Source organism: Syngnathus typhle, unplaced genomic scaffold, assembly GCF_033458585.1.
Source record: "Syngnathus typhle isolate RoL2023-S1 ecotype Sweden unplaced genomic scaffold, RoL_Styp_1.0 HiC_scaffold_33, whole genome shotgun sequence".
In the NCBI taxonomy this organism is placed as follows: Eukaryota; Metazoa; Chordata; class Actinopteri; order Syngnathiformes; family Syngnathidae; genus Syngnathus; species Syngnathus typhle.
The window spans coordinates 125,083-197,171 of record NW_026871939.1 but is presented as its reverse complement, the minus strand read 5'-3'; the positions used below and the strand labels follow the sequence as shown (position 1 = coordinate 197,171).

The window sequence follows — 72,089 nt, the reverse complement described above, 5'->3', positions numbered from 1 at the left end:
CTCTTGTGCTCCTACGGAGGAAGAAATAGTAGATGTCCATTGTTAGACAAATGTATATATATATTATCATGCGTTCTCTAATCAATGCTTTACCCCAATAGAACTGCAAGAGATGCTTGCTGTTTGGCCTTGCTGTTTTTATGAGTCATTTATGAGTTTATGGCTTTCCTTTTATCTAGGCTCTTTACTTTTAGTGACAGGGATCTTTTGATCCCTGTCAGCCATATGTATCCTTCCTGTCCTTATGTTATCTGTGTGTTTTTGTTCCTGTAAGAGGCCTTCACTACCAATAAGCAGAGCTTATTTGCATAGGCAAAATGTTCTTATTTGATTGAAAGAAAACTTCATTCCTTTTAGTTAACTGTAGGTTTGGTTCATATATTGTTGTTAATCAGAACTGTTTTTCTTTGTTAAGTGTTAAACACAATTTGAAGTAGTTGCGTGCAAGTTATCCTATATTTACTCAATGTTTGTTTAAGGAACTGCATACCAGTTACCTTACATTTACTTAACATTTGCTTTAGTGTTTAAGACAAGTTACTTATTGTTATTGAGTGTTAATTTACTAAGTAGATAAAGTCTAGCAAAGGTCTAGTTGTATTGTTCCACAGGAAAGCAGCAATTAAAGTTATCTGATCTCACCCACGGCCAACAACTGGAGAAGAACAGATGGACAAACCCTGCGCGGGTCACGGGCCGACGATGAAGTGCTAATTCACACCACACTACATTCCTTAGCTAATCAGCGTTGCTACAGACACAATCTCCCCTCCCTTTAGTGTAGCAACGCCTCTGTAACCAGGGCCACCAAAACATTAAATAGAGGAGCACGTGGAGGGAGAACTCAGAATTGATGGAGATTGTAACCGAGTTTCCTCTCTCTATCGTTCTCCTCGCGAGAAAAGGCTTAATATTCTGTCTCACTTGTGGTTTGTTTGCTGTTGCTCTTCTCTTAATAGTTATTCAGTCATTGAAATAAACCTGACATCCATACAGCATGGGACATTCTGAGTGCATTAAAAGAAAAAACATGTTACCTTAAACATTGGAGGAAGTGAAGTAGAGTTTTTGTGTGATACTGGAGCTTGTAAAACCGTAATAAAAACTAAAGTCCTTAATCTAAAGGCCTCCCAAAATACAATTTGGGTGAAATCTGCTGATGGGCAGGTACACAAGGAGAGTATCTCCAATCCGGTTGTAATGAGAGATGATGAAACAGGAGTCATAGCTTCAGTCTCGATTGTTCTATCCCCAAATGTCTCATAAACCTGCTGGGACGAGATCTGATGACTCGGTTAGGAATTGCAATAATTCCAGTAAAAGATGGCATGCAAGCATGTAGAGTGAGAGATGTAGACTCATATGCTGCACAAGCAGGTGAACAGATTTGCTGCTCCTATGACATCACTCCCGAACGGAATCCCAAGCTACCAAGCAGATTGCTGAGTGAAGCTCGAAAACAATTGTCCCGACCTGAATCAGAAATGACTTGTAATCAATTACATGTCACCATGAATATCCTCACTGATCCACATGATGACTATATTGAAGGTTTTCTCAGTGACACAGAAGTAACTTTAACAATCACTGCTCTGTACACAGATCGCAGGTCATTTGCAGCTGCTGCTGTGCTCCTGCCCGCTCCTCAGAAAGACAAATACAAGTTGTCGGCTGTACCCCACATTTCATTGTTCAAACCCCAGAGTGTAACATGGGCAGATGTGGGTTGCCGAATTAAACTTGCTGGATCTGTCACTGATTATGAGGACAAAGGTGATGGGTGGAGCTACAGTACCAGTTGTGACATGTGGAAGCAAACAGTGTGTGAAGTAACTGTTGGTAGGGCATGCGCTTGTGCGCTTCCCTGACTAGTTGACATTTGTTTGAATGAAAAGGAGGAGGGGGAATTGGCTGGGCTTCCTGAAAAACTGTGGACAAAGGGCCTATCTGATGTAGGACTTTTAACATCCATTCCCCCAGTACAGATTAAACCAAGATCAGAGTGGCGTCCAAGAGTTAAGCAATATCCTTTAAAACACGAGGCAATAAATGGGATTGCCCCTGTTATAAATGATCTTTTGACAGGAGGAATCATTAGGAAGTGCTCGGATTCTCCTTGCAACACTCCTATTTTTCCAATCCAAAAGGCTAATAAAATTGATTGGCGAATGATTTACGAGCAGTGAATGATGCAGTGCAGACAAGAGCACCTAATGTGCCTGACCCACACACACTTCTGAACACTTTGAAACCTAACCAGAAGTTTTTCACAGTAATTGATCTTAGCAATGCATTTTTCTCGGTGCCACTTCACCCAGACTCATAGTTTTGGTTTGCGTTTACCTTTAAAGGACAAAGTTATACGTACACCAGATTGCCACAGGGATTTGCTGATAGTCCAACTATTTTCATTCAAGCTATCATGGCCTGTTTGGCTGATTTTCAGATGTCAAACAAAAGCAAACTTCTAGTTTATGTAGATGAGCTCCTGGTAGCCTCTGAAACTGAAGCTGCTTGCAAGGAAGACTCCTTAGCATTGTTACACTTTCTCTGCAAAACAGGGAATTAAGTGAGCAAGAGCAAGCTACAATGGGTCAGGCAGGAAGTAAACTATTTAGGTCACACTTTGTCAGCTTCTGGAAGACAGATACAGAGAACCAGAAAGCAAATCATTGCAGATGCACCGAAAGCTGAAACAAAAAAACAAATGATGTCATTTTTGGGGCTCTGCAATTACTGCAGAGCATGGATCCCACATTATGCGGAAAAGACACAACCGCTGCTGAATATTGTGCATGGAGTCCCCATGGCAAAGACAGAAAAAAATATGTGGACACCAGTAGCAGATGATGCTTTTGTAAGTGCTGAAACAGGCTCTGATGGAAACTAGAACTCTTATCTTGCCAGACTACAATAAAACCTTTGTGCAAACAGCAGACTGCAGGAATGGTTTTATGACCTCAGTGTTGCTGCAGAGCCATGGCACCAAACTAAGACCAATTGCATTTTATTCCAAAAAATTGGATCCAGTGGCTCAATCTTTGCCAGACTGTGTCCAAGCAGTATCCGCGGCAGCGTTTGCAATGAGACAAGCTGCAGATGTGGTGCTCTTTCACAAAATGGAGCTGCTAGTTCCACATGCTGTTGATGTGTTGCTACTGCAAAGTAAAATGAACTTTTTGTCGCCAGCCAGACACCTATCTTACACTGCTACACTTTGGTCACAACCACACATTGTGATAAAGAGGTGCACAGTCCTTAACCCAGCAACATTGATCCCGTTGCCAGGGGATGGTACACATAACTGTTTGGATGCCACAGAACATCTACAGCTGCCCAGAGAAGATTTAAGTGACACGCCACTTGACAAAGGGGAAAAGTTGTTTGTGGATGGATCATGTTCAAAGGATCCTAAAGGAAACAATAAAAGTGGTTATGCAATTGTGAAATTGCCAAACCAGATTGTTGAAGCAGAGAAGCTTCCATACAACAGGTCAGCGCAGACTGCTGAGCTAATTGCGCTAACAAGAGCTTGTCAATTAGCGGAAGATAAGGAAGTCACTGTATACACAGACAGTCAGTATGCGTTTTCTACTCTGTTCTATTTTGCGAAACAATGGGAGCGCAGAAGGATGACAACATCAACCAGTAAGCCGGTTACCCATGCCTCCTTGTTAAAAGACTTGTCGCAGGCCATTCATTTACCTGCTAAACTAGCTGTGTGTAAATGTGCTGCTCACACCACAGGCACAGATGAAGTCTCAAATGGAAACAGATTAGCAGACAAAATTGCTAAAGAAGCAGCAGCAGGGAAACATGGCCGTGAATTTATTTTAATAGATTCAGAGGACACGCAACTCATAGAAAAGACTATACTGACAGATATGCAGGGCAATGCTCCAATGGTGGAAAAACGAATGTGGACGACAAAAGACGCAATAATGGATGCATATAATATCCACCACATCAATCCACCTGTTTTACCAAAATCACTTTTTAAGGCAGCAGCAATTGCGACACATGGGCCTTGCCATGTGTCGACAGGAGGGATGAAATCCATTATTAAATTAGAACTATAGAAGAAACGCAGCTCGAAAATAGGATGAGTTGCAGGATTTACAATATGAAGACGAGATCGCTGTTACTAGGAGAATTTGAAGTTTGGTAAACAAACGTTACTAGCGAATTGATGGCAGCAGCAATTGCGACACATGGGCCTTGCCATGTGTCGACAGGAGGGATGAAGTCCATCATGCATCAACAATTCACTACCTTTGGTTTAGATGCTTACATAATTTTTTTTTGTAAAGCATGTCCTGTTTGTGTGAAACATAATCCACAAGGAAACATGAGACCTAAGAGAGGCTCATTTCCAAAACCGTCTTACCCATTTCAAATCACCACATGGATTTTATTGAGCTCACACAAAGTGGACTTCACAAATACTGCTTAGTGATGATTGATGCATTTTCCAAATGGGTGGAAATAGTTCCATCTAAACGAGCAGATGCCTTAACAGTGGCAAAGGCCATCTGCAAAGCCATCATACCGACCGACTCATGGCATCCCCCAAACCATATACAGTGACAATGGTCCACACTTTGTGAACCAAGTTGTACAGAACATGGCTGTACATCTTGGGATAACATTAAAAAACCACTGCGCTTGGCATCCTGCGAGCGCTGGCATGGTTGAACGAGCAAACTCCACTATCAAAAGCAGAATGAAAAATGAATGGAAACAACAGGCAGATCTTGGCCAGAGTGCCTAGACTTAGTGAAGCTCTATTTGAGAATTACTCCCACTTCAGAAGGGCTAACACCTTTTGAAATCATCCATGGGAGACCATATAGACTACCTGTGTTCCCTGCAGATTTGCAAAAAGCACATAAAGAACAGTCCTTGGCCGATTATATGATAAGGACGCTCAAACTGAAAGATGTGTCAAATGCAAATTCACTGCCGCCTGATCTTTTCTCCTCACAGGTCGACAACCCCATTAAAAGAAAGAACTGGGTCAGCCCACGGTGGGAGGGACCATTCCAAGTATTGTTGACTACCCCCACCGCAGTGAAGATTGCTGAACGGCCCAGCTGGATTCACCTCAGCCACTGCAAGTTGCAGAGAGTGCTGGACCCCTAATTCGGAGTGGTGGGGAAGACTAACTTCAAAGGGGTCCTATCGTTTAGGGTGGGACGTCTCAATGTTGGTGAAGAAAACAACGATCCCCACTCCGCTAGGCGAGGGGATGCCCCGGTGTCTCTGCCATCCTAGTAGCAACGGGGCTCCATATGGCAGATTGATCCTCTGCTGCGTTGTGGTTGGAGTGTGCTATGGTCTATGGACTCATTTGAACAGACCAAGTGACAATGTTGACCGTGGAAAACGATGGTCCCACGATGAGAACTTTGAGGACTGGTCATGGGACCCCAAAAAAACATACAAAACCAACACATGGTACAGGTACGTCAAGTTCACTGTGAGAGCCCACACACAGGAGGGGTGTTATGTTTGTTAAAAACTCCCCCCTTTCTCCACGCAAGTTCACTTGGAGGCCAGAGCAATAAATGTACCTGAAGTGAAATGTATGGCATCCATGGGAGGAGTTGGATATCAACACCGTGCCATCAGAGTGAGTGATGACGACCCTTCCCGCCCTGGACTTGCGGAAGGTACCTGTGATCAGCTTTTCTGGACAAATCTCAATGTGACTGTTAAAGGACGACCATTGCCGCAGGTGGCCTACACAGAGCGGCGCCCTGGAGTGAACTATACGTGTTACATCCAAGGAAGTAAGACCCACAAATGCATTGACAGAGACTGCTCTCCAGGAGGAAACTGGATGGGAGCTTTGGACATCGCTGCTGAGTGTCAGGATAGGAGAGCCATTTCAGTTGGGGAGGGCTCTCCGACTAACATGGCTGCACCATCGAACGGAACATACTTCATACAGAATGGCTGGTGGCTTTGTGGTCACAAGGTTTATCCGATGCTGCCCGCCAACTGGACAGGAGTGTGTGCACCAGTGTGGGTGACAAACCACACCTACAGGATACGACATCGTCACCTGGCGACAGCACACAACTCTTCTGGACGTCAATGCAGGGCGGTTGCAACCTATGACCCTGTCTGGGGTGCAAATGTTCCAGACGACCATAAAGTATGGTCCGTTAGAGACAAAGTTGTTCATGCGCTTTTTCCCTCGGTCAGAGTTGGAAACCATTCGCTCTTCATTGAGACACTGAACTATCGTTTTCAGTCCTTTGTGAATCTCTCACTACAAGTCAACGATGGACAAAATGGAGAGATTCAAGCTATTAGGCTGATGGTCTTGCAGAACAGGATGGCTCTGGACTTGTTGACGGCAGCACAAGGTGGTGTGTGCCACATCATTGGGACTTCCTGTTGCACATACATTCCGGGAGAAAATGACACACATCTACGACGCCATGGCTTCACCGAAGATCTTACAGCAGGCCATGTCGAATGACAAAGTTCCACAACAGTGGGGTTTCTTTTCATGGCTATTCTCTGGCAACTGGTGGCAACTGCTGTTGAAAATTGTGTCTCCTGTGCTTGTTGTGCTGGTGTTGTTGTTCTTGTTTACGACCTGTGTTATCCCATGTTTGAAGTCTGCTGTGACGAGGGTTGTCTCTTCTAACGTAGCGCAAGTACATATACAACTTCTTAGTCGTGACGGATGTGATAACCATAATGGAACGTGGATTGCGTAGATGCTGTTATACTGAGCATGTTTTACAGAAACTTGATGATTTGACCATCGAAAATGCTTCGCAAGTGATGGATACAATTCTATACTGTTTCTGTGTTTTTTTTATTTATTTTTTTATTGGTAGCATTCTGGTTGACTAAGGCAGAGGGGCCGTGTGAGTCTTTTCCTGCAAATTAACATTGGCCGCAGGTTTTTAGATCACACACTAAGTTTGAACTGGAGTATTGAAGAAAGACCTCATCTTCACTGGAAATTATTGCTATCATTGTTTGTTGTTTTTGTCATGTTTCACCCTACGCGATCCACAACCCGTCCGCTGTCATCTCTGTTTTTTATTGATCTTTTTTATTATTGTTTTTCTTATTTTTACTGTTCTTCTTTATATTTTCTTACTTATGTTTGATTGATTGGGTTGACATAATCATATGATAAAACAGGAGGGGCATGTCAGGGTTTCCAAACTATCTTGATCGTATGATTATTTTGGAATGTATGTAACCAGTAATAAATAACCTAGCTAGATTAGTTTTATGCTTATGTTGGTGCGTAACTAGTAATAAATAACATAGCTTGTCCCATCCTACACAATGTCGTAAAACATCCCCTGCTATGCTTTGACTAGAGGTCAAGGGCTTTTTCTTCTCTATCCAGTCCACTGTCACCCCACCCTGTTTTTCTTAATAAAAACGCTCTTGCGGGAAGCGAGAGTCAGACGTTGTTCGATCATTGACGAATGGACTCTCCACCTGCAGGTGCCCAAAAAAACCTAATTGTCTCCCATGTGGTTCTTGCAAAATAAGTTGGAGTGAGCACCACTCAAACAGGAACTAAGTCAGATGATTGATTGATTGATTGAAACTTTATAGATCCCCGGGAGTGGGGAAATTCAGGCCCCAGTCGCCGTGGGATAGAGAAAACGTAATTTCGGTCTCTTTGTGTGTTGTGACACGTGGAGAGATTGACAATAAAGCTGACTTTGACTTTTGACTTTGATAGAGCGGGTATGTAAAAGACACTCAGATGACATGAGCGCAACTCAGTGACGTCATATGATGGCGCCGCGGATGGCGGACTTCAGCAGATCCGCTGTGCCGTGCTTTGTGGAAACGTGGCTTAGCGAACGAACCCCCCACCACGCCGTGGAGATAGCCGGGTTCAGGCTAATGCGAACAGATCGCAGCGCGGAGCTCTCCGGAAAATCAAAGGGAGGTGGTCTCTGTTTCTACATTAATGAACGTTGGTGTACTGATGTCAGGGTGTTGAAAGAGTTTTGCAGCCCTCTCCTAGAAACACTTTTCGTAAACTGCCGGCCGTTCTATTCACCACGGGAGTTCTCCTCGATCGTCATGGCGGCTGTTTACATCCCACCAAACGCACGTGCGAGTGAAGCCACGCAGATGCTGGCTGACCAGGTAACAGACATGGAGAAACATCTACCAAACTCACTAATCATTGTTCTGGGTGATCTTAACAGGGCGAACCTCGCACACGAACTCCCCAGATACAGACAGCACGTAACGTGTCCCACCAGAGGGGCACAGACTCTGGACCACTGCTACACCGTGATCAAGCAACGATTTCTAATGACTGCAGCCTGCCAGGTGAAGTTTACAATTGTTACTGAGATAAAGGGCCTGTGGATTATTCAATTTACCGTAAAAGAGAATTGTAATGCAATTGACATTTTACCTTGTTAGTGCAAGTGGTCGTGCATCAGTCTCAAAATCTGAAGGTTGTGAGCTCAACCCTCACACGGGGCGCTGTTTTCTATAGTCCACAGTAAAATCATTGTCAATTTCAGAAGATACTAGGTTGCTCAGAGTAGAATGAAGTTTTCTGTCTGTGAAGTTGAGTTTAATTGAAATGGCCGGTGGTTGAATCAGTTTTACAGTAAAACAGGTTTGTAAAACCAGCTGTTCACGGCCTTGTTAGCGCAGGTGGTAGCGCGTTAGTCTAGTAAACTGAAGGTCGTGAGTTCAACCCTCACACGGGGCTCTAATTTATTTAGTCCTAACTCGACCCCTTGTTGGAAACTCTTGCCCCAGTTGGAAACCTTAGTTGGAAACCCAAGTTTGAGAATGCTCAGACAAAAGTAACTTTTTCTTTCGATGAATTGCAGTTTGATGGAAATGGCCGGTGGTTGAATCTTTTTTACAGAAAAATAGAATTTTAAGACAGGTGCCACAAAGACTCGTTGGCGCAGGCGGTAGCGCGTCAGTGTCATAATCTGAAAGTCGAGGGTTCGATCATCACACGCATGATTTATATATAGTCCAACCCTAACTCTAGCCCTTCCTGGAACCCTAGTCTGAGTTGGAAATCCTAGCCTAGTTAAGTTTGATCAAAATGGGCGGTGGTTGAATTAATTTCACAGTAAAAAACAATTGCACAAAATGCAAAGACAAACCCTCGTTGGTGCAGGTGGTAGCGTGTCAGTCTCATAATCTGATGGTCGTGAGTTTGACCCTCACACGGGGGCACACTTTTATATAGTCCTAACTCGAGCCCTAGTTGGAAACTGGGTAGAAACAGCTTCGTTACATTCCGATTGGTAGCGAATATAAAATGGACCTGAGGACTGCCTTTCAGTGATTAATGAATTCTGATTAATATCATAGACGAGTCCTTTCAGGGTCGTAATTGTGTGTCGACCGCTTCCTCGTGGCAGCCAGCCCTAAAAAAAGATGGGAACGCCTAAGGGAGTTTCGCCAAGATGAATTAGGAAGAACTTTATGAAATAAAGTTGATGTTAAAACGTAGGTGGACATAATGTCTGGAAGCTTGGGTTCAACAGAAGACTGTTTGGTAACAGTGAACACAGACAAATTCATAAGGGTAATTTAATTACCCCATGACCCAGCTTCGTTCCGGGGATGCTACGGCCATAACGCTATACGATCATGCAATAGCATACAAGAAATTTATGGTCTTTTCTTTGGGATCTTCAGCCGACATACCCAGGCAGACCATGAAAGAATGTTGATGTTAAAATGTTGATGGAACTATCCAACTGCGCAGATCCGAGGATTCCAAACATTTGGGGTGAGACAACATTGAACAAATATTTTTCTTTGTTGACAGTGTCACTTCTTTTGTGGCTTAGCTCTTCTTCGTTTCACATCTAAAGTATCGTATCATTTTACCTTGTAGCTTATACTACACCGTACATGCCATATCATGTCGCCCATACAACTCATGCATGAGATGCGATGGCTGAGATATTTAGGCGATGGGTTGCTACTCCACTGTGCTCTCCACTCATCATTTCATATCACATCCTCGTCGGATTTTCAGGACTCACAAAGTATCTTGGTACAACGTACATAACGTGTATTGTCAATGCCAGATGAACAAGACGAGGTGGCGGAGAGGTTAAGGCAATGGATTGCTAATCAATTATGCTCTGCATTCATGGGTTCAAAATTCAATTGTCGAATCTCGCGAGCCGAGAGGACCCCATGCCCACTGACTCGGTTCGTTATTACATTCTTGTTACTCTGAGGATTGCAACAACTCTAATCATGCCTCCAAAGGAAGCAAGTGGGAGCAGTAAAGCCGTCCTAAAACACAAAGACGCTCCTAAAGCAATGCAACAGTGAGAGCCCAGCACGCTGCGGTTGCGTGATCGGACCAAATTAAGGTCCCTGCGCACTGAGGTCCACTTAAATTTTGGATAGTACATCAGGACTTTAAAAATATTTTCTAAATTTCAGTGACGGGTCTGTCACAATATTGCGACCAGTGCGGTGTAGTTGCGCGGTCGGCGACGCGCTACGGTTGCGCGGTCGGCGGTGCGCTGCAGTTGCACGATCGGACAAAAATGCGCAAATGAACAAATGCTTAAAAAAGGTGTTTTTTTGCTTGGAATGGGTTAATTTTTATTCCATTATTTGTAATGGGAAAACATGATTCGGAATTTGAACGATTCACTTCTCGAACAGCCTTCTGGAACGGATTGTTGTCGTCAACCAAAGCTCCACTGTATTTGTAATGGGAAAAATAGATTTGGAATTCGATCAATTCGCTTTCCGAACCGCTTTCTGGAACGGATTGTGGTCAAAATCCAAGGTTTGACTGTATTTTTGCTATTCTTGTTAAAATCACACTTACATGTGAACTGGAAATGACAATAATAACACATAGTGAAAACCAAATTGAGCAAATTGGCTACTTCAGAAGTGTGTGTCAAACTGGTAGCCCTTTGCCTTAATCAGTACGCAGGGAGTAGCTTTTGAATTAAGAAAGGTTGGTGACCCCTGGCATACAACAATAGGGAAAAACCACACTTAAACTATAACTAAAGAGAATAATGAATGGATCCAGGTTCATATGGAAAGCGTCAAAGAGAAGTGATTTCAGAGCCTTCTTAAATTGGTGATAAGATAAGTCCCATAAAAATAGTGGTAGCGAATCGATGGCATTTAACAATGTCACATTGAATTATATAGATGCATTAAGATGCAGATATAGAAGACATAGATGCAGTAAGATTATCAATAGAGCCGATATATGCTTGAAATATATCATTGGAGCCACCGTGTATCACTATATCCGAGTGGCTAGTTTTGTTGGAACTACGCTGTTGACTAGACCTATTGCGAGCTAGCACCCTTAGATTAGCTTCTATGTCGGGTGCTCCGTGTTGGGTTCACAACATTTATCTGAACAGAATCTCACAGAGGCGGGATATGTCTTTGATGGCCAGCAACTTCTGCAGAAGGGCGCACCCCAGCCACACAGCGAGTGTGGTTGAGATCCGCGCCTTCCCTCAGTTTGGTCGTGCCTTTTATTGAGGAACAAACAATGGGGCAAGTGTACATGAATGCATAGCTTCTTTAGACAGGAAGGACATTCCACAGCACAACAGGATACTATCTCGGACAGAAGCGGTATGGTCGGCTCGTGACTTTAGCTAGACAAATGGGACGGATACCCTTGTGGCGGTCTCATGATCGCCACTTAAACAGGACGTTTGTCTGCTTCAGACATCCAGGTGCGAGAGCCAGTAGGCCGAGATGGCTTGGGACGGCTATGCGTCTTAACTGGCTTATCGTGGTTTGGGGCTAATGCTAACTGGGCTAGCAGGCTGACTACAGTCCGCATCTGGGTCCGCCACATTTACTGTTATACCACTATTCTGCTCTAGCTGGCGGACACGTCCCTCTAGCAGGGACAACCTCTCTGAGAGAAGGGTGCAGTTGGTGCAAAAAGCCGTACAAACCTCTTGATCTGCAGCCATACTTACGTGTCCGATGATCGACGGTAGACAAACAGCCACGAAGCCTCCGCTGAGAGCCAAACAGTGACGCGATTGAAATGGCAGGAATTGACGGTCCGCGACTTTCAATAATAGTAAACTCCAAAAAGTGGAGTAAAAAGCGAGGAAAAACTAGAAAAGCATATAGAAATGTAGGAATGTAGATCGTCTCTCTAGTGACGCTGCGGCGCTCTACGTGGCAAACCGGAAGTATGATACAAAGTGAGGTTAAAAAGATGTAAAATAACACAAAGTAACAGAGAGCGACTTACCGAGGTGGCCATCTGCGGCGCCATCTTACGATGTAATGATACCAACCAATGCATCTATATAATTACTCTGCTGCAAACACTGGTTAACGCACATGGATTGAAAACCTGCTTAAATGCTATTTCGCACAAAGAAGTAAACTCCCCATGGGGGAATCGAACCCCGGTCTTCGGCGTGACAGGCGGAGATATTGTCCACTATACTAACGAGGACTGCGCTGCAGGGGGCAAATTGCGGGAGAAAGGAAAGCGAGGGGGGGGGCGAGAACGCTCTCGGAACACATGCGCGCATAACTATCATGTGGATTTTAACCGTCTGTAAAGGTTTCTAAAACACTTCTGAAATGGGGCAATCTGCTGGTCCGGTTCGCATATGCCTGCTTTCAAGTTTAGAGAGCACTACCTTTAGTGGGAGCATTAGAGATTAAAGGTGAGGGGGTTATGGTAGGTGGGTTAGCAGGTTAAAGTTTAATTATTAGGGTTTGTTCATTGTTAGGGTTTTAGGGTTAGCGTTAGGGCTTGAAGTTGGGGAATTGGGAGCCTTAGGCCAACGAGATTTCATTTATTCCATAAATCACTGGCATTCAGTCTTCAGGGCTTCCAATCAGAATGTAACGGGGTCAGCTGGTCTACTATGGGGCTCATTGGTGCAGGGGAATGATTCTCGCCTAGGGTTCTTTGATTACCCGGGTTAAACTCCCGAACGAGCTTTTCTTTGAAACACTGTTGTCTATCGTTGTGTGGACTGTTTGACAGGCCAATGTTACACAGAATGTAACATGGTCAGCAAGCTTTCTTTGAGGCTCAATGGTCTAGGGAAGGGGTGTCAAACTCATTTTTGTCGCGGGCCACGTTGTAGTCAAAGTTTCCCTCGACAGGCCATTATGACTGTCAACCCAAATAAATAAACACCTCATATTATATACAGTATAAGGTACAAAACAAACTGACAATAATAATAATAATAATAATTGTTTTTTCAAGTCAGAGGAGTGGAAACTTTTCAAATATTTCAAGATTCTTGAAAGTTACGACAATTTGCAATTTTAGTATGACATACATTTAATGCACGATTTGTCGTTCCGGGCCACAGAAAATGATACGAGTTTGACACCGGTGGTCTAGGGGTATGAATCTTGCTTTGGGTGTGAGAGATCCGGGGTTCAACTCCCAGATGATCCCTTCGTTATCACATTGCTGTTGATCAACTAGCCCGATTTCATCTGAGGTGCATATTACATGGGCTGTCAATTAAAACGAAACGGGTTCAGTTAATTTACCTCGGGTCTCTTAAATCTTTTGTTTTGATTCTCATCACTTTTCGTCATGTGTCTTCTATTGCGCCACTCACCCTACGAGACTGTATCGACTGTAAACTTGTGTGGAAAACTGTCATTGTCCAAAGGAAGGCTGTCTAGCAACAGTGACCAGCAGACAAATTCAACAAGGTAATTTGATTAAACCATAACCCGGATTCGAATCGACCACTACACGATCATGGCGTGTATGCAGTAGCGTTAAAAAAGTTATGCATATTGGCTATGATCGTATAGTGGTTAGTACTCTGCGATGGAGCTGCAGCAACCCTGATTCGAATCTGGGTCATGGCATAATTTACTTTCTCCCTTGCTCACTATTGCTAAACTGCCATCTTGTGGACAACGACGATTTTCCACACAAGTTTACGGTCAATGGCCGTAACTTGTAGGGCGAATGGCATATTCAAATAATGTCACCTTTTTTTTTTTTTCATTTTTGCAAAAGTGTTACAAGCCACATATTCCCGTGGGGCTCGTGGAGCAATGGGTAACGCATCTGTCTACAGATCAGAAGATTACAGGACTCCTGGCCAGCTCACATGCCATTTTGTGGTCAACATTAGCTATGTGTAGTTTATGTGAACTTTTGGGTTGAAGTAACTCACAGACACTGTCAACAAATAGTCTTTCCAATTTTGTCTCATCTCAAGTCTTAGGGATCATCGGATCTGCGTAGTTATTGGATAGTTCCACCAACATTTTAATATCAACATTCTTTCATGGTCTTCCTGGGTATCGTGGTTGAAGATCCTAGAGAAAAGACCCTAAACATGCAACTGCATATTGGCCATAATATAGCATTGAGGCGGCTGCAACCCCAATTTGAATCTGGTTAATAGCAGAATTTTTATTCACCCTAAACAGTCTTACGTTGGACCATGACAAATTTACATACACACAAGCTTACAGAAAATGACAACTTCCCGTGGGGCTAGTGGCTCGTTCCTTGCTCTGAACGGACAGCCAAAACGATTCCTAACACTTACTAATTAAGTCCTAACCAGTTCCTGTGTGTGTATGGGGGGGTGGCAAAGGAACCAAATCCATGCATGGCCGATGACGGCAGTGATCAACACAGTGATATTTGAGAAGTGAAATGAAGTTTATAGGATTTGCAGACAGTGTGCAATCATTATTTAAACAAAAGTAGGCAGGTGCATACATTTGGAAACCCCATCAGAAAAATGACATCAATATTATTGCAGAAATAACAGCCACTAAACCAGTGGTTCTTAACCTGGATTCGGTCAAACTCTATGAGTTCGGTGAGTCGGTTTCAGGGGTTCAGCAGAGCCGAACACACCTGATTTATAAATTCGTGATAACGCATATCTTAACTGGTCTCGCAAAGGCAAAAGCAGAAGTCCTACTGATTTGCTGGCATGTCCTTTTTCGTGAATTCATGCATTGTGTTGGTTTTATTCTTTCAACAAGGTGGTGTTCATGCACTTCTGCATGAGTTCCGCTCCATTCTTCTGGCCCAACTCTTTCGGCGCAGCCGTTAGGTAGATATGATGACCATGGAAAGTTCTTTGTGAATTGTCAATCTTTGCCTTTCATATTCATCGGGACTACACTTTTAATAGGTACCTACTCTGTGTATTTGGATAGAGACTGCTGAAGGGGTACACATATGCCTCGTGAACTACATGCATTACTGCGGGTGAAGCGTGAACAAATAAGTCAGCAGACAAGTTTGCCGATTTATTAGTGCCCAGAAGAGAAGCACTTCACAGTTTAACTATTTAATGTCTGCCAGAATGATCGATGTACAGCTGTGGAGCCCTTTCTGCGAGATGCGAAAGAAGGTCCCTCTTTCAGCGCCAAGGTTCTTTATACTACTCTGGGCCGCCTTCCTGCAAGGAGGCGACTCTGCCTAGCCTAGCGGTGGCCAACCCGCATGCGGCTCTTTGGCTGGTTTCATGCGGCTCTTTTACGTTCATATCAACATTTGTGTTTATTTTTTGTGCGTATTTGCTTCGCTTGAGTTCAATATGGTATTTTGGTCAAACGCGTATCCGCGTGAGGTGAAATCCCGCAAAGGAGGAGGGACAAACAGAGCGACTGGTTTTGCTGGCTTTTTAATGAATGGCGACTGTGACTACGGGGGCCCATTAGGTCCAGAAAAGCTGACACGACGCTTGCCAAAATGGCAAGGGAAAAATGAAAAGCTAAACGAATATATGACGATGAACACAGGATGGTTTTAACAGAGTTAAAGTTGTTTTTTGTTGAACGCTATGGCAAGCCATTCTGCCTGATATGTCGGACGTCATTGGCGCATTTAAAAGCTTCAAATGGTCAGCGCCACTTCAGCTCACTTCATGCCAATATCGATAAGGACTTTGCAAAAGGGACTGAATTTCGCAAGCACAAGTTTGGAGACTTTGTTTTTGTTTGTGGAATTTGTTGAACTGAGTTTGTCTGTGTGAGACAATGCACACGATGTTCATTGTCTAAAATGTGGTCTTTGGTCTGTGGTTTTAGTACTTTAGGAGTCAATTTGTCATTATCATGTCGGTGCGTGACATAATAATGTCACACAATAAATTTGGCTGAGCAGAGGGGTGTCTGTGTGTGTGTGTGCGTGCGTGTGTGTGTGTGGGTGTGCGTCATTGTGTGTGTGTGTGGGGGGGGGGGTCATGTGTGCTCAGGTGTATGATGTGGCTCTTTGCGATGACACAGTAAAAAATGTGGCTCTTAGTCTGTGATAACGTGTGACCTTGTAGTCTTAACTGAGAGCGACTTCTACATATGTGCAAAGGGTGTCATAGAGAAGAGAAAGCTAATAAAGCAAGACAAGGGTTACAGCGATATAACAGCATAGCTAAAGCTACCTAGCTAATCAGATGTGCCAAAGAGGCCTATTCTAACAAACCGTTGGTGAGAATGGGTAGACAGGGAAGCCTGTAATGTCATGACTCGTCCCCGGTCACGTCCATGTTGTCATAGTTCTGTCCGTGTGTCTGTGTGCTCACCCCTCCCCTCCTGTGTGCCCATGATCAGTGCGATCATTCTCACCTGCCTCTTGTTACCTGTCTTGTATATTAAGTCCTGTCTGTGTATCACTCCCTGTCGGAGCATTGATGTGTTTGTCACTGTCATGAGGTTTTTTTGGTTCCTGTCTTGGTAATGTCACCGTGTCTTTTTGTCTCACGTCTCTGTTGTTGGTTTTGTTAGTAAGTCTTGTCAGTTTGCCGAGTCTTTTGAGTTTGCTTCAATAAACCGTGGTCCAAGCTGCACTTGGTCTCCCTGCTCCATTTCCACACTCCGTTCGTAACATGTAAGCGAGTCCATCACTCGTGTACTCCATCGCTTTTCGGCCTTTTGGCTAAAATCAAGTGTAGTATCTGTTCTTGGGTTTGGGGAATTAAGAGAGCTGACCATAGAAGAGAGAATTTTAACCATAAAAGTGGTGATTTTACCCTTGGTTTTACTAATCAGTTCTGTTTTCATCCCAACAATGAAGGTGCTTTTAGAGTTGGACCGAGCCATTTTTTACTTCATCTGGAAATCCAAGTTGGAGAGACTGAAGAAGGACACCATGAAGAAAAACAAAAAAAATGGAGGAAAAGGAGTGCCGGACTTAAAGCTCTTCTTAAAGCCTCGGAAGCAGATATGTTGCCCTGCACCTGCGAAGCGCGCTCCTTACACCAAATGCACCGAAAAGCCAAGCAATGACACGATTCTGGATGGACTCATACCTCCGGAAACTAAAACTAATAACCACCGACCAAATAATTCCTGTGTCTTTTAACCTGCCACCTTCTTATTCCTTAATCAAGAAGTTTTTGAAGAACTTTAAATTAGAGCAAGAAAATAGTGAAATTTTAACAAATCACAGATGTATGATCTCTGTCGTACAGGAGCGGGAAGCGGTGCGTCCAGTGCGCGGGCTTGCATTCGGCGAGCCCGCAACAGTTTGGCGCAACGACAACCACCCCGCCCTGTCAAAACAAACTTCAGGACCTGTCATGGATGGTGGCCCATGATGTCCTCCCAGTCAGGTCCGTTATGCACTCTCGGGGCATGTCAGCTCTCTCAACGTGCCCCTGACCTGGCTGTGGCGCCCAGGAGTCAGTGTGGGACCTGCTCTGGTAGTGCAGGGCTGCCGTAGACCTGTGGGTGACCTGCAATTCCCCGCAAGGTAAGCGCAGAATGCAGACCTTGTACTCTATGCAGTGACCCCGTTGAAAATCAAGCAAGAAGACTTTACAAAGCAGTCGCTGACCTTTGCTGCCATCAAAGACGCCATGTGGACTTCCAGTAACTTGCTGGTAAGGAAGAACAGACAGATACCCCCCCAGCCCGTGGCTGTGCTCCAAATGGCTGCAGCAACTCTCACAGCTGCACACGGCAAACCTAGGAGACATCGACCTGGTATTGCAGTACCTCCAGGAATGGTGCACCCCCTCTACTGGTCAAATCAATAGTTCATATGTTAGAAAACCATTTCAATCCGTTCGCTTCATTCTTACAGGATTAAGCAGTCAATTATGACTTGATGGAGTCTGATCTCAATGTAAGATGTTAGGATTTGAGGCTTCCCCACCAAACAGTTTGCAAATAGGTTCATTTCTCGAGGCTTCATGTGCACACAACCCCCCCCCCCCCTTGCTGGTCAAAAGGAGTAATTTATTCCATTAATGAGAATTACACTCACCTTTATATTTTGCTTCATGCAGTCTGATCAAAATGAATAAAACTTCTCTGTATGTCCATTCACGTGTAACATTGAAGGATGTGGACGTGTGTTTCAATATGTAAATAAATACCATCGTTGTCTATTAAGAAGTTAAAAGTTGATGAAACACATTTCTTTTTTTGTAGGGATGCTGTGTTTTAACAAGGAAAGACTGATATGCTTATGGATGAAGATGACTTGTACTTGTGATTGTGCTTGTAAACAGTAAAGAGGAGTCCGTGTGCAATTGAGGGGGTGGTTATTGGTTTTATTCAAAAACAATATTTTTGGCCAAATTACAATAGACTGACATGTGCCCATTCAGTGGGAACCACCAGAAATTAAACTGCATTGATAAACGAGGTCCCTTCGTTAGTCGTCACCTTACCGTGGTGGAAGGGTTTGCGCGCCCCAAGGATCCTGGATCCGTGTTGTCTGGGGCTTCATGCCCCTGGTTGGGTCACCCATGGCAAACGGATCCTAGGTGAGGGGCCAGACAAAGCACGACTCTCACAAGCCCCTTATGAAGAAAAACATAATTGGATTTTGTTTTTCCTCACCCCCCTTTGGAGCCAGGCCTGGAGGTGGGGCTCGAAGGCGAGTGTTTGGTGGCCGGGCCTTCGCCCATGGGGCCCGGCCGGGCACAGCCAGACAAGGAAACATGGGTCCCCCTTCCCATGGGCTCACCAACTGTGGGAGGGACGAAAGGGGTCGGGTGCAGTGTAAGCTGGGCGGCGGCCAAGGGCAGGAAACTTGGCGGACTGATCACCTCTCTGGCTGTAAAGGAGCCCGAGCTGGTGTGCGAGGCAGAAAGGTTCCGACAAGACATGGTTGGACTTGCCTCCGCACCCATTTGGGTTCCGGTATAAGCTGGCCCTGGACTCTCTTCCACTCTGGAGTTGCTCACGGTGAGAGCAGGTGTGGGTATACTTATTGCCCTCCGGCTGGGCGCCTGAACATTGGAGTTCACCCCGGTCAACGAGAGACAACCCTAACCTACCTGTGTAGGTGGCTACACCAATGTGGCTACGCAGAACGGGAAAACAAGTTCAGGATCCTAACAGCCTGGAGTATGAATGAATGGGTGCCTTTGTGTCTGTTAGTTTGTACGTGTGTGCGCGCATATGAATGGCCTAGGTAGGTTGATGTGGAGGCGACGTGATCAAAATTGAAGATAAGCTCCCTCTCGCCTGTAAGTGTAATACAAATTGAGATGAATAGGATTTGATGATTACTCAGGGGCACCATTGACGTCAAATGGTTCAATGGAGAAGGCCCGTTTCCTGTGGCTGGACAAGACAGGACCATCTAGTCCAGCTGGGATGGGTATGATAATGTGTCAGAGACACCTTGCTGGTCCTTTTCGCTCCCCAACGACGCTATTGACACATTACGTGAATGTGTCAAAACGGTGGGGGAGTAGAATGATTTAATCTACTGTAAAATTCAATGTTTTGTCAAATGTGATTGTTTTTGGAGTCTTAACAGGACACGTAAGAATTCAACAGACAGTGATGGGAGGAGCAGAAGAAACATCTCGAATGAGCCCATCTCACATGCCGTCCGGCTGGCCGGCAAAGGAGATACGTGGTATCATCTGTCCCAGTGCGCCCCGAAGAAGGTTTCCTGCCAGGAACCAGATCCGCCATCAACAGCATCCCCGCCCCCGGTACAAACAGAGGCAGAATAATCCTCTTCCCCCTTGGTGGCCACGTAGTCCACCCTGAGCCACTGAAGACAACGACCACGCAAGTTTCCAAGTTCTCCCCGGACGGAGCAGATCTGCGAAGGGGGTGAGAATTGTCCTCACCCTCCACCAGTGGGCGTGCGAAGCCCCCAACGGCTGAACAATCACGAGCAATTTTTATTTTGATTGATAACATTCTGGTCGCCTAAGGCAGAGGGGCCGTGTAACTCTTTTCCTGCATTTAATCTGGCCGCAGGTTTTTTAAATTACACACACCATTTGGACTGGAGTATTGAGAAGAAACCTCATCTTCCCTGGACGTTATTGCTTTCATTGTATTTTCTCACTTATGTTTGATTGATCGAGGTTGACATAATCATATGATAAAACAGGAGGGATATGTTAGGGTTTGCAGAATATCTTCATCGTATGATTATGTTGGAATGTAACCTGTAATAATTTAATTAGTTTGTCCTGTCTAGACAAAATTAGTTTACCACCGATTGACTAATCGCAGAGGAAGCAATCAAAGTTGCTTTGTTTACAGAAAGTCGTAAAAGGCCCCCTGCTATGCTTTGATCAGCAGGGGACCGTCTTCACCTTATCCTGTGTGTTCCCACACCCCCACTTTCAACCCCACTCTGTTTCTCTCAATAAATAAGCACCTGACGAGGCCTGAGTCAGACTTCATTCGACCATCGCTGTAAGCACAGCGACGAGTGAACTCTCCGCCTGTAGGTGTCTAAAATGACTTGCTTGACTCCTGTGTGGTTCTTGCAAAATAAGTTAGAGTGAGCACCACCCTAACATTGACCCATCCACAAACCACCTTTCCCCTTTGACAAGTGGTGTGTCAATTAAATCTTGTCTGGGCAGCTGTAGATGTTCTGTAGCATCCAAACAGTTATGTGGTGTACCATCCCCTGGCAACGGAATCAACGTTGCTGGGTTAAGGACTGTGCACCTCTTTATCACAATGTGTGGTTGTGACAGAAGCGTAGCAGTGTAGGATAGGTGTCTGGCAGGTGACAAAAAGTTCATCTTGCTTTGCAGTTGCAACACATCTACAGCATGTGGAACCAGCAGCTCCATTTTGTGAAAGAGCACCACATCTGCAGATTGTCTCACTGCAAGCGCTGCCGCGCATACTGCTTGGACACAGTCTGGAAAGGATTGAGCCACTGGATCCAATTTTTTCGAATAAAATGCAATTGGTCGTAGTTTGCTGCCATGGCTCTGCAGCAACACTGAAGTCATAAAACCATTCCTGCAGTCTGCTGTTTGTACAAAGGTTTTATTGTAGTCTGGCAAGATAAGAGATGTGGTTTCCATCAGAGCCTGTGTCAGGTTTATTTCGCTGACTGAATAACTATTAAGAAGAGCAACAGCAAACAAACCACAAGTGAGACAGAATATTAAGTCTTTTCTCGCGAGGAGTGCAGTACAGATAGCTTAATACAATCTCTACACACACTGAATATCTGTAGGCACTCCCGCTCTTTTTATTTGGATTTGCCCTACCCACAGTGTGAGACATAAGCCACTAAAAGGGGAGGAGGAAAGCATGTGGGCTTTGTCTCGTAAGCAAAAATCACTAGTTGTTTACATACTGATAAGAACATCTGGGAAGAGAAGTTTGAGTGGACTGGATACAGAAGAAAAAACTGTTGAGAGATGCTCTCAATTATACATTCTTCTATTGTATGTTTTGTCATATGTTTAAATCGTATTATTTTCTTATGACAGCATCTTGATTTATTGTGATTGGAACCACCTGTGAAGAGCTGTTAAGTGGGCGTGTTTAATAAAAAGCCTTCCTGCATGCTGCACAGTGGGTCCCTACAAGCCAACGCCGCAGTAGAAGCAGTGAATGGTGTCCAACAGAGTTGATCGGCCTCCTCGTCTTTCTTTATTTTATTCCACCGAGTTTGGTGCAATTGGATTCCTCACAAGTACCTGCTGCTGTATGGCTACTCTGCCAACAGGTTATGGGCCCAGGTAAATCCAACACCGCATGTTCCCACCGACGTACTGGTGATGATAGCACGCTGTGAGCACCATGAGCGGACGGGCTGCAGAGAGGAACAGTTTTGCTAGCCGCTGGTCGCGGTTAATGTTCGACGGTGATGAAAAGAATTACGAATTATGGGAGGCAAAGTTTTTGGGCCACCTGCGATTGCAGGATTTGAAAGACGTTATCTTAAACGAGCCCACAACCGAGGAAGAAGACGAACTACAGCAAGACGCTAAAAAGAATGAGGAAGCGTATGCAGAACTCATTCAGTTTTTGGATGATAAAAGTTTGTCGCTGGTGATGCGCGATGCTGCAGATGACGGGCGAGGGGCCCTGCAGATCCTAAGAAACTACTATCAAGGCAAAGGCAAGCCACGCATCATAAGTCTCTACACAGAACTGACATCACTACAGAAGTCTGAGAGTGAAAGTGTGACCGAGTATGTGATCCGGGCAGAGACCGCAATCACAGCGCTAAGAAATGCCGGTGAGACATTAAGTGATGGACTATTGGTCGCAATGGTGTTAAAAGGTCTGCCGGAGTCCTTTAAACCATTTGCAATCCATGTCACACAACGTGATGAGACGATGCAGTTCTCTGAATTCAAAACAAAGATGCGCAGTTACGAGGACACAGAGAAGATGCGGGCTGAAGCAGATGACAACGTAATGAACGTACGGCAGAGGAGAGCGAGACCTGACAGACCAGCTGACCGGGGAGCCGAGAGGAGCGCCGCGGAGGTGGTATGCTTCAAGTGCGGCCTGAAGGGCCACATGGCCAGGGCCTGCCGACGTAAACTGTGGTGCAGTCATTGCAAGAGCAGCACACACCGGGACGCGACCTGCAGGCAGACGACGCACGGAGGGTCCACGGGAAGACGGAGGACCAGGACCGAGACGAGTACTTCTTCCGAGTGAGCGAGGGGGCAGCAAGAGTCGACGTGAGAGGCCTGATGGTTGACTGCGGGGCTACCTCGCACATCATAACAGACCTGGCGAAATTCAAGCGGTTTGATGACGGGTTCCAGGCCGAGACACACTGCGTGGAGCTGGCGGACGGCACGCGGTGCAAGGGCGTCGCGGAGCGCCGAGGTGATGCAGAAGTCTGCCTGATCGACAGCACAGGTAGACACCTGAACGCAACGCTGAGGCAGGCGCTGTACATCCCATCCTACCCACAAGACATCCTATCCGTGAAAGCAGCTACTGCCAGGGGAGCCACTGTGGTCTTCAAGGAGGAGAAGAACGTCCTCATCTACCAAGACGGTACGAAATTCCCCATCCACGTACGTGATAGACTATATTATTTGCATACAGTACATGATGATGATGATTGCGATCATGATCAGTGTAAAGGATGTCATGATATTCAGACGTGGCATGAGATACTGGGACACTGCAACTATAAAGACATTCAGAAATTACAAAATGTTGTTGATGGCATGAAAATTAAGGGGTCAATAAGCAAACCTCAACATTGTGAAGTGTGTACTAAAGGAAAGTTTTTCCAAACCAGGAACAAAGATCCTGATGTGAGGGCTAAGACCCCTCTAGAACTAGTTCACACAGATTTGGCAGGGCCAATCCACCCAGAATCTAAAGAGGGTTACAGATATGCAGTTTCATTTACTGATGATTTTTCCAGCACTGTTTTTGTGTATTTCTTAAAGAACAAAAGTGACACTGTTCAAGCTACAGAAAGGTTTCTGGCAGATGTAGCCCCATATGGCAAAGTAAAATGTATCCGATCTGATAATGGTACTGAATTTACAAGTAAATATTACCAGACTTTGCTCACTAAAAATGTGATTAAACATCAGAAATCAGCACCGTACTCTCCTCATCAAAATGGTACTGCTGAGCGCAATTGGCGAACACTTTTTGACATGGCAAGGTGTATGCTCATTGATAGTGGTTTGCCAAAACAACTATGGACCTATGCAGTCCAAACTGCTGCTGTGATCCGGAACAGGTGTTTTAACAAAAGAACAGGGCAGACAGCCATCCAGATGTTGACAGGAAGAAGACCAAATTTGTCTAGGATGCAGAGGTTTGGTTCAGAGTGTTATGCCTATAAACAAGACAAGAGAAAGCTTGATCCAAGGTGTGAAAAATGTGTTTTTATTGGGTATGATAAAACCAGTCCTGCATACATTGTATATTCCCCTGTCAGTAAGAAAGTGCAAAAGCACAGATTGGTAAAGTTTGTGGCAAAATCAGGTGTAGAACAACAAACACAGACTGTCACATCTGAGGATGATGACTTTGTAAGAACCAAACCAAGAAGTCCAAATCTTGTGTTCGGAGAACAAAAACCTGAAGTCAGCCACCACCAACCACAACAAGAAAGAGCTGAAGTCAAACGTGAGCCTGATGGTAGCCGTTACCCTACCAGAGAGAGAAGGCAGCCAGACAGATACACAGATTGTAATGTGTCCAAATATGTGTCTGATGATGAAGAGACTGATCAAGTCCAGAGTAACATTGATTACTGTTATCGTGTAATGTTTAACATACCTGTGTCATTTTCAGGAGCTGTAGCCTCAGATAAGGCCAAAGAGTGGGTTAAAGCCATGGATGAGGAAATGCATTCACTTAAAGAAAACAACACATTTACCCTGACCAATTTGCCAGAGGGCAAGAAAGCAGTGGGGGGTAGATGGGTGTATGCCATTAAAACAGATGTTGATGGTTCTGAGAAGTACAAGGCCCGATATGTTGCTAAGGGATATAGCCAGAAGATGGGTGTGGATTATGGGGAGACATTTTCTCCTACAGCTAATATGACCAGTGTTAGAGTTCTGATGCAGAAAGCAGCGCAGGAAAAGTTGATTTTACACCAAATGGATGTGAAAACCGCATATTTAAACGCACCCATAGACTGTGAGATCTACATGGAACAACCAGAAGGGTATGAGGAGAGATCCCAAACAGATAGGAAGTTAGTATGCAAAATTGAGAAGTCATTGTATGGGTTAAAACAATCAGGCAGAAATTGGAATAAGTTGTTGCATGATCATTTCACAGAAAATTATTTTACCCAAAACCAAGCTGACCATTGTGTTTACACAAGAGAGACAGAACATGAAAAAGTCATTGTGATAATATGGGTTGATGACCTATTAATTGCAGCAAATAATGAAGAAGCTATGGAGGTCACAAAAGACATGCTGACAGCAAGGTTCAAAATGCAGGACCTGGGTAAACTGAAACATTTCTTGGGCATCGATTTTGAGCAAACCAGTAACTGTGTAACCATGTCTCAAGCTAAATATGTTGAGAAAATTTTAGATAGGTTTAATATGCAAGATTGCAAAGGTAGATCGACACCTTGTGAACAAAAACTGAACTACACAGATGATGCTGCGTTACTGAGTGATGTTTCAATGTACAGAGAAGCAGTGGGTAGTCTTATTTATTTAACTGTATGTACAAGACCTGACTTGAGTTTTATTGTAAGCAAGCTGTCACAGTATTTTAATCAACCTACTGTTGAACATTTTTGTACAGTTAAACATGTGCTAAGATATTTAAAGGGTACTAGTGACAAGAAGTTGTGCTACCAAATGAGTGATGAAAACCTGGGTATAAAAGCCTACAGTGATGCAAACTGGGCTGGTGATGTAGATCGACGTAGTACAACTGGTTATTGTGTAACTCTATCTCAGGGTGGTACTTTAGTGTCATGGAAGACAAAAAGACAGCCAACTGTAGCACTGTCTACTTGTGAGGCAGAGTATATTGCTCTGGCTGCAACTATCCAAGAATGTCTATACCTCACACAACTGCTAGATGGTATTGATAAACATGTGTATATGCTACCTGTAGTGTTTGAAGACAACCAAGGCACGATTGCATTAGCAAAGAATCCTGTTAAAAGACAGCGATGCAAACATGTGGATATTAAATACCACTTTATCCGGTCGAATGTTACAGAGGGTAAACTGTCTCTTGTGTACTGTCCGACTGAACATATGGTTGCGGATGTAATGACCAAGCCTGCAACAAAATTTAAGTTGGCAAAATTTGCTGGATTTATGTTTGGGTCTAACTAAAGGAAAATGGACTTGTTTTCTGACTAAAATGTCAAGGTAATCTTTTCTTTAGGTTTATAATGTGAGAGCAAGTGGGGGTGTTGAGAGATGCTCTCAATTATACATTCTTCTATTGTATGTTTTGTCATATGTTTAAATCGTATTATTTTCTTATGACAGCATCTTGATTTATTGTGATTGGAACCACCTGTGAAGAGCTGTTAAGTGGGCGTGTTTAATAAAAAGCCTTCCTGCATGCTGCACAGTGGGTCCCTACAAGCCAACGCCGCAGTAGAAGCAGTGAATGGTGTCCAACAGAGTTGATCGGCCTCCTCGTCTTTCTTTATTTTATTCCACCGAGTTTGGTGCAATTGGATTCCTCACAAGTACCTGCTGCTGTATGGCTACTCTGCCAACAAAAACCTTTGACCTCTAGTTAAAACATAGCAAGGGAAGTTTTACGACATTGTGCAGGATGCAACAAGCTAAGTTATTTATTACTGGTTATATACATTCCAACCTAATCCTACGATCAAGATAGTTGGGAAACCCTGACTTTAATGGTCACTTGGAGGTTCATCTGGGGTGCAGGACAGCAATGAGGCATGTCAAAGTCAAAGTCAAAGTCAAAGTCAGCTTTATTGTCAATCTCTCCACGTCACAACACACAAAGAGACCGAAATTACGTTTTTCTCTATCCCACGGTGACGAGACACATAACACGATAGACATACAAGTACGCGACACAATATAAAAACAAGAAGGCAAAAATTCAAACAATCAATAGTAAGAGTGATGAATAAATAATAAATAAACAGATAACACAATAAATAAGAGGAGCAAAACGGAGCCAGCAAGCATAGCGCAAAAGTAAAAAACATCATAAACAAAAAGGCACAAACAAAAAATAATAAGAGTAATAATAAATAATAAATAAACAGATAACACAACAAATAAGAGCCAGTGTGCATACAGACAGTACAGACAGTAAAAGTACAAGACGCTACGCAGAACGGGGGAGCGAGTTCAGGATCCTAACAGCCTGGAGTACGAAGCTGTTTGAGAGTCTGGTGGTGCGGGAGCGCAGGCTTCTGTACCTCTTCCCAGAGGGCAGAAGCTCGAACAAAGAGTGAGCGGGGTGACTCACATCACTCACAATCGTGGTTGCCTTGCGGGTGAGATGGGAGGTGTAAATGTCCTTCAAGGAGGGGAGCGAAGCACCAGCAATCTTACCAGCCGTGTTCACTATGCGCTGCAGGGCCTTCAAGTTGTAGTCAGTGCAGCCGCCACCCCAAACAGCAATACAGCTGGAGAGGACGCTCTCAATGGTGCCGCGGTAAAATGCAGTCATGACGGCCGGAGGAGCGCTCGCTCGCCTGAGTTTCCGCAGGAAGTACAGGCGGCGCTGGGCTTTCTTTGCCAGTGATGCGGTGTTGGTGGACCAGGAGAGATCCTCACTGATGTGCACCCCCAGGAACTTGGCGCTGCTCACTCTCTCCACCACAGCACCGTCGATGGTCAGCGGCAGGTGTTGGGTGTGACCCTTCCGGAAGTCCACAACAAAGTGGTCTTTGTTAGAAAGGAACTGTCCTTCTGTGGTACATCATAAAAACAGCAAGGCCAAACAGCAAGCATATATTGCAGTAATATTGCGGTAAGGCATTGATTAGAGAACGCATGTTAAAATACTATATATACATTTTTCTAACAGCCTGTTTCAGCACTACAAAAGCATCATCTGCTTCTGGAGTCCACATTCATTTTTCTGTCATTGCCATGGGGACTCCATGCGCAATATCTAACAGCGGTTGCGTCTTTTCCGCATAATGTGGGATCCATGCTCTGCAGTAATTGCAGAGCCCCAAAAATGACATAATTTGTTTCTTCGTCTTCGGTTTTGGTGCATCTGCAATGATGTCTTCCAGAAGCTGTCAACGTGTGACCTAAATAGTTCACTTCCTGTCTGACCCATTGGAGTTTGTTCTTGTTCACTTTATTCCCTGTTTTGCAGAGATAGCGTAACAATGCTAAGGATTCTTCCCTGCAAGCAGCTTCAGTTTCAGAGGCCACCAGGAGCTCATCTACATAAACTAGAAGTTGGCTTTTGTTTGACATCTGAAAATCAGCCAAACAGGCCATGATAGCTTGCATAAAAATAGTTGGACTATCAGCAAATCCCTGTGGCAATCTGGTGTACGTATAACTTTGCCCTTTAAAGGTGAACGCAAACCAGAACTGTGAGTCTGGGTGAATTGGCACTGAAAAAAATGCATTGCTAAGATCAATTACCGTGAAAAACCTCTGGGTAGGTTTCAAAGTGTTCAGAAGTGTGTGTGGGTCAGGCACATTAGGTGCTCTTGTCTGCACTGCATCATTCACTGCTTGTAAATCTTGTATCATTCGCCAATCAATTTTATTGGCCTTTCGAACTGGAAAGTCAAAGTCTGCTTTATTGTCAACATTTTCACATGCCGAGACACACAAAGTGATCAAAATTACGTTTTCCCTATCCCACGGTGACAAGACATATTACACGACAGACATACAAGTAAACGACGCAATATAAAAAACAAGAAGGCACAAACAATAAATAATAAGAGTAACAATAAATAATAAATAAATAGATAACACAACAAATAAAAGCCAGTGTGCATACAGACAGTAAAAGTACAGGACGCTACGCAGAACGGGGAAGCGAGTTCAGGATCCTGACAGCCTGTAGTATGAAGCTGTTTGAGAGTCTGGTGGTGCGGGAGCAAAGGCTTCTGTACCTCTTCCCAGAGGGCAGAAGCTCGAACAAAGAGTGAGCGGGGTGACTCACATCACTCACAATCGTGGTCGCCTTGCGGGTGAGATGGGAGGTGTAAATGTCCTTCAAGGAGGGGAGCGAAGCCGTGTTCACTGTGCGCTGCAGGGCCTTCAAGTTGTAGTCAGTGCAGCCGCCACCCCAAACAGCAATACAGCTGGAGAGGACGCTCTCAATGGTGCCGCTGTAAAATGTAGTCATGACGGCCGGAGGAGCGCTCGCTCGCCTGAGTTTCCGCAGGAAGTACAGGCGGCGCTGGGCTTTCTTTGCCAGTGATGCGGTGTTGGTGGACCAGGAGAGATCCTCACTGATGTGCACTCCCAGGAACTTGGCGCTGCTCACTCTCTCCACCACAGCACCGTCGATGGTCAGCGGCAACCCACGCCCCTTTAACGTTCTCATGGCGCTCTCAACTACGTCCGCCTTACAATAACACACACAAACACACACATACACACGCACACAAATACACACACACAGCAGTGACTCTCCAATACACATCGATACCAAATGATCAGGTGTTGCTTTCCCGCCTTTTCCGGACAGTATAAAACCTTCTCACCTGGAGATGGAGGATGTTGTGCTGAATTGCCATGTGTACTGACCGCCATTAAACAACCCAAGATCTTGCCAATAAAGAACAAACCGTTACCCCACATCTTAGTTTTCCTGACCCAACAACGGACATCATCAACAACACGCAACAGCCGTTGATGGAATCGAACCCGCACTTTCTCAACTGTGAAGCGGAGATGCTAACCAGTTCTCCACCGAGCCGCCAAAGAGTATAAATATTACGATATTGAGTCAAATACAAACCAGATTACAGATACAATGGAGCCTCGGTTTTTGACCACAATCCGTTCCAGAAGGCTGTTGGAGAACTGAATCGTTCAAATTCCGAATCATGTTTTCCCATTACAAATAATGGGGGAAAAAAACACCTTTTTGAAGTATTTTCTCATTTGTACATTTTTGTCCGATCGCGCAACTGCAGTGCTTAGCCTTATTGTGACAGAGCGGTCACTAAAATTTAGAAAATATTTTTAAAGTCCTGATGTACTTTCCAAAATTTAAGTGGACCTCAGTGCGCAGGGAGCTTAATTTGGTCCGATCGCGCATCCGATGTTGCATTGCTTTATGAGCGTCTTTGTGTTTTAGGATGGCTTTACTGATCCCACTTGCTTCCTTTGGAGGCATGATTAGAGTTGTTGCAGTCCTCAGAGTAACGAGAATGTAATAAAGAACCGAGTCGGTTGGCATGCGGGTCCTCTCGTGAGGTTCGACAATCGAATTTCGTTCGACATCCGGAGCAAAGAATTCTCAAATTTTTTGTTCAAATATTGATTTGTTCGAGAACCCGGACGTTTGAAAACCGAGGCTCTACTGTAAAACAATGTGACATTAACTTTCGATGAGGATGGGATTTGAACCCATGCGTGCAGAGCACAATGGATTAGCAATCCATCGCCTGAACCTCTCGGCCACCTCGTCTTGCTTATATGGCCTAGACAACACGTTGTGCCGAGATACTTTGTGTGAAATGCTGTGGAGAGCACAATGGAGTAGAAACCCATCGCCTAAATATCTCAGCCATCGCATCTCATGCATGAGTTGTATGGGCCACATGATATGGCATGTACGGGGTAGTATAAGCTACAAGGTAAAATGATACGATACTTTAGATGTAAAATGAAGAAGAGCTAAGCCACAAAAGAAGTGACACTGTCAGCAAAGAAAAAAAATGTTTCAATGTTGTCTCACCCCAAATCTTTGGGATCATCGGCTCTGCGCAGTTGGATAGTTCCACTAACATTTTAACATCAACATTCTTTCATGGTCTGCCTGGGTATCTCGGCTGAAGATCCTAAAGAAAATAACCTAAATTTCTTGTATGCTATTGCATGACTGTATAGCCTCCGGCCGTCATGACTACATTTTACCGTGGCACCATTGCGTCCTCTCCAGCTGTATTGCTGTTTGGGGTGGCGGCTGCACTGACTACAACTTGAAGGCCCTGCAGCACATAGTGAACACGGCTCGTAAGATTATTGGTGCTTCACTCCCCTCCTTGAAAGACATTTACATCTCCCATCTCACCCGCAAGGCGACCACGATTGTGAGTGATGTGAGTCACCCCGCTCACTCTTTGTTTGATCTTCTGCTCTCTGGGAAGAGGTATAGGAGCCTGCACTCCCGCACCTGACCTTGACTTTTGTGGCCGTAGCATCCCCGGAACGAATCTGGGTCCTGGCGTATTTAAATTACCTTGCTGAATTTGTCCGTTGTCCACTTTTAGACGCAGAGACCACTGCTCCAGCAGAAGAAGCCGAAACCCTACAAACAGCAACCACAGAATCATCTCAACCACTAGACCGGACCCAGACCGACCCTCTATCGCCTACAGCCGCCGGTACGGAGACCAACCAAGCTCAGCAGCTCCCACACGCTTCAGACCCCCCCACCTCTCCAACTCCAGAAACCCATCACCCCCCCCCCCCTCTTCTCATCCACCCCCCACACCTCACCCTCCACACCCCCAGAATACCCACTACCCCCCCCTTCTCTCATCCACCCCCCACTTCCCACCCTCCTCCATATCCTTTTCTCCCTCCCCCCTCCACTGCCCTTCTCATCACACATGAACGAGAGGATCTCCTATAAAATGATTGGAACTGACTAAAGTTCGATCTAACGCATTGGTACTACTTACCTATGTTTCCCTTCCATATCGATCCGTAGTTTTCCTCGAAACATTAACAGAGCAGCCTATTTTGACATGAAATAGCCTCACGCGTATAGCAGCTATCATTATAGCATTAGCCATCCGCAATTTCCTATGAGCCTCAGCTCGCAATCTCCCATGAACCTCAGCAAAGTGTAAACAATCGCGTTTCTCAAACGATCTCCAAAAAATGATCAGAACTGACTAAAGTTCGATCTAACGCATTGGTACTACTTACCTATGTTTCCCTTCCATATCGATCCGTAGATTTACCGTTTTTTCCGTGTATAGTGCGCCCCCATGTATAATACGCACCCTAAAAATGGCATGCTGATGCTGGAAAAAAGCCTGTACCCATGTATAATACGCACCCAATTTTTTTTTTTATGAAATTTTTCTTTTTTTTTTTTTTTTTTTTTTTTTAAGTCCCAATGATCGTCACACGCAGGGAGGCAATGGGTCCCATTTTTATAGTCTTTGGTATTGTCTTAACTAGGCTGGATGTAATTTTTTTTGTTGGCGTTGATTTCTCCGACTGCCCGTAAATGCACCACCGCGCTCCGTGCGCGTACGGGAAAGAGGCGTGCGGACGTGAAAAAGGCGGCTCTGTATGGGAGAGACGTTGAAGAGGAATAAAAACACCCTTGGAAACCAAAACTTGCCCCTCGTCGTGACTCGGAGCCGCAACAAATGTTTCGGATTTGTGTAGGGTACATTGTGACAGACAGCAAACGAGCAGGTGATCAAGCAAGCCTTGTCTGATACGAGAGCATTGCGCTCGTATGGAGCGTGTTTGAAGTGAACAGCAGAGACGAAAGGAACAAGGCAAAGTGTTGTGAAATAAAATATGACCGACCTGTAATACGCATTTTGTTATTTGCTGATTGAAACTGCAAATTAAACTGTGAATTGAAACTAATAGGTGGAGTGTAGTTGGTTGGAATAATTCACCCGGAACCTAAGTTCACGTTGCCGAGTTCCGGTGGGATGGTTTAGAGGTGTGGGAGTTTCCTGTTTGGTTTAGTTGGTGTTAGGATCTCGAGGGGAAAAGAGTCGGCCCGTGGTTGAATGAAGATAATTATAAATGTCATTAAAACAACTGCCGTTGCCACCGTCATTTGTCACTCCGCCTCCAACTCCAGTCCTTGCACACCACAGGAGAACTGAACTCTCACTCTTTATATAGCTGACGTGTCTTGCGCATCCGTTCTGCGCATCTGTAAGGGCGGCCTCCGTATGACGTCCGGTCCGCGATGGAGATTAAAAAACAAACAATATTTGACAATAACACACCATCAAGGATTGCACCATCGCATCAAACGATGTGTCGTCAATTATGGATTTTTTTTGACTAAGTGTGTTGGGACAGGATGGCTGAATGCGATGCGCGAATGACAACAAACAAGAAAAAAGGTGGTTACAAGTTTTATTTCGGGGGAGATTTCTCATGTCTCGTCCCCAGTTTTGCTATTTGTCTAAGTTGCCATAGTTTCTGTTTGCGTCGCCCCTCTCTTCCTGTGTCACCTCAATCGATGTAACGTGTTTTGTATTTAAGTCCTGTCTGCCCCTCGCTCACCGTCGGATCATTGCACGTGTTACTGTCATGATGTCTGTTTGCTTTCTGTTCCTGTCTTTGGTAATGTCACCCTGTCTTTTTGTTCCACGACTTTGTCAGTCAGTCCTGTTGTTGGTTTTGTTTTCTAAAAAAAAATAATAAAAAATAAAAAATTTAAAAAAATTTGTACCCATGTATAATGCGCACCCCAGATTTTAGGACAATAAATTTGTTAAATTTTGCGCGGTATACACGGAAAAAAACGGTACTCAAAACATGAACAGAGCAGCCTATTTTGACATGAAATAGCCTCGCGCGTATAGCAGCTATCGTTATAGCATTAGCCATCCGCAATTTCCTATGAGCCTCAGCTAGCAATCTCCCATGAGCCTCAGCAAAGTGTAAACAATCGCGTTTCTCAAACGATCTCCTATAAAATGATCAGAACTGACTAAAGTTCGATCTAACGCATTGGTACTACTTACCTATGTTTCCCTTCCATATCGATCCGTATATTTACTCGAAACATTAACGAAGCAGCCTATTTTGAAATGAAATAGCGTCACGGGTACAACAGCTATTCGGTGACGCCCCCTGACTACAGTTACCGTAATGTTGGGAAGCGATGCGACCTTGTAATTTACTAGTCGTACTAAAACGTACTAAAACATTTTGGGAGAGCACTGAGTACAACCAGTATGGATCAACAAATTCATCACTTGATCCATATATAAGGCGCACCGGACTATAAGGCGCACTGTCGACTTTTGATAAAAAAATTGGTTTTTAGGTGCGCCTTATAGGGCGGAAAATACGGTAAATGCTATGCTTTGCTTCCCCTGCTTCAATAATTTGTTTTGTATAGCATTTTGAATTGCCTCTGTGTATGAAATGTGCTATATAAATAAATTTGACTTTGTTACCAAACAGCCTTCTGTTGAACACAAGCTTCCAGACATTACGTCCAACTACATTTCAACATCAGCTTTATTTCATAAAGTTCTTCCTAATTCATCTTGGCGAAACTCCCTTAGGCGTTCCCATTTTTTTTTAGGCCTGGCAGCGGTGGACACAATTATGACCCTGAAAGGACACGTCCAAACCGGCTATGATATCAGAATAATCACTGAAATGCAGTCCTCAGGTCCATGTCATATTCGCTACCAATCGGAATGTAACGAAGCTGTTTCTAGGCTGTTAGGCAAACATGATAATCACTACACTATGGAAACATCTGCTACAGTGGTGGACCTTACTTACTGGACCAAAGGTGAGGGCAGGTGCTCCCTGTGTGGAGTTTGTAGGTTCTCCCCGTGCCTGCGTATGTTTTCCCCGGGTTTTCCTCCCACATCACACAAACATGCTTGGTCAGCCGATTCAGTAATCCAAACTGCCCATAGGTGTGAGTGCCAGTGTGAATGATTGTTGTCTCTGTGTGCCCTGCGATTGTCTGGCAACCAGTTATAATGTGTCCCCCGCCTACTGTCCGATGACTGCTGGGATAGGCGGTTTCCAACCAGGGACCTTCCGCGTGTGAGGGAATGTGATAACCACTACACCATGGAAACTGCGCTGACACATAGCCTTTTGAAGAGCCTGGCAAAAGTTAAAGAAAAGTGCGAAACCTGGTTTTCACCAAGTCTCAAATCAGGTACCCTTTAGCGAAACGACTCAGCCTGGGCTCGGCAAATCGGGCTTCAATTCCCCGACGTGGAGTTTATTTCTTTGTATGGAAAAATTGCTTTTGCTAGCACAGTTTTGTAAAGCAAATCAAAAAGTTCATAAGTGCCTGCTTTCTTCCTCACTCACTTTTGTTGGATTTTTGCCAGGCTTCTCAAAATGCTTAGGACGTCACAGCAGTTTCCATAGCGTGGTCATCATGTTCTTCTAAGACGCGAAACTGGGTGGAAACAACATTTTTTAAATGTATTTTCCAGTGTTGTCTGCTTTGCAAAGTGTGCCAGGGACACCTCGGCAAACAGGAGCCATATAGTATTTGATAAAGTAATCACATGTTCTCCAAAGTACAATGTCAACTGGTGGAACTTACTTTAGATCTTGGATGGTTTTAAAGCTAATGCTCTCTGGATTACCGAGTAATCGGTTGAAACCGGCGTAACTCTACAACGGCTTCCTGCTTATCCGGCCGGTGCTGACGGGTCCCTCGCCTTGGCCTCGCAGCCTCGTGCTCGTCGGAACCAACGACCTTCGCCGTGCTAGCCCCGTGGTGTCCATCTGCACGTGCCCAGGACGCTGCTCACAGGTTTGCCTGTTTTGTGATGTTTTCACCAATTCACGACCACGGTCCATTGGACGCCGTTGAACTGGACTGTCCTTACACCTGTTTATGGACCCCGTGGAGGCTATTTTGTGTGTTTTGGGGTTTTCTTTGATATTGAGGGGTGCTGGTTGGCCGTTGTTACTTTTTTTCCTTTGCTTTGATGGCTTTTATCTTTCGCACTTACTGGCTTTCTTTGTGGCGCTGTTGTGTGGCAGCCTTATGAGAGCCTATTGAGTTGCGCTCATGCCATCTGTGTCTTTTGTATACCCGCTCTGTGGTATGGATTCTGATGGGGCCTGAATTTCCCCATCCCGGGAGATCAATAAATGTTCAATCAATCAATCAATCAATCAATCAATTAATCAATGTTGGCATGGTGTGATTGTGAGCACTCTGAATCTAGCAATCCAAGTTCAAGTCTTGATGGAACTTCCAATTTGTAGTCATTTACATGGAACACAAATTTGGAAATTCCAATTCAGTACTTTGTGGACAGCCCTATGAGTGTGTAAGCCCTGCCTCCACTACTTTTGTCAATTTCATAAAAATGAGCACCTTAGTTAGTGCATTGTGCTCAGAAAAAATATGCTCCTCCTTCTGTCATTGCCAGGGTTCTATGGTGAAATGGTGAGCACTCTGGACTCTGAATCCAGTGATGCAAGTGTAAGTCTCGGTGGGACCTCAAATAATTTGTCATTTAGCTGGGAAAAATTTGCGAAATGGCAATAGCTTGTGTGCTGCCCCATGAAATTGTATGTATTCGATGATATTCTCATTCTTTGCTATCCTTTCGCAATCACTCAATCTGTCAACCAATCAATCTGTCAATATGTCAATCAATCAGTCAATCAATCTGTCAATCAACCAATCAATCAACCAATCAATCAATCAAATAATGTTTGCATGCTGTGATTGTGAGCACTCTGAATCTAGCAATCCAAGTTCAAGTCTTGGTGGAACTTCCAATTTGTTGTCATTTACATGGAACAAACATTTGAAAATTCCAATTCAGTACTTTGTGTACAGTCCTATGAGTGTGTAAGCCCTGCCTCCACTACTTTTGTCAATTTCGTAAAATGAGCGCCTTGTGCTCAGAAAAATGATGCTCCTCCTTCAGTCATTGTGTTAGAAAAATGTATATATATGTTATCATGCGTTCTCTAATCAATGCTTTACCCCAAAAGTACTGCAAGAGATGCTTGCTGTTTGGCCTTGCTGTTTTTATGATGTACCACAGAAGAGAGATTACAGCTGGGTCAGACAGGACGCAGCTGGCAACTCAGTGACACAGCAAAATGAAGACATCTACCAAGACAGTTCCTTTTCAACAAAGAATGATTGCTGATCAGTCATGTTTCCTGATTTCATCACAGACACAAACAATGATCGCTGATCACTCATGTTTCCTGAATTCATCACAGACACAAAGAATGGTTGCTGATCACTCGTACTCTTTCTCACACTGTTCCATATCAGTATGTAACACCTTGTGATTTTTCTTCTTACGAGACAAAGCCCACGTGCTTCCCTCCTCCCCTTTTACAGGGCTTGTCTCATTTTGTGGGTAGGGCAAATCCAAATAAAAAGAGCAGGAGTGCATACAGATACCGTTTTTTTCCGTGTATAGTGCGCCTCCATGTATAATACGCACCCTAAAAATGGCATGCTGATGCTGGAAAAAAGCCTGTACCCATGTATCATACGTACCCAATTTTTATGAATTTTTTTTATGACATTTTTTTTTCTTTTTTTTTTAAGTCCCAATGATTGTCACCCACGCAGGGAGGCAATGGGTCCCATTTTTATAGTCTTTGGTATGGTCTTAACTAGGCTGGATGTAATTTTTTTTTGTTGGCGTTGATTTCTCCGACTGCCCGTAAACGCACCACCGAGGCGTGCGGACGTGAAAAAGGCGGCTCTGTATGGGAGAGACGTTGACGAGGAATAAAAACACCCTTGGAAACCAAAACTTGGTGATTTCAAGTTTCATTTCGAGGGACATTTGTCACGTCTCGTCCCCAGTTTTGCTATGTGTCTACGTTGCCATAGTTTCTGTTCGCGTCGCCCCTCTCTTCCTGTGTCACCTCAATCGATGTAACGTGTTTTGTATTTAAGTCCTGTCTGCCGCTCGCTCACCGTCGGATCATTGCATGTGTTACTGTCATGATGTCTGTGTCACGAACGGAGTGGAAGATGGAGCAGGGCGACCACGTGCAGCTTGGACCAGGGTTTATTGCAGGAACTTACGGAATGACTCGGTAAACAGACATAACTTGCAACCAAACCAACAGCAGATACTGACCGAGATGTGAGACAAAGGGACCGGGTGACATTCGCAATGAACCGACAGGGGAGTGACACAGAGACAGGACTTAAATACAAGACTGGAAATGAGAGGCAGGTGAGAATGATCACACTGATTGAGGGAACACAGGAGGGGAGGGGCGACGCGAACAGAAACCATGGCAACCTAGCAAAACTGGGGACAAGACATGACAGAAGCCCACATGATCCACGGACATGAGCACACAGACGGACAAAACAATGACAACCTGGACGTGGCCGGGGACGAATCATGACAGTCTGTTTGCTTTCTGTTCCTGTCTTTGGTAATGTCACCCTGTGTTTTTGTTCCACGACTTTGTCAGTCAGTCCTGTTGTTGGTTTTGTTTTCTAAAAAAAGTTTTTTAATTTTTTTTGTACCCATGTATAATGCGCACCCCAGATTTTAGGACAATAAATTCGTTAAATTTGGCGCACTATACACGGAAAAAAACGGTAATTAGTGTAGTGAGATTGTTGTGAAGGATCTGTACTGCACTCCTCGCGAGAAAAGACTTAATATTCAGTCTCACTTGTGGTCTGTTTGCTGTTGCTCTTCTCTTAATAGTTATTCAGTCATCAAAATAAACCTGACAGATTGTCTGGATTTTTGTAGTTCTTGGTTATAGGATTTAAGGCTGTCTTTGTAAATATCATGATGAATGTGAAGTTTAGTTTTTTGCCATTTGCGTTCTGCTTTTCTAGGCTCTCTTTTTTTATCTTTTACAGAGAGAGAGTATGTCCATGGTGCTTTCTTCTTACCAGAGATTAATTTGGTTTTCAGAGGGGCTACTGCGTCGATATCTTTTAGGGTTTTAGAGTTGAAGTTATCTAGGAGGTCATTGACAGATTCTGATGGAAGGGTAGGGGCCTGCGAGAAGGCCTCCATAGTGTACTAGTGGCCTCATTAAAGTGCCGCTTTTTAATGGTTTGTGGTTGACTGAGAGCTATAGGGGTGACCTTCATTTCGATAAAGATGCAGAAGTGATCAGATAAGGCAATATCGACTGCTGAGAGGAAAGATGACTCAAGACCTCTGGTTATGAATAAATCGAGTGTATGGCCTCCGTTGTGTGTAGGTCCAGAGATATGCTGGGATAGGTCGAAGGTGTCAAGGAGGTCGTTTAGTTCTTTGATGTTATTATCATTGAGTTTGTCTATGTGAATATTAAAGTCACCTACTATTGATATACAGCCATGTTCCAAGGAGATTATAGCGAGGAGTTCAGAGAATTCGACAAAGAAGTTATTAGCATAACCTGGGGGTCTGGATACAACCATAAGTAGGACAGGGGGAGAAGACTTCATTACAACTGCAAGACACTCAAACGAAAGACAATCTCCAAATGACGTCCGTTTACATTGAAACAAATCAGAATAGATTAGGAAAACGCCTTCCCCTCTCTTTCCGATTCTGAGGGCGTCAATGCAGTTGAAATAAGGTGGAGTTGATTCATTATATTATATTATCATTATATATAAGAATATATTCTCTGTTATCTAGATCAAGCCAGGTCTCTGTAAGAAACATGATATCTAATTCATCACTCGTAACGAGGTCATTGATGAGAAGTGATTTATTGACTAATGATTTAATATTGAGCAGGGTCGCTCGAATTGTTTTGGTTCTGGTGGAGTGTTTTGATTTCTGGAGCTGTTTCTGACGGATGGGTATCAGGTTTGATCCAGGGACGGAACAAACTGGGATGATAGGGTTGTTTATTCTAGGAGTGATCAGCGTTGTAGTCAGTGCAGCCGCCACCCCAAACAGCAATACAGCTGGAGAGGACGCTCTCAATGGTGCCACGGTAAAATGTAGTCATGACGGCCGGAGGCTATACAGTCATGCCATAGCATACAAGAAATTTAGGTTCTTTTCTTTAGGATCATCAGCCGAGATACCCAGGCAGACCATGAAAGAATGTTGATGTTAAAATGTTAGTGGAACTATCCAACTGCGCAGAACCGATGATCCCAAAGATTTGGGGTGAGACAACATTGAAAAAAAAAATTTCTTTGCTGACAGTGTCACTTCTTTTGTGGCTTAGCTCTTCTTCATTTCACATCTAAAGTATCATATTATTTTACCTTGTAGCTTATACTACCCCGTACATGCCATATCATGTCGCCCATGCAACTCATGCATGAGATGCGATCGCTGAGATATTTAGGCGATGGGTTGCTACTCCATTGTGCTCTCCACTCAGCATTTCATATCACATACTCGTCGGATTTTCACACAAAGTATCTCGGCACAACATGTTGTCAACACTCTATAAGCAAGACGAGGTGGCCGAGAGGTTAAGGCGATGGATTGCTAATCCATTGTGCTCTGCACGCATGGGTTCAAATCCCATCCTCGTCGAAAGTTAATGTTACATTGTTTTACAGTGGAGCCTCGGCTTTCGAACGTCCCGGTTCTCGAACAAATCAATATTTGAACGAATAAATTCGAGAATTTTTTGCTCCCGATGTCGAACGAAATTTGATTGTCGAACCTCATGAGAGGACCCGCATGCCAACTGACTCTGTTCGTTATTACATTCTCGTTACTCTGAGGATTGCAACAACTCTAATCATGCCTCTAAAGGAAGCAAGTGGGATCAGTAAAGCCAGTAAAACACAAAGACGCTCCTAAAGCAATGCAACAGTGAGCGCTCGGACCAAATTAAGCTCCCTGCGCACTGAGGTCCACTTAAATTTTGGAAAGTACATCAGGACTTTAAAAATATTTTCTAAATTTTAGCGATCGCTCTGTCACAATAAGGCTAGGCACTGCAGTTGCGCGATCGGACAAAAATGTACAAATGAAAAAATACTTTAAAAAGGTGGGGTTTTTAAATTATTATTTTTTTTTTTCCATTATTTGTAATGGGAAAACATGATTCGGTATTTGAACGATTCAGTTCTCCAACAGCCTTCTGGAACGGATTGTGGTCGAAAACCGAGGCTCCATTGTATCTGTAATCTGGTTTGTATTTAACTCAATATCGTAATATTTATACTCTTTGGCGGCTCGGTGGAGAACTGGTTAGCATGTCTGCTTCACAGTTAAGAAAGTGCGGGTTCGATTCCATCAACGGCTGTTGCGTGTTGTTGATGATGTCCGTTGTTGGGTCAGGAAAACTAAGATGTGGGGTAACGGTTTGTTCTTTATTGGCAAGATCTTGAGTTGTTTAATGGCGGTCAGTACACATGGCACTTCAGCAGATGTAAAAACATCCTCCATCTCCAGGTAAGAAGGTTTTATACTGTCCGGAAAAGGCGGGAAAGCAACGCCTGATCATTTGGTATCGATGTGTATTGGAGAGTCACTGCTGCGTGTGTGTATTTGTGTGTGTGTGTGTATTTGTGTGTGTGTATGCGTGTGTTTGTGTGTGTTGTTGTAAGGCGGACGTAGTTGAGAGCGCCATGAGAACGTTAAAGGGGCGTGGATTGTATATATAAAACCCGCAGGGTGATAAGCGCAGTGGTTTTTTAACGCTATCCCAAGGTGTACAGCCATGGGATGTATGTATATAACGAGTAATAAATAACTTAGCTTGTTGCATCCTACACAATGTCGTAAAACTTCCCTTGCTATGTTTTAACTAGAGGTCAAAGGTTTTTTCTCCTGGATCCAGTCCACTCAAACTCCTCTTCCCAGATGTTCTTATCAGTATGTAAACACCTAGTGATTTTTGCTTACGAGACAAAGCCCACATGCTTTCCTCCCCCCTTTAGTGGTTATGTCTCACACTGTGGGTAGGGCAAATTCAAATAAAAAGAGCAGGGGTGCCTACAGATATTCAGTGTGTAGAGATTGTCTCAAGCTATCTGTACTGCACTCCTCGCGAGAAAAGACTTAATATTTCTGTCTCACTTGTGGTTTGTTTGCTGTTGCTCTTCTGTTCACTTATTCAGTCAGCAAAATAAACCTGACAGAAATTGGGGGCTCGTCCGGGATCTCAACACGCCCTGAACGGTTCCAGCGGGCTCTTCGACGCAGGTGACAATCCTTGGCCGAGGTAAACAAAAGCCCTCTGACGGGACTGTCTCGATCGGTCCGGCTGGACACCGGGAGGGTTGACGAGATCTTCCGACGAAGAGAATCAGCAGACCGTGAGTAGGAATATTAATTCTACTAAATAGAAACAGTTAAATTCCGCAGGGGCGGATGTGGAGCCCCCTAGCTTTCAAGCTAGTTAAATTCCGCAGCAGGAGGGGCGGACTCCTCTGTTATTAAAAAAAAAAAAAAAACTTGAGAATTTTAGACCCTATCAAGTACAATTAGAAACAGTTAAATTCCGCAGGGGCGGATGTGGAGCCCCCTAACGTTTTATGTTAGTTAAATTCCGCAGCAGGAGGGGCGGACTCCTCTGTTATTAAAAAACGCGCGTGGTATGCTTGTGAACGGTTTGACTGAGAGTGATCTCATTTGAGCGCTCCTCTTAAATAGTAAGCGAAAGTCCCTACCACGACATGAACTAAAATGCAAAGACTGGAAAATAATTGAAAGCCAGGATCCCAACCGATTAAAAAAAGATTTCGATAAATGCGTTAAAAAATATAAATTTGAGGGAGAACTAGAAGCAGTACAAAAACGAAAACAAATGAAAGCTTCAAAACACACTTTTCTGGTAGACCAGGATAGTGACACTTTTTACCAAAATGCAGGCAGAGGACAGAAAGGCCAGAGAGGGCGAGCAATGTCTAAAGGAGGCTTTAGAGGCCGAGGAAGAGGAGTTGTGCAACCTCCAATAAAATGCTGAAATTGCGGAGAAAACGGTCACATGGCACGTGACTGCACAAATTAACAGAAACACTATGACTAGGCCAAAATCAAATCAGATCAGGTTTCCATGTAATGAAGTGGGAACCTGGCTGCCAAAATTAAGGAGAAATTAGCTTAAATATAAGGAGATATTAATGTTAAAAGGATAAAGTAAGATAAAGAAACATCGAAGTTAAAATTTGCTAAATAAATAGAAAAGAATTACAAATAGCTTTTAAAAGTGAAATAGAGAATAAATCAGAAAAGTAACACGAACAAAAAGGTGCGTTAGTGGGATCGATGTGTGTTCTATATGCTGTGCGTCATCCTTTTGTGCTGGTGTGTGTGTATGTGCGCAGAGGATCCTCATGAATGGGTGTGTATGAGTGCGAGTGAGATGTGTGTCCTATGGAAGAAATCAGTAATGGAGACTGTTCAGGAGGCTGTTGAGGAATAATAGGGAAATTGAGAAGTAGACGATGATGTGTTTAAGTTGGTTGGAAAGTGACTAGAACGGTGGCTTTATAGGACGAGAATAAGAGACAGCAAATGTTGTGTAGAAGACAGTGGACGATGTTGAATGTGAACATGATGAAGGGGGCAACAGCAAAGTTGGCCTGCCCTTTGAGAGGGCGAGACTGAGAAGCGTGCCTGCGCTCGCGCGTAGTCGCGGGGCGGGGCTATGCGCTTGGGCCTGTGCTATGCTCGTGTGGGCGGTGGGCCAGCATCATGATTGTTGCAGGAAATGGCCAGCCTGTGACCAATCAACATTGATGCTGCGCCCCCCTCGCACGAGGGGTGCTGTGGCTGTGGGCGAAGCAGGGAAAGTGTGAGTTTCTCAGAGAATCTTTGAATATTTGACGCAGGGTGATGCTTGAGGAAGATGTGACAATATTTGCATGAAGGATAAAAGGCACTGATGAGAAAACAAAAGTATAACCAAAACATCAAAATAGAGGATGACGTTTGCGCAGCGTTGTTTGTTTGTGAGCTGTGTCTCTGCTGTAAGTTTTTGTGTTGTCTGTGTGCTGTCGGTGTTATGTGTTAAAATTGGCTAATGTAGGTGCACAAAAGAATTTGCTAGACTGTAGTCTATCTGATTTGCACTGCAAAACAAAAGCAATTTTGTAAAAATAAGAAGAAAAGAAAGGCAAGATTTTTTTTGTGGGCAGAAACTGGTCCACACTGCATTAATGCCTAGCCCTGATGAAACAAAATTTGAGGGATGGAAAGAACTTGCTTTCTGGAATTGGATGAAGCAAAATTATTAAATAACAACATTTCAAAGCTAAATTTAGAAGAAATAGTCAATTGGTTGTGTAAAGACTACACAAGTTTTTACATTTGAGGATAAGAGGGTGTTTAAGTTAGTTAAAGTTAAGAAACAACAACAATTGACTATTATATTAATTTACTGGCGGTTATTTTGTTGTTTTTTATCTTTATCTTGAATGGTTTGACACCTTGAGGGAGGAAAGATTAGGATGTGGAACACGGGTTGAGACAACCAGTTACACACGCAAAACATGTGTGCAATGGGACACTGAGAAGCGTTTTGAAAGGTGTGTCAAATTAAATGGAGATGAAATCATATGTAGTAATACAATACTTTACTACATATGGATTCTCTAAATCGTACAATTGAGTAAAATAAAACATACTTTTTGATTTTTGTTCAAATTACTAAGATTCTTGTGATAAACGATGAGAAACTGATTGAAAAGAAACTACAAGAAACTACAACTAAGCTAGTTGTGGAAGCAGTCCAATTGCCACGACAAATAGCTATATGCACGTGTGCAGGGCACGCACGAGACTGATAAGGTGTCAAGAGGTAACAAGCTTGCAGACAAAACCGCATAGCTGCAGTGCAAAAGACGCTTCAAATTTTATACACACAAGAAGCGGATTGAATTACTGGAATTTAAAAAAAAAAAAGATGTGCAGCGACAAAGTCCATCGACTGAAATTCAATTATGGACGTAAAGAGGGGCAAGAGTGGAGAATGGTATTTGTCAGGTTTTTATTCACCGACTGTATAAATGTTAAGAGAAAAGCATCAGCAGACAAACCACAAGTGAGGCAGAATATTGAGTCGTAGCTTGCGCAAGGAGTGCAGTACAGACAGGTTACAATGCCCAAACTACACTAAAGTCTGTCTGCATCCTTGCTCTTTTTATTTGGGGTTCGGCCTACCCACAAGTGTAGCAGAAACCGCTAAGGGAAAGGGGAAGCGCAAAGGCTTCTGCTTTGGTAAACGTAAAAAACGGCAGATGATATACTTATATGGCGATATAGGAAGAAGCACACAGAGTTCAGCAAGTTCAGAGAGCCGCACTCGGGGGGCGGCGACTAGGGGCAGAGAGCCGCACTCGGGGGGCGGCGCCTAGGGGCAGAGAGCCGCACTTGGGCGGCGGCAATTAGGGGCAGAGAGCCGCACTCGGGGGCGACTTGGGGGACAGAACTGCACTCAGCGGAGGTCAGGGGCCCAGGGCCACACTCGCGGCACACACTGGGGGCCTGACGCGCAATCGGCAGGACCTTGGGGAACAGAACTGCACTCAGTGGAGGTCAGGGGCCCAGGACCACACTCGCGGCACACACTGGGGGCCTGACGCGCAATCGGCAGGAACTTGGGGAACAGAACTGCACTCAGCGGAGGTCAGGGGCCCAGGGCCACACTCGCGGCACACACTGGGGGCCTGACGCGCAATCGGCAGGAACTTGGGGAACAGAACTGCACTCAGCGGAGGTCAGGGGCCCAGGGCCACACTCGCGGCACACACTGGGGCCTGACGCGCAATTGGCAGCACTTTGGGGGACATGAACCGCACTCGGGCGGCGACTTGGGGGACATGAACCGCACTCGGGCGGCGACTTGGGGGACATGAACCGCACTCGGGGGACATGAACCGCACTCGGGCGGCGGCTTGGGGGACATGAACCGCACTCGGGCGGCGACTTGGGGGACATGAACCGCACTCGGGCGGCGACTTGGGGGACATGAACCGCACGGGCGGCGACTTGGGGGACATGACCCGCACTCAGGCGGCGACTTGGGGGACATGAACCGCACTCGGGCGGCGACTTGGGGAACCGAACCGCATTCGGGCGGCGACTGGGGGAAACAGAGCCGCAAACGGCGGCAACTCAGGGACAGAAAAGCAAACTATGGCAACTCAGGGACAGAACCGCGCTCGGTGGAAACTCGGGGAACGGGGAGGCATCCGCCCTGCACACGCCTCCGAAGACCGACAGGGTCGAGGGTCGGCCGCTGGATCCGTGGCGGCCGTAGCATCCGCGCCGTCGGGACTGGGTCAGGGGTCGGCCGCTTGATCCACGCCGCCTGGATTGGTGGCGGCCGTAGCATCCGCGCCGTCGGAACAGGGTCGGGAATCGGCCGCTGGATCCACGCCGTCTGGATTGGTGGCGGCCGTAGCATCCGCGCCGTCGGGACAGGGTCGGGAGTCAGCCGCTGGATCCACGCCGCCCGGACTGGTGGCGGCCAGAGCATCCGCGCCGACGGGACAGGGTCGGGGGTCGGCCGCTGGATCCTGCGTAGCTGAAGGCGGCTTGGCTTGGTTTCTTGGCTTGGTTTCTTGGTTTGGTTTCTTGGTTTGGTTTCTTGGTTTGGTTTCTTGGTTTGGCTTCTTGGTTTGGCTTCTTGGCGTGGCTTGGTTTCTTGGCGTGGCTTGGTTTCTTGGCGTGGCTTGGTTTCTTGGCGTGGCTTGGTTTCTTGGCGTGGCTTGGTTTCTTGGCGTGGCTTGGTTTCTTGGCGTGGCTTGGTTTCTTGGCGTGGCTTGGTTTCTTGCCGTGGCTTGGTTTCTTGCCGTGGCTTGGTTTCTTGGCGTGGCTTGGTGGCGTGGCTTGGACAACGGAAGCTGGTGGTGGAGGGGGGTCCAAGCGCTGGTCGCTGTGTTGGTCGGTTGATTCTGTCACGAACGGAGTGGAAGATGGAGCAGGGCGACCACGTGCAGCTTGGACCAGGGTTTATTGCAGGAACTTACGGACAGACTCGGTAAACAGACATAACTTGACACCAAACCAACAGCAGATACTGACCGATATGTGAGACAAAGGGACCGGGTGACATTCGCAATGAACCGACAGGGGAGTGACACAGAGACAGGACTTAAATACAAGACTGGAAATGAGAGGCAGGTGAGAATGATCACACTGATTGAGGGAACACAGGAGGGGAGGGGCGTCGCGAACAGAAACCATGGCAACCTAGCAAAACTGGGGACAAGACATGACAGAAGCCCACATGATCCACGGACATGAGCACACAGACGGACAAAACAATGACAACCTGGACGTGGCCGGGGACGAATCATGACAGTCTGTTTGCTTTCTGTTCCTGTCTTTGGTAATGTCACCCTGTGTTTTTGTTCCACGACTTTGTCAGTCAGTCCTGTTGTTGGTTTTGTTTTCTAAAAAATTTTTTTAAATTTTTTTTGTACCCATGTATAATGCGCACCCCAGATTTTAGGACAATAAATTCGTTAAATTTGGCGCACTATACACGAAAAAAAACGGTAATTAGTGTAGTGAGATTGTTGTGAAGGATCTGTACTGCACTCCTCGCGAGAAAAGACTTAATATTCAGTCTCACTTGTGGTCTGTTTGCTGTTGCTCTTCTCTTAATAGTTATTCAGTCATCAAAATAAACCTGACAGATTGTCTGGATTTTTGTAGTTCTTGGTTATAGGATTTAAGGCTGTCTTTGTAAATATCATGATGAATGTGAAGTTTAGTTTTTTGCCATTTGCGTTCTGCTTTTCTAGGCTCTCTTTTTTTATCTTTTACAGAGAGAGAGTATGTCCATGGTGCTTTCTTCTTACCAGAGATTAATTTGGTTTTCAGAGGGGCTACTGCGTCGATATCTTTTAGGGTTTTAGAGTTGAAGTTATCTAGGAGGTCATTGACAGATTCTGATGGAAGGGTAGGGGCCTGCGAGAAGGCCTCCATAGTGTACTAGTGGCCTCATTAAAGTGCCGCTTTTTAATGGTTTGTGGTTGACTGAGAGCTATAGGGGTGACCTTCATTTCGATAAAGATGCAGAAGTGATCAGATAAGGCAATATCGACTGCTGAGAGGAAAGATGACTCAAGACCTCTGGTTATGAATAAATCGAGTGTATGGCCTCCGTTGTGTGTAGGTCCAGAGATATGCTGGGATAGGTCGAAGGTGTCAAGGAGGTCGTTTAGTTCTTTGATGTTATTATCATTGAGTTTGTCTATGTGAATATTAAAGTCACCTACTATTGATATACAGCCATGTTCCAAGGAGATTATAGCGAGGAGTTCAGAGAATTCGACAAAGAAGTTATTAGCATAACCTGGGGGTCTGGATACAACCATAAGTAGGACAGGGGGAGAAGACTTCATTACAACTGCAAGACACTCAAACGAAAGACAATCTCCAAATGACGTCCGTTTACATTGAAACAAATCAGAATAGATTAGGAAAACGCCTTCCCCTCTCTTTCCGATTCTGAGGGCGTCAATGCAGTTGAAATAAGGTGGAGTTGATTCATTATATTATATTATCATTATATATAAGAATATATTCTCTGTTATCTAGATCAAGCCAGGTCTCTGTAAGAAACATGATATCTAATTCATCACTCGTAACGAGGTCATTGATGAGAAGTGATTTATTGACTAATGATTTAATATTGAGCAGGGTCGCTCGAATTGTTTTGGTTCTGGTGGAGTGTTTTGATTTCTGGAGCTGTTTCTGACGGATGGGTATCAGGTTTGATCCAGGGACGGAACAAACTGGGATGATAGGGTTGTTTATTCTAGGAGTGATCAGCGTTGTAGTCAGTGCAGCCGCCACCCCAAACAGCAATACAGCTGGAGAGGACGCTCTCAATGGTGCCACGGTAAAATGTAGTCATGACGGCCGGAGGCTATACAGTCATGCCATAGCATACAAGACATTTAGGTTCTTTTCTTTAGGATCATCAGCCGAGATACCCAGGCAGACCATGAAAGAATGTTGATGTTAAAATGTTAGTGGAACTATCCAACTGCGCAGAACCGATGATCCCAAAGATTTGGGGTGAGACAACATTGAAAAAAAAAATTTCTTTGCTGACAGTGTCACTTCTTTTGTGGCTTAGCTCTTCTTCATTTCACATCTAAAGTATCATATTATTTTACCTTGTAGCTTATACTACCCCGTACATGCCATATCATGTCGCCCATGCAACTCATGCATGAGATGCGATCGCTGAGATATTTAGGCGATGGGTTGCTACTCCATTGTGCTCTCCACTCAGCATTTCATATCACATACTCGTCGGATTTTCACACAAAGTATCTCGGCACAACATGTTGTCAACACTCTATAAGCAAGACGAGGTGGCCGAGAGGTTAAGGCGATGGATTGCTAATCCATTGTGCTCTGCACGCATGGGTTCAAATCCCATCCTCGTCGAAAGTTAATGTTACATTGTTTTACAGTGGAGCCTCGGCTTTCGAACGTCCCGGTTCTCGAACAAATCAATATTTGAACGAATAAATTCGAGAATTTTTTGCTCCCGATGTCGAACGAAATTTGATTGTCGAACCTCATGAGAGGACCCGCATGCCAACTGACTCTGTTCGTTATTACATTCTCGTTACTCTGAGGATTGCAACAACTCTAATCATGCCTCTAAAGGAAGCAAGTGGGATCAGTAAAGCCAGTAAAACACAAAGACGCTCCTAAAGCAATGCAACAGTGAGCGCTCGGACCAAATTAAGCTCCCTGCGCACTGAGGTCCACTTAAATTTTGGAAAGTACATCAGGACTTTAAAAATATTTTCTAAATTTTAGCGACCGCTCTGTCACAATAAGGCTAGGCACTGCAGTTGCGCGATCGGACAAAAATGTACAAATGAAAAAATACTTTAAAAAGGTGGGGTTTTTAAATTTTTTTTTTTTTTTTCCATTATTTGTAATGGGAAAACATGATTCGGTATTTGAACGATTCAGTTCTCCAACAGCCTTCTGGAACGGATTGTGGTCGAAAACCGAGGCTCCATTGTATCTGTAATCTGGTTTGTATTTAGTCAAAGTCAAAGTCAGCTTTATTGTCAATCTCTCCACGTCACAACACACAAAGAGACCGAAATTACGTTTTTCTCTATCCCACGGTGACGAGACACATAACACGATAGACATACAAGTACGCGACACAATATAAAAACAAGAAGGCAAAAATTCAAACAATCAATAGTAAGAGTGATGAATAAATAATAAATAAACAGATAACACAATAAATAAGAGGAGCAAAACGGAGCCAGCAAGCATAGCGCAAAAGTAAAAAACATCATAAACAAAAAGGCACAAACAATAAATAATAAGAGTAATAATAAATAATAAATAAACAGATAACACAACAAATAAGAGCCAGTGTGCATACAGACAGTACAGACAGTAAAAGTACAAGACGCTACGCAGAACGGGGGAGCGAGTTCAGGATCCTAACAGCCTGGAGTACGAAGCTGTTTGAGAGTCTGGTGGTGCGGGAGCGCAGGCTTCTGTACCTCTTCCCAGAGGGCAGAAGCTCGAACAAAGAGTGAGCGGGGTGACTCACATCACTCACAATCGTGGTCGCCTTGCGGGTGAGATGGGAGGTGTAAATGTCCTTCAAGGAGGGGAGCGAAGCACCAGCAATCTTACCAGCCGTGTTCACTATGCGCTGCAGGGCCTTCAAGTTGTAGTCAGTGCAGCCGCCACCCCAAACAGCAATACAGCTGGAGAGGACGCTCTCAATGGTGCCGCGGTAAAATGCAGTCATGACGGCCGGAGGAGCGCTCGCTCGCCTGAGTTTCCGCAGGAAGTACAGGCGGCGCTGGGCTTTCTTTGCCAGTGATGCGGTGTTGGTGGACCAGGAGAGATCCTCACTGATGTGCACCCCCAGGAACTTGGCGCTGCTCACTCTCTCCACCACAGCACCGTCGATGGTCAGCGGCAGGTGTTGGGTGTGACCCTTCCGGAAGTCCACAACAATCTCCTTGGTCTTGTCGACGTTCAGCAGGAGGTTGTTGTCCCTGCACCACGTGGTCAGAAGGTCAACCTCCAGCCTGTATTGAGTCTCGTCTCCCTTGGTGATGAGACCCACCAGAGTCGTGTCGTCAGCAAACTTCACGATACGGTTGTCGCTGTAGGTTGCAGTGCAGTCATGCGTCAGGAGGGTGAAGAGCAGCGGACTGAGCACGCAGCCTTGGGGGGCCCCCGTGCTCAGCGTGATGCTGGCGGAGATTTTGTCGCCAACACGTACTACCTGTGGCCTCTGACAGAGGAAGTCCAGTAGCCAGTTGCAGAGGTAGGTACTGAGGCCCAGCGCGTCAAGTTTGCTGATGAGGCGTTGTGGCACAATGGTGTTGAAGGCAGAACTGAAGTCCACAAACAGCAATCTCACATACGAGTCCCTCCTCTCCAGAGGGGGGCGGCTTTGAAAGCTCCTTTATGCGAAGAGTAGACCCGGTCCAGGAAGCTGTCGCCACGCGTAGGAAAATTAACATGCTGGTGAAGCCTCGGAAAAACAGACTTCAGGTTAGCATGATTAAAATCCCCAGTGAAGATGGTGAAACCGTCAGGGTGCGCTGTCTCTTGTTCACTGACAGCCTGGTACAGTTCACTAAGAGCCGTGATCCTGTCGCCTTCGATGTTGGAAGGCGGGATGTAATATCGTAATATTTATACTCTTTGGCGGCTCGGTGGAGAACTGGTTAGCATGTCTGCTTCACAGTTAAGAAAGTGCGGGTTCGATTCCATCAACGGCTGTTGCGTGTTGTTGATGATGTCCGTTGTTGGGTCAGGAAAACTAAGATGTGGGGTAACGGTTTGTTCTTTATTGGCAAGATCTTGAGTTGTTTAATGGCGGTCAGTACACATGGCACTTCAGCAGATGTAACAACATCCTCCATCTCCAGGTAAGAAGGTTTTATACTGTCCGGAAAAGGCGGGAAAGCAACGCCTGATCATTTGGTATTGATGTGTATTGGAGAGTCACTGCTGTGTGTGTATTTGTGTGCGTGTGTGTGTTTGTGTGTGTTATTGTAAGGCGGACGTAGTTGAGAGCGCCATGAGAACGTTAAAGGGGCGTGGGTTGCCGCTGACCATCGACGGTGCTGTGGTGGAGAGAGTGAGCAGCGCCAAGTTCCTGGGGGTGCACATCAGTGAGGATCTCACTTGGTCCACCAACACCGCATCACTGGCAAAGAAAGCCCAGCGCCGCCTGTACTTCCTGCGGAAACTCAGGCGATTGAGCGCTCCTCCGGCCGTCATGACTACATTTTACAGCGGCACCATTGAGAGCGTCCTCTCCAGCTGTATTGCTGTTTGGGGTGGCGGCTGCACTGACTACAACTTGTAGGCCCTGCAGCGCACAGTGAACACGGCTTCGCTCCCCTCCTTGAAGTACATTTACACCTCCCATCTCACCCGCAAGGCGACCACGATTGTGAGTGATTTGAGTCACCCCGCTCACTCTTTGTTCGAGGTCTGCCCTCTGGGAAGAGGTACAGAAGAGCTTCATACTCCAGGCTGTTAGGATCCTGAACTTGTTTTCCCGTTCTGCGTAGCCACATTGGTGTAGCCACCTACACAGGTAGGTTAGGGTTGTCTCTTGTTGACCGGGGTGAACTCCAATGTTCAGGCGCCCAGCCGAAGGGCAATAAGTATACCCACACCTGCTCTCACCGTGAGCAACTCCAGAGTGGAAGAGAGTCCAGGGCCAGCTTATACCGGAACCCAAATGGGTGTGGAGGCAAGTCCGATCATGTCTTGTCGGAACCTTTCTGCCTCGCACACCAGCTCGGGCTCCTTTACAGCCAGAGAGGTGACATTCCATGTTCCAAGAGCTAGCTTCTGAAGCCAGGGATCAGTCCGCCAAGTTTCCTGCCCTTGGCCGCCGCCCAGTTTACACTGCACCCGACCCCTTTCGTCCCTCCCACATGTGGTGAGCCCATGGGAAGGGGGACCCATGTTTCCTTGTCGGGCTGTGTTAGGGTGCTGCTCACTCTAACTTATTTTGCAAGAACCACACTGGAGTCAAGTTAGTCATTTTAGGCACCTGCAGGCGGAGAGTTCACTCGTCGCTGTGCTCACAGCGATGGTCGAATGAAGTCTGACTCAGGCCTCGTCAGGCGCTTATTTATTGAGAGAAACAGAGTGGGGTTGAAAGTGGGGGTTGAAAGTGGGGGTTTGGGAACACACAGGATAGGGTGAAGACGGTCCCCTGCTGATCAAAGCATAGCAGGGGACCTTTTACGACGTTCTGTAAACAAAGCAACTTTGATTGCTTCCTCTGCAGCTAGTCAATAAGTTGAAATGATCTTAGCACTTTGGTAAACTAATTTTGTCTAGACAGGACACACTAGTTAAATTATTACAGGTTATATTCCAACATAATCATACGATGAAGATATTCTGCAAACCCTAACATCTCCCCCCTGTTTTATCATATGATTATGGCAACCTCGATCAATCAAACATAAGTAAGAAAATACAATGAAAGCAATAACTTCCAGTGAAGATGAGGTTTTTCCTCAATACTCCAGTCCAAATTGTGTGTGTAATTTAAAAAACCTGCGGCCAGATTAAATGCAGGAAAAGAGTTACACGGTCCCTCTGCCTTAGGCGACCAGAATGTTATCAATCAAGATAAAAATTGCTCGCGATTGTTCAGTCGTTGGGGGCTTGGCACGCCCACTGGTGGAGGGTGAGCACGATTCTCACCCCCTTCGCAGATCTGCTCCGTCCGGGGAGAACTTGGGAATGTCTGCTGCGTGGTCGTTGTCTTCAGTGGCTCAGGGTGGACTACCTGGCCACCAAGGGGGAAGAGGATTATTCTGCCTCTGTATGAACTGGGGCGGGGACTGTCGATGGCTGGTCTGGTTCCTTGCAGGAACCCTTCACTGGGGCGCACTGGGACAGATGATACCACGATCCTCCTTTGCCGGCCAGCCGGACGGCATGTGAGATGCGCTCCACCAATTTATAGGGTCCAGTCGACGCAGGCCCCGTCCCCCTCCTTCTTTGGAACGTTGGGATGATCTGGACCTGGATCCGCCACCGAAAGGACAGCAGCACGTCCGGAAAACAGCAAAAAACAGCACCTTTTCTGCAACCTTTGCATTAGTCATTTGAGATGTTCTGCTCCTCTCATCACTGTTTTGGTTGCCCTGGTTACAGAGGCGTTGCTACACCAAAGGGAGGGAAGATTGTGTCTGTAGCAAGGTTGATTAGCTAAGGAATGTAGTGCGGTGTGAACTAGCACTTCATTGTCGGCCCGTGACCCCCGCAGAGTTTGTCCATCTGTTCTTCTCCAGTTGTTGGCCGAGTTGTCGGCGAGTGAGATCAGATAACTTAAATTGCCACTTTCCTGTGGAACAATGCAACTAGACCTTGGCTAGACTTTATCTACTTAGCAAATTAACACCCAATAACAATAAGTAACTTGTCCTAAACACTAAAACAAATGTTAAATTAATGTAAGGTAACTGGTATGCAGTTCCTTAAACAAACATTGAGTAAATATAGGATAACTTGTACGCAACTACTTCAAACTATGTTTAACAAAGAAAAACAGTTCTGATCAACAACAATCTATGAACCAAACCTACAGTTAACTAAAAGGAATGGAGTTTCCTTCAACCAAATAAGAACATTTTGCCTATGCAAATAAGCTCTGCTCATTGTTAGTGAAGGCTTCTTACAGAAACAAAAACACACAGATAACATAAGGACAGGAAGGACACATATGGCTGACAGGGATCAAAATCATTCTCTTGGTATGGCGCCGTGAGTGGCTGCCTCCCAGCAGTGTTCTCTCTTTTCCTCTTTATTTCCTTATTTTCTCCTTTTTCTTTCTGTCTTTTTGTCCATTCGGCGATGCTGGTGCCTTCTACCGCACCTCGGTACCTCTTCGGATCGGATATTTTATTTTATTTATTTTTTCTTCCTGGGACCGGACCGGGATCATCGGTCGAGGCCGGCGTAACTCTACGACGGCTTCCTGCTTATCCGACCAGTGATGACCGGGTCCCTCGCATTGGCCTTGCAGCCGCAACACCTGTGGGGAGTCCGCTCCCTCGTGCTCGTCGGAACCGACGACTTTCGCCATGCTAGCCCCGTGGTGGCCATCTGCACGTCCCCCGACAGGGTGCCCGGGACGCTGCTCACACGTTTGCCTGCTTTGTGATGTTTTCACCGATTCACCACCACGGTCCATTGGGCACCGTTGAACTGGACTGCCCTTACACCTGTCGATGGACCCCGTGGAGGCTATTTTGTGTGTTTTGGGGTGTTCTCTTGTATTGAGGGGTGCTAGGTGGCCGCTGTTGCTTTTTTTTCCTTTGTCTTTTAGCTTGGATTTGCTTTGATGGCTTTTATCTTGTGCACTTTCTGACTTTCTTTGTGGCGCCGTTGTGTGGCAGCCTTGTGAGAGCCTATTGAGTTGCGCTCATGCCATCTGTGTGTTTTTTGTATACCCACTCTGTGGTATGGATACTGCTGGGGCCTGAATTTCCCCACCCCTGGGGATCAATAAATATTCAATCAATCAATCAATCAATCAAGACTTCCCTGTCACTAAAGAGACTTCCCTGTCACTAAAAAGAAAGAACGTAGATAAAAGGAAAGCCATAAACTCGTAAAGACAAGGCCTACAGGTCTGGCAGGCCAAGGCTTCACTTAAATTATTCCAACATTTCCCTCCTGCTTATCACGCATTTGCTAAATTTTTAACATTACCAAAAACAACCACTTCACTTGATTTTCAGTTGTCGGATCACAAGTATGCGCACAAATATTTCCACCAAAGAGGATAAATGTTGCGACATCATTATTCGGAAACACACAGATCTGGGAAAAAGTCTGTAAACTCAAGTGCAAAAATTGCATCACCATCATCGTTATCAACATGCTGTCGTTCAGACATTAGACATACCCGGGCCATCTCGTCGTCCATGGGCGAGATTGCTGTAGTGATAAGACGATTAAACAGAGCACGGAGACATGGAATACAACAACATCCACACAAGGTGAGTATAGCAGTTATTGAGGACACAAGGGCTTCATACTTCCCAAAAGCAGTCATCCACTTGTTGTGCTCTTTCATCCTCGTGTTGAGGGATTGCAAGTTTGCAATCACCTTCGTCAGGGTCCCATCAGGGGCGGTGTCATTCTGGATGAAGGTGCAGCATTGTTCCCTGAACATTGCGCAGACCCTTCCTTTCCCAGACAACAACATAACAAGAGCATTGCGGTTCTGGATTGACATTAGGGAAGTCATGGCTAGCTGTTCGTGCACTGCCTCAAGTCCCGCTTGTGTCCGTTTGCCCAATTTCTGCATGTTGCAATGGATGTAATTTATCCTGTCAACGTTCTTGTTCATCGTCCACCAGCAGCAAATGGAGGACTCCCATCCCGCTTCAATTTGGTCAGTTAATTCTTATTAATCAGGAACTCCTCTGGGGACTCTAATTGCATCAATTTCAGTCAGATCATTGTCGCCTCTAAAATTTAAAGACATTATGTTTTTATTTTTTCCAGCTTTTTCCCAGATCTTGGCATGTTGGTACATATATAATTTTGGTTGACTACATTCTCTAAAAGCAATGGTTTCTTTTCTTTTTCTTCCATTCAACGGATATTATTTAGAACACTTTGTCGCACATTTCACAATCGGTAAACAACCTATCCACATTCATTCTCGAGATATTGATTCCATTCTTTAACATCTACAGCAGTTGTTGACAAACTATTATTTCTTTACATAACCCTTCTGCCACTGTTAAGGCATTCAATGTTTATTTTGAAGCCGATTCAATCCATTTTTAGAATGCATCTATTATGACCAGGCATTATAACTCTGTGGATTGTGTTAAGCACATGTTAAACAAGCTCTAAAAAAAAATTCATAAACGTTTTGAATATGAATCAAATTCATATGTTGTATAAAGCTGACTGAACTGCCCTTCCATCCCCCCTGTTGAGCCAGGTGTCAACAGCACGTGACAACCCCATGGCTCAATACAGCTGCCCATTTGTATCGTTTCCTTTCCTTTCTCAACGTAACAACCCAATCCACCAATCGAATAAAAAAAAAAAATAATAAAAAAAAAAATAATAATAATAACTGCTGGTAAAATAATATAATGGTTAACTGATGTAGTTCCATAACTTTAACTAACTCAATCGCTCTCTTATTCTCAAATTTTAGCTTTGAAATGTCGTTACTTCATAATTGTTCATCATCCAATTCCAGAAAGCAAGTTCTTTCCATCTCTCAAATTTTGTCTAACCAAGGCTAGGCATTAAAGGAGCGTGGACCAGTTTCTGCCCATAAACAAATTGCTCGCTTTTTTATTTTTCCTTCCTATCTTAACAAAATCGGTTTTGTTTTGCGGTGAAAATCAGATAGACTACAGATAAATAAATTCTTTAGTGCACCTATATTAGCGAATTTCATTCTTTTAACACATAACACAACACACAGACAACACAAAAACAGCAGAGACACAGCTCACAAACAATACCAACAAACAACGCTGCGCAGACGTCATCCTCTATTTTGACGTGTTGGTTATACTTTTCCTTTTTCTTTTTTCTTTCCTCAGTGCCTTTTATCCTTCGTGCAACTATTGTCACACCTTCCCTAGGCATCACCCTGCTTCAATATCACTTGCCACCACGCACTCAGCACACCCCTGGAGTGGGTACGACCCTACTCTGCGCGCAGCCACAGCAAGGGAAGCAAGAGGGGGGGGCCCGGCATTTTCATACTGATTTATCCCAGCTTGGCCAGTACTGGGACAATCAATGCCGCCGTCCCCCACTCGCGCCAACCCAGCAAACAGCTACCCGCAGAGTCCAGAGCCCCACACCTACATCAGTTTCCCCCACAATCAAATTACAATATCAATCACCACAGGAGCCGGCTCCTACACCCTTTTCACACCACAATACCACACTCCCCCCTCCACAGTCCAGTCTAAGTGGAGACAATGGAAGGCAGGAAGGCACAGGTGAGACACTGAAGGAGCAAGCTCCAGCAGTCCTCCCACTAACCAATTACAACAAACAACAAAAGCCCAAATCACTTATGTCTGTTTGGGAAGTTCACAACAGCCAAACGTTACAAATGACAAACCACAAGACGCAGGTCTTGGAACCACATTGACGACCGCCAAACGCAAATGCCGGGTCAAGGACTGTTCCTTTGTCTGTCCTTTGCAACTCTTGTCAAAAGCAACCTTTTTTTTCTCTCTTTTGTTTGTATTTGTTTCTTTCTTTTCTTTCCTTCCTAGCATCTAACTTACTCAAAATCATTCTTCCTTCAAAGTCGCTCAACTACTTGTCCATAGCAGTCTCCAACAACTTCAACCATTCAACCTGTATTTTCCCTTCAGTCGGGCATTCAGTCATCAATGCTCATTTGCATCTCACACACAGTCTCCAAAAAGGAATCTTTCCATCACATTGGTCCCAATTCATCCAAGCACTCCACACAACATTCACATACCATTTTCAATTCAAGGTTCCTAATAGAACAATCCACTAATCCCCCCAAAAACTCAATACAATAAAAACGGCTGGCAAATTAATTAAATTAAGTTTTTTCTTTGTTTTCAAATTTAAAGAACTCAATCTCTCAGATTCAGCTTGCATATAGAAGATCGTATAATCTTACAACACAACCAATCAATAATTTCCATTAAATGTAGCATACAATGTCTCTGTATTAGCATGAGCGGTCAAAAAAAGGGGGGGGAAGCTTGACATTTTCCTCTGCCTCCTCCTCCACCCTTTGATTGGTATTGTTTTACACAACGACATACTCTCGCCAAGTGGCTCCGTTTCCCACAGTTCCAACAGTCCAAATTTGAGCTGGAGTTTGAATTGAATGGCGGCCTGCGGCCTTGTTGGTCTCTTACTCCTCCTCTGCCCTTTTGGGAGCTTCGGAAGAAGATCGTTGCATCTTCATTTAGATCATTATCATCATCAAATGGGATGCCACTGTGCACCCAGAATTCTTTTCCAAACCTTAATTGAATGGTGGTCTCATCACTTTTTATCTTTCCATTTTTTGTCTCTTGAGTTTGTTCTCTTCTCTCTTGCGAAGCTTTCAACCACATTCTAGCACGATTCAACTCTCTCTCTTTCCTTCTACACCATACTTTTTCCTCCACTTCGGCATGTATTGCATACAATTAAGACATTTACTCGCCATGAACTTCTCATCTTCTTCAAGAGCTAGAAATCTACCGTTCTTATTTCCCATCTTAATTCGGTACTTTAGGTTTATACAATTTTTTTTTGTTATTTCTTTTTTTCTTTTCTATGAGGATCCTCAATGCAGGTTTAAATTGACCCCTTACCAAATTCTCTCTGCAGTCAATTTATCCTACCAGTCGCACACTCTCAACCACACAACATTCATGCAAACAGCTTGGAACAACGGACAAAAAAAAGAATCCACGCCCTTCTTCACTTAAGAAAAAGAAGCTCTGTTCTTTTTCTTAGCCCGTTCCTTCCACTGGGACTTGAAACCCAGCTGTTTCATAGCTTGGAAACACCAAAGCCGTATCTCATAGCTAGGACAAACCAAAGCCGTATCTCATAGCTAGGACGAACCAAAGCCGTATCTCATAGCTCGGACAAACCAAAGCCGTATCTCATAGCTCGGACAAACCAAAGCCGTATCTGCGCTTTTTTCCATGACTTACTTGTCTCCTCGGTCCGCTGCAATGTGGGACCCCGTCAAACCACCTCTGACAGACGAAGGCAGACCTAAGATGCTGGCCCAGCGAAGAAATTCTCTTCCCAGGACTTTCTTTTCCAGGTCCCCATAAAGGACGCTGGCTTGTCGACAATGCAGCACGTCCTCCTCCGTCAGCCAGATGGCGGGTATGAGGGTCCCGGGTTTTGGCACCAAAATGTTAGGGTGCTGCTCACTCTAACTTATTTTGCAAGAACCACACTGGAGTCAAGTTAGTCATTTTAGGCACCTGCAGGCGGAGAGTTCACTCGTCGCTGTGCTCACAGCGATGGTCGAATGAAGTCTGACTCAGGCCTCGTCAGGCGCTTATTTATTGAGAGAAACAGAGTGGGGTTGAAAGTGGGGGTTGAAAGTGGGGGTGTGGGAACACACAGGATAGGGTGAAGACGGTCCCCTGCTGATCAAAGCATAGCAAGGGACCTTTTACGACGTGCTGTAAACAAAGCAACTTCGATTGCTTCCTCTGCAGCTAGTCAATAAGTTGAAATGATCTTAGCACTTTGGTAAACTAATTTTGTCTAGACAGGACACACTAGTTAAATTATTACAGGTTATATTCCAACATAATCATACGATGAAGATATTCTGCAAACCCTAACAGGCTGTGCCCGGCCGGGCCCCATGGGCGAAGGCCCGGCCACCAGACACTCGCCTTCGAGCCCCACCTCCAGGCCTGGCTCCAGAGGGGGGGCCCCGGTAACCCGCGTCCGGGTGAGGAAAAACAAAATCCAATTATGTTTTTCTTCATAAGGGGCTTGTGAGAGCCGTGCTTTGTCTGGCCCCTCACCTAGGATCCGTTTGCCATGGGTGACCCAACCAGGGGCATGAAGCCCCAGACAACATGGCTCCAGGATCATTGGGGCGCGCAAACCCTTCCACCACGGTAAGGTGACGACTAACGAAGGGACCTCGTTTATCAATGCAGTTTAATTTCTGGTGGTTCCCACTGAATGGGCACATGTCAGTCTATTGTAATTTGGCCAAAAATATTGTTTTTGAATAAAACCAATAACCACCCCCTCAATTGCACACGCACTCCGCTTTACTGTTTACAAGCACAATCACAAGTACAAATCATCTTCATCCATAAGCATATCAGTCTTTCCTTGTTAAAAGACAGCATCCCTACAAAAAAAGAAATGTGTTTCATCAACTTTTAACTTCTTAATAGACAACGATGGTATTTATTTACATATTGAAACACACGTCCACATCCTTCAATGTTACATGTGAATGGACATACAGTGAAGTTTTATTCATTTTGATCAGACTACATGAAGCAAAATATAAAGGTGAGTGTAATTCTCATTAATGGAATAAATTACTCCTTTTGACCAGCAAGGGGGGGGGGGGTTGTGTGCACATGAAGCCTCGAGAAATGAACCTATTTGCAAACCGTTTGGTGGGGAAGCCTCAAATCCTAACATCTTACATTGAGATCAGACCCCATCAAGTCATAATTGACTGCTTAATCCTGTAAGAATGAAGCGAACGGATTGAAATGGTTTTCTAACATATGAACTATTGATTTGACCAGTAGAGGGGGTGCACCATTCCTGGAGGTACTGCAATACCAGGTCGATGTCTCCTAGGTTTGCCGTGTGCAGCTGTGAGAGTTGCTGCAGCCATTTGGAGCACAGCCACGGGCTGGGGGGGGGGGGGGGTATCTGTCTGTTCTTCCTTACCAGCAAGTTACTGGAAGTCCACATGGCGTCTTTGATGGCAGCAAAGGTCAGCGACTGCTTTGTAAAGTCTTCTTGCTTGATTTTCAACGGGGTTACTGCATAAAGTACAAGGTCTGCATTCTGCGCTTACCTTGCGGGGAATTGTAGGTCACCCACACGTCTACGGCAGCCCTGCACTACCAGAGCAGGTCCCACACTGACTCCTGGGCGCCACAGCCAGGTCAGGGCACGTTGAGAGAGCTGACATGCCCCGAGAGTGCATAACGGACCTGACTGGGAGGACATCATGGGCCACCATCCATGACAGGTCCCGAAGTTTGTTTTGACAGGGCGGGGTGGTTGTCGTTGCGCCAAACTGTTGCGGGCTCGCCGAATGCAAGCCCGCGCACTGGACGCACCGCTTCCCGCTCCTGTACGACAGAGATCATACATCTGTGATTTGTTAAAATTTCACTATTTTCTTGCTCTAATTTAAAGTTCTTCAAAAACTTCTTGATTAAGGAATAAGAAGGTGGCAGGTTAAAAGACACAGGAATTCTTTGGTCGGTGGTTATTAGTTTTAGTTTCCGGAGGTATGAGTCCATCCAGAATCGTGTCATTGCTTGGCTTTTCGGTGCATTTGGTGTAAGGAGCGCGCTTCGCAGGTGCAGGGCAACATATCTGCTTCCGAGGCTTTAAGAAGAGCTTTAAGTCCGGCACTCCTTTTCCTCCCTTTTTTTTGTTTTTCTTCATAGTGTCCTTCTTCAGTCTCTCCAACTTGGATTTCCAGATGAAGTAAAAAATGGCTCGGTCCAACTCTAAAAGCACCTTCATTGTTGGGATGAAAACAGAACTGATTAGTAAAACCAAGGGTAAAATCACCACTTTTATGGTTAAAATTCTCTCTTCTATGGTCAGCTCTCTTAATCCCCCAAACCCAAGAACAGATACTACACTAAGAAGGTGGCAGGTTAAAAGACACAGGAATTCTTTGGTCGGTGGTTATTAGTTTTAGTTTCCGGAGGTATGAGTCCATCCAGAATCGTGTCATTGCTTGGCTTTTCGGTGCATTTGGTGTAAGGAGCGCGCTTCGCAGGTGCAGGGCAACATATCTGCTTCCGAGGCTTTAAGAAGAGCTTTAAGTCTGGCACTCCTTTTCCTCCCTTTTTTTTGTTTTTCTTCATGGTGTCCTTCTTCAGTCTCTCCAACTTGGATTTCCAGATGAAGTAAAAAATGGCTCGGTCCAACTCTAAAAGCACCTTCATTGTTGGGATAAAACAGAACTGATTAGTAAAACCAAGGGTAAAATCACCACTTTTATGGTTAAAATTCTCTCTTCTATGGTCAGCTCTCTTAATCCTCCAAACCCAAGAACAGATACTACACTTGATTTTAGCCAAAAGGCCGAAAAGCGATGGAGTATACGAGTGATGGACTCGCTTACATGTTACGAACGGAGTGTGGAAATGGAGCAGGGAGACCAAGTGCAGCTTGGACCACGGTTTATTGAAGCAAACTCAAAAGACTCGGCAAACTGACAAGACTTACTAACAAAACCAACAACAGAGACGTGAGACAAAAAGACAGGGTGACATTACCAAGACAGGAACCAAAAAAAACTCATAACAGTGACAAACACATCAATGCTCCGACAGGGAGTGATACACAGACAGGACTTAAAATACAAGACAGGTAACAAGAGGCAGGTGAGAATGATCGCACTGATCATGGGCACACAGGAGGGGAGGGGTGAGCACACAGACACACGGACAAAACTATGACAACATGGACGTGACCGGGGACGAGTCATGACATTACAGGCTTCCCTGTCTACCCATTCTCACCAACGGTTTGTTAGAATAGGCTTCTTTGGCACATGTGATTAGCTAGGTAGCTTTAGCTATGCCGTTTTATCGCTGTAACCCTTGTCTTGCTTTATTAGCTTTCTCTTCTCTATGACACCCTTTGCACATATGTAGAAGTCGCTCTCAGTTAAGACTACAAGGTCACACGTTATCACAGCAGCTTACTAACCAGTCAGAGACTAAGAGCCACATTTTTTACTGTGTCATCGCAAAGAGCCACATCATACACCTGAGCACACATGAACCCCCCCCGCCCACACACACACACAAACACACGCACACAGACGCACACGCACACACACACACACACACGCACACACACACACACACACCCCTCTGCTCAGCCAAATATATTGTGTGACATTATTATGTCACGCACCAACATGATAATGACAAATTGACTCCTACAGTACTAAAACCACAGACCAAAGACCACATTTTAGACAATGAACATTGTGTGCATTGTCTCACACAGACAAACTCAGTTCAACAAATTCCACAAACAAAAACATAAGTTTTTTCACTTACTATGTGTGGCGGGACAGACCATTTGTTTTAGTTTGTCATTTTCAGGAAACAGGATTTCAATAACGTCACTGAGGCATATTTTAACGAACTCCACTTCATTGTATGGCTTTTTAGCCTGCGCAATATTCCAAGTCAGTTGAAACAATGCAAGTGTGACAGTCTCTGAGTGCTTCGTAATTTTTTAAAAAAAACGTTCAAAGTCTCCAAACTTGTGCTTGCGAAATTCAGTCCATTTTGCAAAGTCCTTATCAATATTGGCATGAAGTGAGCTGAAGTGGCGCTGACCATTTGAAGCTTTTAAATGCGCCAATGACGTCCAACATATCAGGCAGAATGGCTTGCCATAGCGTTCAACAAAAAACAACTTTAACTCTGTTCAAAACATCCTGTGTTCATCGTCATATATTCGTTTAGCTTTGCATTTTTTCCTTGCCATTTTGGCAAGCGTCGTGTCAGCTTTTCTGGACCTAATGGGCCCCCGTAGTCACAGTCGCCATTCGTTAAAAAGCCAGCAAAACCAGTCACTCTGTTTGTCCCTCCTCCTTTGCGGGATTTCACCTCACGCGCATGCGCGTTTGACCAAAATACCATATTGAACTGAAGCGAAGCAAATACGCACAAAAAATAAACACAAATGTTGATATGAACGTAAAAGAGCCGCATGAAACCAGCCAAAGAGCCGCATGCGGCTCGCGAGCCGCGGGTTGGCCACCGCTAGGCTAGGCAGAGTCGCCTCCTTGCAGGAAGGCGGCCCAGAGTAGTATAAAGAACCTTGGCGCTGGGAGAGGGACCTTCTTTCGCATCTCGCAGAAAGGGCTCCACAGCTGTACATCGATCATTCTGGCAGACATTAAATAGTTAAACTGTGAAGTGCTTCTCTTCTGGGCACTAATAAATCGGCAAACTTGTCTGCTGACTTATTTGTTCACGCTTCACCCGCAGTAATGCATGTAGTTCACGAGGCATATGTGTACACTTTCAGCAGTCTCTATCCAAATACACAGTGTAGGTACCTATTAATAGTGTAGTCCCGATGAATATGAAAGGCAAAGATTGATAATTCACAAAGAACTTTCCATGGTCATCATATCTACCTATCGGCTGCGCCGAAAGAGTTGGGCCAGAAGAATAGAGCGTAACTCATGCAGAAGTGCATGAACACCACCTTGTTGAAAGAATAAAACCAACACAATGCATGACTTCACGAAAAATGACATGCCAGCAAATCAGTAGGACTTCTGCTTTTGCCTTTGCGAGACCAGTTAAGATATGCGTTATCACGAATTTATAAATCAGGTGTGTTCGGCTCTGCTGAACCCCTGAGACCGACTTACTGAACTCATAGAGTTTGACCGAATCCAGGTTAAGAACCACTGGTTTAGTGGCTGTTATTTCTGCAAAAGGAGGAACTACTAAATATTGATGTCATTTTTCTGATGGGGTTTCCAAATGTATGCACCTGCCTACTTTTGTTTAAATAATGATTGCACACTGTCTGCAAATCCTATAAACTTCATTTCACTTCTCAAATATCACTGTGTTGATCACTGCCGTCATCGGCCATGCATGGATTCGGGCCATCTGATTAGTTCCTTTGCGCCCCCCCCCCCCCATACACACACAGGAATTGGTTAGGACTTAGTTAGTAAGTGTTAGGAATCGTTTTGGCTGTCCGTTCAGAGCAAGGAACGAGCCACTAGCCCAGTGCTTCTCAATTATTTTCTGTTACGCCCCCCCCTAGCAAGAAGAAATCTATTCGCGCCCCCCCTCCCCACCGTGACTATCCTAACTTGTCTTGTAAGTCGTAAAATGTTGCACTGTCGCAAACGTGACAGAAGTAACAATGAGAGCGCCACTGCCCCCTGCTGTAGTAAACGCGCAATTACACTTTATTCTAGTACTGCCAAAAAAAAAAGCCTGTTCCCCAGGGTCACACGCGCCCCCCCAGGAATAGCACCGCGCCCCCTATTTGAGAAGCACTGCACTAGCCCCACGGGAAGTTGTCATTTTCTGTAAGCTTGTGTGTATGTAAATTTGTCATGGTCCAACGTAAGACTGTTTAGGGTGAATAAAAAATAACTGTAACAAGTTTAATCTGCTATTAACCAGATTCAAACTGGGGTTGCAGTTGCCTCAATGCTATATTATGGCCAATATGCAGTTGCATGTTTAGGGTCTTTTCTCTAGGATCTTCAGCCACGACACCCAGGCAGACCATAAAAGAATGTTGATATTAAAATGTTGGTGGAACTATCCAATAACTACGCAGATCCGATGATCCCTAAGACGAGACAAAATTGGAAAGACTATTTGTTGACAGTGTCTGTGAGTTACTTCAACCCAAAAGTTCACATAAACTACACATAGCTAATGTTGACCTCAAAATGGCATGTGAGCTGGCCAGGAGTCCTGGAATCTTCTGATCTGTAGACAGATGCGTTACCCACTGCTCCACGAGCCCCACGGGAATATGTGGCTTGTAACACTTTTGCAAAAAAAAAAGGGTGACATTATTTGAATATGCCATTCGCCCTACAAGTTACGGCCACTGACCGTAAACTTGTGTGGAAAATCGTCGTTGTCCACAAGATGGCAGTTTAGCAATAGTGAGCAAGGGAGAAATTCTTCAAAGTAAATTATGCCATGACCCAGATTTGAACCAGGGTTGCTGCAGCTTCAACGCAGAGTACTAACCACTATACGATCATGGCCAATATGCATAACTTTTTTAACGCTACTGCATACACGCCATGATCGTGTAGTGGTCGATTCGAATCCGGGTTATGGTTTAATCAAATTACCTTGTTGAATTTGTCTGCTGGTCACTGTTGCTAGACAGCCTTCCTTTGGACAATGACAGTTTTCCACACAAGTTTACAGTCGATACAGTCTTGTAGGGTGAGTGGCGCAATGGAAGACACATGACGAAAAGTGATGAGAATCAAAACAAAAGATTTAAGAGACCCGAGGTAAATTAACTGAACCCGTTTTGTTTTAATTGACAGCCCATGTAATATGCACCTCAGATGAAATCGGGCTAGTTGATCAACAGCAATGTGATAACGAAGGGATCATCTGGGAGTTGAACCCCGGACCTCTCACACCCAAAGCAAGATTCATACCCCTAGATCACTGGTGTCAAACTCGAGGCCCGAGGGCCAGTTATGGCCCACCGTATCATTTTCTGTGGCCCGGAACGACAAATTGTGCATTAAATGTATGTCATACTAAAATTGCAAATTGTTGTAACTTTCAAGAATCTTCTTAAAATTATTTTTGAAATATTTGAAAAGTTTCCACTCTGATTTGAAAAAGCAATTATTATTATTATTATTGTCAGTTTGTTTTGTAGCTTATACTGTATATAATATGAGGTGTTTATTTATTTGGGTTGACAGTCATAATGGCCCGTCGAGGGAATCTTTGACTACAACGTGGCCCGCGACAAAAATGAGTTTGACACCCCTTCCCTAGACCAACGAGCCACAAAAAAAGCTTGCAGACCATGTTACATTCTGTGTAACATTGGCCTGTCAAACAGTCCACACAGCGATAGACAACAGTGTTTCAAAGAAAAGCTCGTTCGGGACCTTAACCCGGGTAATCAAAGAACCCTAGGCGAGAATCATTCCCCTGTACCAATGAGCCCCATAGTAGACCAGCTGACCCCGTTACATTCTGATTGGAAGCCCTGAAGACTGAATGCCAGTGATTTATGGAATAAATGAAATCTGGTTGGCCTAAGGCTCCCAATTCCCCAACTTCAAGCCCTAACGCTAACCCTAAAACCCTAACAATTAACAAACCCTAATAACATAAACTTTAACCTGCTAACCCGCCTACCATAACCCCCTCACCTTTAATCTCTAATGCTCCCACTAAAGGTAGTGCTCTCTAAACTTGAAAGCAGGCATATGCGAACCGGACCAGCAGATTGCCCCATTTCAGAACTGTTTTAGAAACCTTTACAGACGGTTAAAATCCACATAATAGTTATGCGCGCATGTGTTCCGAGAGCGTTCTCGCCCGCCCCCTCGCTTTCCTTTCCCCCTGCAGCGCAGTCCTCGTTAGTATAGTGGACAATATCTCCGCCTGTCACGCCGAAGACCGGGGTTCGATTCCCTGACGGGGAGTTTACTTCTTTATGCGAAATAGCATTTAAGCAGGTTTTCAATCCATGTGCGTTAACCAGTGTTTGCAGCAGAGTAATTATATAGATGCATTGGTTGGTATCATTACATCGTAAGATGGCGCCGCAGATCGCCACCTCGGTAACTCGCTCTCTGTTACTTTGTGTTATTTTACATCTTTTTAACCTCACTTTGTATCATACTTCCGGTTTGCCACGTAGAGCGCCGCAGCGTCACTAGAGAGACGATCTACATTCCTACATTTCTATATGCTTTTCTAGTTTTTCCTCGCTTTTTACTCCACTTTTTGGAGTTTACTATTGTTGAAAGTCGCGGACCGTCAATTCCTGCCCGGCTTCGTGGCTGTTTGTCTACCGTCGATCATCGGACACGTAAGTATGGCTGCGGATAAAGAGGTTTGTACGGCTTTTTGCACCAACTGCACCCTTCTCTCAGAGAGGTCGTCCCTGCTAGAGGGACGTGTCCGCCAGCTAGAGCAGAATAGTGGTATAACAGTAAATGTGGCGGACCCAGATGCGGACTGTAGTCAGCCTGCTAGCCCAGTTAGCATTAGCCCCAAACCACGATAAGCCAGTTAAGACGCATAGCCGTCCCAAGCCATTTCGGCCTACTGGCTCTCGCACCTTGGTCATAGTTGACTCCATTACCTGAAAAGCATCACACTTAAAAATCCAGCCACAGTATTGTGTATCCCTGGAGGCAGAGCATCCGACATAGAAGCTAATCTAAGGGCGCTAGCTCGCAATAGGTCTAGTCAACCGCGTAGTTCCAACAAAACTAGCCACTCGGATATAGTGATACACGGTGGCTCCAATGATATATTTCAAGCATATATCGGCTCTATTGATAATCTTACTGCATCTATATCTTCTATATCTGCATCTTAATGCATCTATATAATTCAATGTGACATTGTTAAATGCCATCGATTCGCTACCACTATTTTTATGGGACTTTTCTTCTCACCAATTTAAAAAGGCTCTGAAATCACTCTTTGACACTTCCCATATGAACCTGGATCCATTCATTATTCTCTTTAGTTTTAGTTTTAGTGTGTTTTTTCCCTATTGTTGTATGTTGTATGCCAGGGGTCACCAACCTTTCTTAATTCGAAAGCTACTTCCTGGGTACTGATTAAGGCAAAGGGCTACCAGTTTGACACACACTTCTGAAGCAGCCAATTTGCTCAATTTGGTTTTCACTATGTGTTATTATTGTCATTTCCAGTTCACATGTAAGTGTGATTTTAACAAGAATAGCAAAAATACAGTCAAACCTTGGATTTTGACCACAATCCGTTCCAGAAAGCGGTTCGAGAAGCGAATCGATCGAATTCCGAATCTATTTTTCCCATTACAAATACAGTGGAGCTTTGGTTGACGACAACAATCCGTTCCAGAAGGCTGTTCGAGAAGTGAATCGTTCAAATTCCGAATCATGTTTTCCCATTACAAATAATAGAATAAAAATGAACCCATTCCAAGCAAAAAAACGCCTTTTTTAAGCCCTGCACACGCCTCCGAAGACCGACAGGGTCGAGGGTAGAATCCGCGCCGTCGGGACTGGGTCGGGGGTCGGCCGCTTGATCCACACCGCCTGGATTGGTGGCGGCCGTAGCATCCGCGCCGTCGGAACAGGGTCGGGAGTCAGCCGCTGGATCCACGCCGCCTGGACTGGTGGCGGCCGTAGCATCCGCGCCGACGGGACAGGGTCGGGGGTTGGCCGCTGGATCCTGCGTAGCTGAAGGCGGCTTGGCTTGGCTTGGTTTGGTTTCTTGGCTTGGGTTTCGCTTGGCAAGGCTTGGTTTCTTGGCGTGGCTTGGTTTCTTGGCTTGGTTTCGGCTTGGCTTGGCTTGGTTTCGGCTTGGCTTGGCTTGGCTTGGCTTGGTTGCTTGGCTTGGTTGCTTGGCTTGGTGGCGTGGCTTGGTGGCGTGGCTTGGACAACGGAAGCTGGTGGTGGAGGGGGGTCCAAGCGCTGGTCGCTGTGTTGGTCGGTGTCTTCTGTCAGGAATGAGGTGAGCCAGGGCGACCAAATGCAGCTTGAACCAGGATTTATTGAAGGGAAAGGGAGTTGGAAGGGAGTCAGGTGGGGAAACGAAGACACAAGCGGGATAGAGACTCACGGCCAGCAAACAGACAGAAGTCTTCTTGGACACTTGGATACTTGGACACTTGGAAACTTGGACAAGGATAAAATTCTGACCGTGAGCCTCCAGACAGACCGTGGAAAACCAAACGACAGGAACACTGGGCGCGGACAGGGACAGGTCACAACAGTAGACACCGACAGGGAGAAATACACGGGCAGGGCTTAAATACACAGGGTAACAAGAGGAATCAGGTGACAGACATTACGGTAACGAAAGGGGTGTGGCCGAGGGAAGTGCAGGCAGACCGTGCTCTGGCACGGTTGTGACATGCATTCTCAAAATGGTTTGATTTGGTTTAAACAAAAACACTGAATGCGAGTAGGGGAGAGATGAGTGAACAACTTATATTGATCACTCCAAAAAAAATATATATAATAATAACTAGAATTTTGCAATTTCTGGAGAAATTGCGTGTGAAGGCGAAATGTATGAATAACTTATTCGGGGAATGCTGCCGAACGATGTTGAAACGTGTTGAATTACTTGAGAAATGTAGAATATTTGGAAAATTTGTGGTGAATTTCAAAATAGAAGCTGTGAAGTTTTTGGTAAGTTGTGGAATAGGTAGAAAAATGATGAACAGTTGAAAGTTGGAATGGGTTGAATCGGTTGAAAAATGTAGAAATGAGAAGGGAAAAAGGAAATATTGGAGAATTGGGTGTGAATTTCAAAATAAAAGCTGTGAAGTTTTTGGTAAGTTGTGGAATAGTTAGAAAAATGATGAACAGTTGAAAGTTGGAATGGGTTGAATCGGTTGAAAAATGTAGAAATGAGAAGGGAAAAGGGAATTGGGTGTGATTTTCAAAATAAAAGATGTGAAGTTTTTGGTAAGTGGGAAGTTGTGGAATAGGTAGAAAAATGATGAACAGTTGAAAGTTGGAATGGGCTAAATCGGTTGAAAAATGTAGAAATGAGAAGGGAAAAAGGAAATGGGTGTGAATTTCAAAATAAAAGATGTGAAGTTTTTGGGACGTGGGAAGTTGTGGAATAGGTAGAAAAATGATGAACAGTTGAAAGTTGGAATGGGTTGAATCGGTTGAAAAATGTAGAAATGAGGAGGGAAAAAGGAATTGGGTGTGAATTTCAAAATAAAAGAAGAGAAGTTTTTAATAAGTGGGAAGTTGTGGAATAGGTAGAAAAATGATGAACAGTTGAAAGTTGGAATGGGTTGAATCGGTTGAAAAATGTAGAAATTAGAGTAGAAAAACGAAATTTTAGAGAATTTTGGTTGAATTTCAAAATAAAAGATGTGATGTTTTTGGTAAGTGGGACGTTGTGGAATAGGTAGGCAAATGATGAACAGTTGAAAGTGGGAATGGGTTGAATCGGTTGAAAAATGTAGAAATTAGAGTAGAAAAACGAAATTTTAGAGAATTTTGGTTGAATTTCAAAATAAAAGATGTGATGTTTTTGGTAAGTGGGACGTTGTGGAATAGGTAGGCAAAAGATGAACAGTTGAAAGTTGGAACGAGTTGAATCGGTTGAAAAATGTAGAAGTTAGAGGTGAAAAACGAAATTTTGTGAAAATTTGTCTGAATTTTTAACGTGAAAACGTGAAATTTTCGAATTTGGGAATTTTGGGAATGTCGAGAATCCTTCCGAGTGTGATTAGAATGTGCTGAATGATGTGAATTTCAAATTGGAACGACGTAAATGTGAAATGTCGAATGTGCCATTAAGAATGAATGGGGAAAAATTTGTCGGAATTTGGGGAATTTTGCGGAAACGGAAAATTTTCGGAACGAGAAAAATGGAAGCGCTCATCGCGTGAATATTTGGAATACGTGAAAAGTGGAATGGAGTGAATCGGATGAATTATGTGGAAGATGAAACTGGACAAAAAAGTGAGGAGAATAAAAGAGAATAATAATAACTAGAATTTTGCAATTTCTGGAGAAATTGCGTGTGAAGGCGAAATGTATGAATAACTTTTTCGGGGAATGCTGCCGAACGATGTTGAAACGTGTTGAATTACTTGAGAAATGTAGAATATTTGGAGAATTTGTGGTGAATTTCAAAATTGAAAGTTTGGAATATTTGGTAAGTGGGAAGTTGTGGAATAGGTAGGCAAAAGATGAACAGTTGAAAGTTGGAATGGGTTGAATCGGTAGAAAAATGTAGAAGTTAGAGTAGAAAAACGAAATTTTGGAGAATTTGGTTGAATTTTAAATTTGGAATTGTTGGTAAGTGGGAAGTTGTGGAATAGGTAGGCAAAAGATGAACAGTTGAAAGTTGAAACGGGTTAAATCGGACAAAAAACGAAGACGTTAGCGCAAATGTAGCTATTTGGGGCACTAAGTGTTGAAATAAGGTCACTTCCGGCTTGATTCGGGTCATTTCCGGTCTAATTTGGGTCACTTCCGGTTTATTTGGGTCACTTCCGGTTTAAAACAGGTCACTTCCGGTTTAAAACAGGTCACTTCCGGTTTAGCTGAGGTCACTTCCGGTTTATTTGGGGTCATTTCCGGTCCAAAAAGGTCACTTCCGGTTCATTTTGTGTCACTTCC

At 44.7% G+C, this 72,089-nt stretch overlaps 4 non-coding genes and 1 pseudogene across 4 annotated transcripts; 4 read left to right on the top strand and 1 right to left on the bottom strand.

The window, feature by feature from the left end:
- Positions 1-8,655: 8,655 nt before the first annotated feature.
- Positions 8,656-8,728, top strand: trnat-agu (transfer RNA threonine (anticodon AGU)). The gene has a single exon. It is a non-coding gene; the product is annotated as a tRNA-Thr (tRNA).
- Positions 8,729-16,889: 8,161 nt separating this feature from the next.
- On the top strand, positions 16,890-17,098 carry LOC133147131 (U2 spliceosomal RNA; annotated as a pseudogene).
- Positions 17,099-39,969: 22,871 nt separating this feature from the next.
- trnas-gcu (transfer RNA serine (anticodon GCU)) lies at positions 39,970-40,051 on the top strand. The gene has a single exon. It is a non-coding gene; the product is annotated as a tRNA-Ser (tRNA).
- An 8,753-nt stretch (positions 40,052-48,804) lies between these two features.
- On the top strand, positions 48,805-48,886 carry trnas-gcu (transfer RNA serine (anticodon GCU)). The gene has a single exon. It is a non-coding gene; the product is annotated as a tRNA-Ser (tRNA).
- A 13,224-nt stretch (positions 48,887-62,110) lies between these two features.
- Positions 62,111-62,305, bottom strand: LOC133147136 (U2 spliceosomal RNA). The gene has a single exon (XR_009711527.1). It is a non-coding gene; the product is annotated as a U2 spliceosomal RNA (small nuclear RNA).
- Positions 62,306-72,089: the final 9,784 nt, after the last annotated feature.